Source organism: Populus alba, chromosome 3 (assembly GCF_005239225.2).
Source record: "Populus alba chromosome 3, ASM523922v2, whole genome shotgun sequence".
Taxonomy (NCBI): domain Eukaryota; kingdom Viridiplantae; phylum Streptophyta; class Magnoliopsida; order Malpighiales; family Salicaceae; genus Populus; species Populus alba.
Window position 1 is genome coordinate 9,538,860 of NC_133286.1, and position 72,089 is coordinate 9,610,948.

Consider the following 72,089-nt stretch of genomic DNA (forward strand, 5'->3'; position numbering starts at 1 on the left):
AATATTATCACAAAAGCTAAATGCTATGAGAAAATCGCTATAAATCTAGAGACATTTTACTATGAATTGTAATAATAATTTAATTTTTAATTTTTCATCTTTTCATGAAATGTTTTTTTGGCATTTTTTTTTTCCATTCATTGTTTATTCTCTACCACTTTAGTGCCTTGGATCTGGCTTGGTTGTCGTAACCAAGCCAGACACACAAGCATCATGAGTTCGACAATCATTCCAAGCCCAAACGCCTTAGATCTGACAAAAAAGCAAGGCTCAAGCGTCTTGAGTTTGCCAACCCCGCAAACTTGGGTCTAACAACCATGTTAGACTCAAATATTTAGGTGAAAATTTTTAAAATTTTTCAAAAGCATAATTGGATTGCAAAAACAAACATTACTTTATTCAAGTAGGATTTTTCATTCATATGTAGTAGAACTTAACTGCAAACTCTTTTTTGTTTATACAACTTATTTTATAAATCTTTCATATTCAAAGAGGAAAGAATAGAAAAAAAAATGCTGAGTTCTAAGTGATTTATTTTAAGTCTTCAAAAATAAACTTTCATTTTTAATGTGCATTTGGATGAAAATATATATAATGAAACTAAACACATATAGTCCAATATTGTTAAAAAAATATAAAATAATGTTGTTGTCGGTGAAAAATCACAAAGGACCACTAATTAAATAAATGTTTTTTTTTGCATTGAGTTTGATTAAAAATAAAATAAAATAAAGATTCATAAAAAAGTGAAAAAAGAGAGAAAAAAAAGAGAGAAGATAGAATTTCTATTAAAGGAATAACAAATTCATAAACATAAAAAATAAAATATTTCAATGGGAAGATATGCTTTGAATTTTTAGATTTAAAACGTTAAATTAGATTTTTATGATGATTTGTTCTTTATAAATAATTTCTAAAATTAATTTTCTGTTTATAATATTTCAAGGATAATTTAAATGTTTTTTTTTATATAAAAAATAAAAAAATTATAAGTCCTAATATTTTAATTATTATCCACTTAGAATTGGCTAAATCCAAGTCGCTTGGTTGTCAGACCCAAATTGCATGAGTCTAGGCAACTTAAATCGCTTGGTTTTGACATAGCTATCAAACTTAAAGTGTTTAAAATATTATCTATATTTTTAAAGTTGGTTTTGACATAGCTATCAAACTTAAAGTGTTTAAAATATTATCTATATTTTTAAAGTCCACCCGTTGCGGAATATAGAAAAATATACTAGTTTTAAACAATAAAACATCAATTCCGAAACAACAAAAGTGAAAAATCCCGAGTTATCCACCAAACTCATCCTATCCGCTTTTTATCACACATTGTTAAGTGAACACAGATTATTGGACCCGAGTTATAAAGCTTGCCCCGACTTGATGAGTTAATCTAATGAACTCTTAGTTTAGGGTTGGTTCTGGTCGAGTCAATAAAAACCTGGTTTTTCTAAGACAACATTATTTCAAGGTTTTTATGAAAACAATGCTTGGGTTAACATAGATTAACCACCGAACCTCCAACTAGAGCCTTGAGCGGGTTGTCCTAGACCGGTTGTCATAACTATGCATCGGACACCTCTCTTAAAATCCTCAACGTCCAAACTCAACATCATCACCATTAAAATCAAGGAAGCATCGTAACTTACACTACACAGCTCCATACTATAGCTGCCCCATGCAGTGGCGCTCTCGTAATTCTGTTCCTTAATTTACATACCGTCTCTCTCTCTCTCTCTCGCAGATCAACACACACAAGACTCGCTTATACAAAACCTCCCCCCACCCTCTCTCTCTTTCTGAATTTAGAACCCGTTCACCTGGATCTCTAGCTCTCGCGATCTGCAAAAATGGTCAGTTCGTGATCTATCGTTGTTTTTTCCATTCAATTTTTTTCTATTCTCGTCCAATTTGTATTGTCGTTTTGTAGCCTTCACTTTCGAGTTCGAGTACGTGTTAGATCTGGTTGAAATCTACTTTGATTTGTTACTCTTATCTAATTAAGCTTCTAATTGTATAAATTCATAGCGTCTAATCACACAATTGAATAATTTTCTCCGTTGATTTAATCAAACGTGGGACATTGGAATCAGTTCCGCTCTGTTTGGTAGCTCGGAATCGGAGGTTCTCGATGCACGCATTGATTTCTTAGTGACCAAATGGAGTGTTCAGGTCTTGAATTTTGCTGAGATCTGGTCTTAGTTACGGGTGGAATTTGAATTTTTGGATTTTTAGAGTAATGCAAGTTTTGGAGGTGTGTTTGGTTGCTCGGAAAGTGAAGGAATATCTGGAATGTAGAATTAGTTTTCGTTTTGACATGGTTGTTTTGAAATTCTGATTTTTTTCTTAGTTCATTGTTCACAAAATGGATTAACGTGGATTTGTTTTTTTCTGGGTTAATTTGAGATCTGGTATATAATTTTGGGACTGACGTGTTTGTTTTGTTCTGTAAACAGCCTCTCAGACTCGAAATCAAGGTATTCTTATATAATTGCAGTTTTAATTTCGCAAGTTTTTCTTTTTAAATGATTGTGTGAGTGATATTCTTGTTTTTGTATCTGGATCAGAGGAAACTTGCTCAAAGATCGGAGAGAGTAAAGTCAGTCGATCTACATCCAACAGAACCATGGTAAATTATATTCTTCTTTTTTGGCATTTTATTTACTTAATTTGTTAGTCATTTGATGCAAAGAGAAGTAATTTGTAGATATGTTAGTCTTAACTTGATGTATTTTTATATTTTTTATTTGGGTTTCTGCAGGATTCTAGTGAGTTTGTATTCAGGGACTGTGTGTATCTGGAACTACCAGTCACAGGTATGGAAATGTAATTGTACTAGCTTTGCTTCATGATTGTGGTTTATTCACATTTGCAATGACAAAAAAACTGTTCAAAGTAGGGTGATTCTTGTTGATGGTCATGATAGCTTTTTAAAAAATATGTTTATGTTTGAACAGTGAAGCATCATGATCAGTAACCTTAGTTAACTTTGAGTGGGTATGGGCTTCCAAAATCGATGTTTTTAAGGTGAATTCTGATAATTCTCAATCATCTTCCGTAATTATTTTAGAGGAAAAAATATAAAAATATTTTCCCATGTGAGTTGCTGGCTGTTATGAGTTGGGCCTTGAAAGGTGACCTGTTTATGAAAAACTGAACAAGTTACATGTAATTGGGATCAAAACTTGTCATACTTTCTGTCAACCTGTGAAGCTGGTTACCATTTGAATCTGTTTTTATCAGATGGGAGCAGTGATGAAGTAGTAGACTATTAGGGGTAGGAAAAGCTGCAATGTTATGAGTTGTTTGCCCCCTTAGCAAATTGGATTATGGACCATGAATGGAGGAAGCATAGAACACGTCACACCATATCAATAGGGAGTGTTACAATTTATTTTTCTATTTCTGTAGACAAAAGTATGTTCAAAAAATAAACTTTGCTGCTGGCTATCTTGTGAGATGCTTGTCATCAAATGTATATTTATTTTGCTACACACAAATCAGTGGCAAAGTTTCCTTTTGTTGTTTTTGATCAGTAAATTTTCTTAAAATTGATTATTTACTTGGAGGTTTTTATTTTTTCCCTTCTGACATAAATATCCTTGATCTCCTCCAGACCATGGCGAAGTCTTTTGAGGTCACTGAGTTGCCAGGTATATGATAATATTTGCTTCCGCTGTAAAAAGTTTCTTTTACAGCATGTTTTTCTTTGAAGAAAGTTATTTCTATTCTCTGAAGTATGTTTTTTTCCTTTTTATAACTATCAAGTCTTCTGAAGTTTACATTATGTGTCTGCAGTTAGGTCAGCCAAGTTCATAGCACGAAAGCAGTGGGTTGTTGCTGGAGCTGATGACATGCATATCCGTGTGTACAACTACAACACAATGGATAAGATTAAAGTTTTTGAGGCTCATACAGATTACATTAGATGTGTGGCCGTCCATCCTACCCTTCCCTATGTGTTGTCATCATCTGATGACATGCTTATAAAACTTTGGGACTGGGAGAAGGGATGGGCTTGTACTCAGATATTTGAGGGACATTCCCATTATGTGATGCAAGTTACTTTTAATCCTAAAGACACCAACACTTTTGCAAGTGCATCCCTTGATCGCACCATAAAGGTACAAGGGATGTTCCCTGCTGCTAATTTTTGTATATGCTTTACGTGCTTCACTTGCTCACTTTAATTGGGTATTTTTTGTTTTAGATTTGGAATCTTGGCTCTCCCGACCCAAATTTTACTCTGGATGCCCACCAGAAAGGAGTAAATTGTGTTGATTACTTTACAGGTGGAGATAAACCTTATCTAATCACTGGCTCTGATGATCACACTGCGAAGGTCTGTCCTTTATGTGTTCATTTAGCTGTTTGGTTAACACATTTATCTTGATTTAGAATCTTAATGGGTCATTTTTTCAAGCAGGTATGGGATTATCAAACGAAAAGCTGTGTCCAGACCTTAGAAGGCCACACACATAATGTCTCAGCTGTATGTTTTCATCCTGAACTTCCAATAATAATTACAGGTTCTGAAGACGGGACTGTTCGTATATGGCATTCAACAACTTACAGGTAATCCATTTTGCTGTATAAACTTAATGTTGGTATGTCTCTGGTAACTTTTATGTGCACTTGTATAACTGTTCTACATTGAAACTGGAATGCATACATTCTGATTCAAGTAGCAAACCTCAATGAGAAGGATTTTCAGCATTTTTGCATGAAAGATTTGGTGAAACAATTTTTATTTATTTATTATTATATCTCCAGTGAACCACTTGTATATTATTTTCCCTTTTAATTTTTATATATCTCCCAATCCGAGACTATGGGTTTGTTTATTCAGTCAATATGGGCTTCCTAGAATTTCATACACCTGAAAACTATGTTCCTTCTGCTTTTGTTTAGCCAAATAGCCTCAGGATTTTAATTTTATCAGTACTGGAAATTGTCATGAATACATGCATATTTGCAGCCATAATTTGATATTAAATGGAAAGATTTGTCTCTATCGGTGAATGCAGCCCAGTAGAGGCTGGAATAGGTTGATGTTATGAGGAGTTAAATTCATTAGGGTTAGAAGATGCAAAATCTTGAAAAGCTTGAGCTAAATAGTTGCTTTCTGTTTTTCTTTAGTGTTCTTTGGTGTAAACTTGTTGTTTGTATATACACAACACACACACACACACACATATTATATGATTTCTGTTTGCCTTTATGTTACAGACTTTAAGACATATTTCATTGCTTACAGGCTTGAGAACACCTTGAATTATGGCTTGGAACGAGTTTGGGCTGTTGGATACATGAAAGGTTCACGCCGGTATGTGTCACATCTTTAGAAAATGAGTTTTTGTTGATGATGAGTAAAAGCAGAATGGCTATCAATTTCCTTGTGCAGTGTTGTGATTGGGTATGATGAAGGAACCATTATGGTCAAGATTGGTCGAGAAGAACCTGTGGCTAGCATGGACAATAGTGGAAAGATTATATGGGCGAAGCACAATGAAATTCAAACTGTGAACATTAAGAGTGTGGGGGCAGATTTTGAGGTTTGGATTCAATTAGACCACCTCATAATTGCTACTTGAGATAAAATCTTGAACCAAAAGGTTCTTTTGCTTGGCATTACATCAGGCTTTGTCCTCAATGATTTAGGTGACTGATGGTGAAAGATTGCCTTTGGCTGTTAAGGAGTTGGGAACATGTGATCTTTACCCCCAAGTGAGTTGGCAACTCTTGTCACATTTCATGATTTCTTTTTCTTGTTTGAAACTGTATAAATTTCCTTGTGCATCCCAGTGAGGTTAACATAACTTATTTTAGACTGACATCTTTTTCTATGATTTACTATTACTTGTTGGTTAAGAAAATTCAACTGATGTAGGCCCAGAGCAGATTGCTGTTTTTTCCCTGTAGGAAGTAAAGTCTGTAAAATGTCTCTTAAACTTGATTTAGATGCATCAGAGACAAATTACTGTTCTGTATTTTTTCGTCCCTTGCATCCATTTCTCGTTTCCAATTTATTTGTGGGAGCAGTCCTTGTAACATGTATGTGCATAGTAGCATTATGGACTATTTATCAAGGTGGAAAAGCAGCTTGTAACATACACAGAGATATCATTAAATGTGTTGGGAGAAGGCCAAGGAAAACTTCTGCTGATTTGTTCTTGTAATCTATCTTGGAATGTCCATGTGTGGTGCATGGGTGACTTATTTTTTCTGCTGCACTTATTTTACAGAGCTTAAAACACAATCCCAATGGGAGGTTTGTTGTTGTTTGTGGAGATGGTGAGTACATCATATATACAGCTTTAGCATGGAGAAACAGATCATTTGGTTCTGCACTTGAATTTGTTTGGTCTTCGGATGGTGAATATGCTGTTAGAGAAAGTACATCAAAGATTAAGATTTTCAGTAAAAATTTCCAGGTCTGTACTCTTTCTTAGCTTATCTTATACTTGCTATTTGGTTATTGTATTGTTCTGGAGAAGTGGGCATTTTGTCAAGTTGGTTGGGGCAGAGAAAACAAATGTAACATGCCTTGCTAATTTTAGGAAAATTGTATAACATTTATCTCAGAGTCACTAGTAATGTGTATGCTTTCATCTTGTGACTTGTGTAATCATGCTTTGGCTTCTAATTCCTGGATGATAACAGAATTGTTTAGGTTTCTCAACATTCGTTGTTCTAGCTGTTGTTTTAACATCTGAACTGTTGTATGTGAAATATGGGGTTAAATGATGGTGATTTCTTTCAGGAAAAGAAGAGTGTCCGGCCAACCTTTTCAGCTGAGCGTATTTATGGAGGAACCCTGTTGGCCATGTGCTCAAATGATTTTATTTGTTTCTATGACTGGGCTGAATGCAGGCTGATTAGGAGAATTGATGTTACTGTGAAAGTAAGTATCATGGGTTTTGTTGCTGTCTTGACAATTTTTCCAGACAACACATTTCTATTCCAAGTTCCTTGTGTAGTAAATGTTAATACTGATCTTGAATATATCAGAATCTCTATTGGGCTGATAGTGGAGATTTAGTGGCCATTGCTAGTGATGCATCATTCTACATCCTCAAATACAATGTGAGTCTCCCTATTGATCTCTTGATTTGTTTATGTATTCACTTGCTGTCTTCATTATGCCTGCATTAATGAATTTTAAATGATGTTTGTTTAATTTTGCAGCGTGACATAGTTTCATCTTATTTAGATAGTGGAAAACCTGTGGATGAACAAGGTGTTGAGGATGCATTTGAGCTTCTCCATGAAACCAATGAACGTGTCAGAACTGGCTTATGGGTTGGGGATTGTTTCATATACAATAACTCCTCCTGGAGGCTCAATTACTGTGTTGGAGGCGAGGTACCTTGCATCCTTGTGCTTGCTGACTTGATACATTCAAATACGACTCCTTTCCTTGGAATTTAAGTTGCTGTATTTATAGCTAACAAAATTGTTTTAGGTGACCACCATGTATCATTTGGACCACCCCATGTACTTGCTTGGGTACCTTGCTAGTCAAAGTCGGGTGTATTTGATAGACAAAGAATTCAAGTAGGTAGTTTTTCTTTATCTATTTTTGGAATTTATATTATTTTGCTTTTAACCTCTCTTTCATGTTTTCTTCTTCTGTCCTTGAGCAGTGTCACGGGGTACACTTTACTTCTTAGCTTAATTGAGTACAAGACTCTGGTGATGCGGGGAGATCTGGAGAGGGCCAGTGAACTTTTACCTTCAATTCCTAAAGAACATCATAATAGGTACTCACATTTGCTAGTTCTTATATATGGGCAAATGGATATTTATATTTGTTCTCCAGAGAATGAGTGATTTGACAGTTGGCTACTTTGAAATATTGTTATTTTTGGGTGTTCAACATCATTATTGCCTCATGCTTGTCAAATTATAACAAAATAGAATTAGTTGCTTTGATATTGCCAGGAGATTCTTTTTAATTTCTTCATATTTATGATAATCTATGTTATATTTTGTTTTTATTGGCTATTTTGACTTCGAGACTCCCTACCTTTTGCTGTAGAAATATTAATTTTACGAGTGACAGATTTCTTGAAACTTTTGCTACATCAGCACTGTTTTTTTGTTTTTTATTTTTAATAAAACCATTTCTTTGTCATCATGATTTGTGGCCCTTTTTTATTCTTAGTATAAAGCATCCAGATGTTCTGTTTGTGTTTTGAATGTTCTTGCAATTTCAAATTTGAGAGATTGTTATGTGGTTACAGGGCTGGCTCTTCATTTTCGCCTTCCCTTTCCCTTTGTAAACGTTTCATAGAACTTCATAATTCTCACCATGTACTTTGCTTCTTGTTGGTTAAACTATGAAGTTTGGGTATTGAAGCTCTTTTTTTCTGATGGAATATCAACTTTGATTGCTAGTGTGGCACATTTCTTGGAATCACGAGGTATGATAGAGGATGCTCTGGAAGTAGCTACTGACCCTGATTATAGATTTGAGCTAGCTATACAGCTTGGTAGATTAGAGGTTGCAAAGGTGAGGCTAGTTGATGTTATTTTTGGTTAGTCTATACAAGCTGTCATGGAAGCTTTTTTCTTAAGTCGCCATCTCCTTTGGATAAAAGACAACCTTGTGTCTGCTCTGAATAGCATGCCTTTCTTTTACAGGAAATTGCCATTGAAGTGCAGAGTGAGTCAAAATGGAAACAGTTGGGAGAGTTAGCTATGTCCAATGGAAAGGTATAATTATGGTCTGATATACTTATGGCCTTCACTGCAGTAAACTAAAATTCTACGTGCTTATCCTATGTGTCCTGGACATCATATATGCTGAGGTGGAAAACAGAATGCAGAATTATTATCTCACTTAACTGAGAAATGTTCTGGGGTCTTGGAGATAGCTGCTTAAAATAATAATATTGTTCGTATACATGTTTTTTGCTTGAGGCTGGGGCATTTAGAAGAAATAGTTTGATTTAACAATCCTATAGACTAAATGAGCAAACTTCTGTTGGATTTTAGATCAAGTTCATACCTATATGAACTTTGAGTTTTCACATTGTTGCTTTTGGTTCCTGTCACATTTCAGGAAGCTTTTCTGGTTACTAGTCTACTTTTATATCTCTTATTTTGAGTTGCTACTGCAGTTGGAAATGGCTGAGGAATGCATGAAGCACGCAACAGACTTGAGTGGTTTGCTGCTGCTGTATTCTTCCTTAGGAGATGCTGAAGGGATATCAAAGCTTGGATCCCTGGCAATAGAACAGGGGAAGATTAATGTTGCATTCCTTTGTTTATTCATGTTGGGCAAAGTTGAAGACTGCCTCCAGCTGTTGGTGGAACGGTAATTTTCTCAACTATTTAAGATGAGAACAGTGGTTCTTTTGATTTTAGACATTGAAGCATTATTCTTGCAGCAATCGGATACCTGAGGCTGCTTTGATGGCACGATCTTATCTTCCCAGCAAGGTTTCAGAGATTGTGGCGCTTTGGAGGAAAGACCTGAACAAGGTATTCTGTCATTCTTGTGTTTTTGTTTCACTTAGAATCTCTTGGGTCTCAGGCCCTGCTATGATCCTCCTATTCTCTTTTTCTACATGTATCCAATTATTTGAATTCAATATCTTACATCCTGTTGAGGGGTGCTTTGATTGATTTACATCATCAATAAGCTTCAAGCAAATTAGATTCAGTTTAAAAGAAAGTAAACTGTTACTTCAAGTGACATTATGCTGTAGTTCTAGGGCTGGAATAAATTGTGATAAAGCTAAATTTATTTTATTTCTTTTCCCCGAGCAATGCTTTCTCCCCATCACTAGGCTCTGTAACACAAAGAACTCCAATTACCAGTTAAAAAACTAACATATATTAATCTATTATTATTGATATATATTCCTTGTTATCCTATTTAAAATTTCTAAAGGAATGATTTTTTTTCTTAAATCAAAGTAATAGGTCTGTAGATATTGTTTTGTCCACACATAGCATGAGTCTTATGGTCCTAGTTTGTGTTGTTTTATAGGTTAATCCAAAAGCTGCTGAATCTCTGGCTGATCCTGAAGAATATCCAAATATGTTTGATGATTGGCAAGTTGCTTTATCTGTTGAATCTAGAGCTGCAGAAACAAGGTACTTTTGAAGAGCACTTGTGTACACTCTCCACAAATTCACATATGGCTGGCACTGCCCTTGAATGGAATGTAATTTTACACTGGTTTCAATAGATAGCTGATAAGTTTAGAAGAACAAGAATATCTCTTTCAAAATTAATTTCTCTGGATCTAGCTTACAATATGGAGATTCAGTATGTCTATTTTTCAGTTAACCATTATCCCAAGGCTTACAGTGTAACACAGAATTTTAATGTGAATTTTTGAATTTTCTGATAAATAGCTTATTAATGGCTCTGATATTGCTTCTGTAGGGGTGTGTATCCTCCTGCAGAGGACTACCAAACACATGCTGATAAACCTCACATCACCCTTGTGGAGGCTTTCAGAAACATGCAAATAGAAGAGGAGGAACCTCTTGAAAATGGAGACTTTGATCATGAGGTATTTTGTCAATAGGGTTTTAAATCGCTTTTACATTTAAGCTGCCTTTCTTTGTTCCATTTATTTAAAGTTCATTTAGTATGGTGATGTGTGTTATGAGATCTGCATTTGCATTTCCTCTCTTGAGAAATCTTCCTCCTAAATGATTGATGGCATGCATGTAGCCTACTTTAATCTCACAAAAGATTGCTTGTGTTATGAGATTACTTGTTCAATGCTCAAGTAGTCTATAAATTTCCTGATTTTCCTTATTATTTGGAGAGCTGCACTAAATGAATGCATTGGTGGCTATTCTGCTTTTCAGTTTGTGACTTTTTGTTTTTACATGTATTTATTCTATTTCTCACAGGCCGAAGAAGAGAATGGAGATGAACAGAATGGCGAAGAAGGGAGCCAAGAGGAAGCAGTTGTGGTGGATGCAGAGTCCACGGATGGTGCTGTACTCGTTAATGGAAACGAGCCCGAGGAAGAGTGGGGTACGAATAATGAAGGAACCCCGTCAGCCTAAAAGCAAATTGGTTGGGGCAGTGTGAAAATCCAAATTTTGTCTCTGGTGATTAATTGATTCTGGAATGTCATCTCTAACTCCCAATTTCACATGTTATTTTTCTCTACCACTACCACAACTATGGGGAAAAAGTTCATTTTTCTTTAATGTGCTCTGCCAGCACAATGTTTTATCGGCTCATCAATTGCTGACTCAAAGTTTAGGTCTAGTCAGGATTAGGTTGTGCTAGTTGTCTAACTGATGGCATCATCTTAGTCTTACAAGGTCTGGCTGTTTATCTCCATATACATTTGTTTTCAATAACAAGCATGCATCTATCATATAGTTGAGGTTCAAACCAATTCTTCTGACTTCTTACATTGATTTACAACTTAATGGATCTCTAGCAGTGTTAGGCCACTTAATACCATTATTGTTAGAATTGAAGTGTTGGATTTATGCAGCTATCCACTTCTGGTTGTCTCCATGTGCTGTTATATTTATATGTTAAAAATACGTTCTTGCATTTTGGCATCTTTTCTTGTGGAAAATTTTGAATTGTTTTGTCTATGTTTTGAACAGGAGGTTTTTTATTTTCCCCTTAAAGTGGCGCCATTTGCAATTTGAGTGGGTGAGTGGTATATGACATCTTGGTTCTTACTCTATCCTTTTTGTTTGCAGTGCTTACACCACACCACTAGGTCCTGCTTTCAAGACAATCGATCCAGCTGTATTAGTCCCCGATAAGGTGAGAAAAGCATGCTTAGATATAATGGATAGGTTTTGAATATAGAGATGAACAAGTTTGAACAGAGTACTGGTGAACGCAACCACCGTGTGGTTTGGTGCAAGTGTTGAAGAAACTCCACTAGAAGTGGGATCTAGCAGAAAGTTCTCACCACAAATACATAAATGGAATTTTGTGTACCATTAGGTTGTGACCTTTAATGAATTATGTTTTGGATAGGGCACTTCAACATCATTCAAGTTGATTATTTTTTTTTGTATGATTTTCCATGTGCAAATAAATTTGGGATAATGCATGGCTAGGATTGATGATGATTTTTTTACAGAATTTCAAATATGGATGGTGTTTCTTTTTGGTTACCGTTGGTTACATAGTTAATTTACCAGCGGTAGACGGATAAATAGCGATTGCTCTCGGTTAAATGTAAAATGTCTGCTTTTCTCAATGATAGTAAATCTACTTCGAATGGTGTTTCCGCCCCGTTTATTGTTTATATTTCTTGGGTGAACTCAGGTTACCAGCGGGATTGCTAGAAAGAGGTTTTATTATAGGGACCGGTTCTCTTTCCAGAGGTGGTGTGGCTCTGTAGCGCGTTGAATATTTGTCATGGAGGATGTCGTTCAAAGGATCCTAGTTCCTATTACAGTTGATGTTTCAGCATATTCTGAGTCCATATTCCTAAAGTTTATTGCCTGTTTCGAAACTAGAAATTTGAATATAGAGAGTGGCCCATCTAACTCTCTTTTCATATGCGTTCACTTACATGTGTAATTCGTCATCAATAAATATGACTTATTTTCTTCTCCCGCAACTGGTCCCACGCACGCGCATTCGAGTGTCAGTGGCACCCTATTAGTGATGCGGGGAATATCTATATAATGATTCTGGGATACGGAAATGCGTCGACAAATCCTGCTTTTGATCAATGGCTGCGAGGTGGCGTCCCCAGAAATCTTAATTCCCATATGGAATGTGCTCCTACGCGTCCTCCCCATGCTTTGCCGAGAGAGAGAGAGAGAGAGAGAGGAGGAGACCTACTGTTGTCTGAAACTCTCGTATATGGCTAGCTGGTTATGGGAACGATGAGGTTGGAGACAAATGCTGTGTGCCTAATCGACCCTTGAAGCAATTAGCTATTTGGTAAATGTGTTTCTTGATCCGATGAAAGTTTAGTGTATTAAAAAAGAACGAAGATGAAAAAAATAATGCTATTTTAGGACTGTCAGTAGTTGCTTCGAGAGACAAATACAAGGCTGGAAAAAAAAGAAAAACCATCAAAAGTAATAAAATATATTCATATTTAGGTTTAAAAACATTTTTTTAAAAAAATTTCTCTCTTTCCTTATTTATATCTTCCTGATATAAAGTAATGACTACTATGTGAGTATTCTAGGATTTCTCTAAGATTCGAAAGAAATCTAACTACAATCAAATCCTAAGACATTATAACCAAGAATATAAATTTAAAATCAAATCTTTGTATGGACACATTCTTGATGATGATGAACATTACATATTTATATGTTATCTTATTAGTCTCATAAAAAATCATTTTGTCTTTTTTCTCAGAGAAGCATTTCTTTTATTTATAAATATAGTTTCATTTAGAAAGAAAAAGGGAGATATTTAGACTTGTTTATAGGATTTATCATAGTTATATATATATATTGACAAACAATTTAAAGTAAGAAACAAAATTGGGTGATGGGGCTGGTGACCCATCAATCACGTCAGTATGGGTATTAATTTTTTTTTTCAAATAACATAATTATTTGAATTAACTTGTATATATTTTAACTAATTTTATAAACTCAAAAATATAAATATCAATTTTAATCCAATATATTAGGTTTTTCCTGCTTCTAATTTGTTAGTCAACCTGGACCAACTATCATCTAGTAATATCATCTCTGTCATATGAAAAGCACCAAAGAGCAGTTACAATTTAATATGAGGAGAAATTTTTTGGTTTTTTAGAGATTTCAAAATATCAATGATGGATTTCGATCATCTCTCATGTTCTTTGAAACATAATCTATTTATCTTTGCTTTAATTAGATTTTTTATATAAAAAAAGCAAAAGAATATATTTTCCTTTAATTGGCTCCCACTATAAAGTCAAATTCACCTTCTATAGTAAAAAGGTATTCACCTTCTATAGTAAAAAGGTAGCTTTATAACTAATCTTTATTTATGATGAAAATTAAGGGCAAAATAGTAAGGTTCTAAGCCATGCATGATTACAAGATTATACATTTGTGTGGTTGAATTTAATGCTATAATAATGGTTGTACATAAATGATTTCTTGGATATTATAGATTTAATGCTTCATGTTTACCTTTATTTATTTAATTTAATATATATTCACTCTATTTTGTATGTAATAAAAACATACTTTTTATATGAAAAATACACTTTTTTTTAAAAAAAAAAGATACCAATCATTTAAAATTTATCAGATCTATATTCATAGAATTTATGAAAATTTAATTTAATTTTCTTTTATATACATGAATCATTTTATCTTTAGATTATGGAAAGCAATGAAAGGATTGCTTGGGTTTAAAATGGGAATTAATGTTGTTTAAATGTCAATAAAATCCATTTGTTTTTATGTTTTTAAATTTTTTTTAAAATAATTTTTATTTTATTTTTTGTTTGTTTCAAATTAATTTTTTTAGTATTTTCAAATTATTTTGATATGTTAATATAAAAAAAAATTAAAAAATAAAAAAAAATTCTATATATTTTCAAATAAAAAATATTTTTAAAAACAACTATTATAACAGTATCAATCAAGCTCCAAGTTATAATGTTTATATATGCATTGATGTGTGTGAGTATCTTATCTTATTTTTATTTATTTAAATACAAAAAAGTATTTTCTGTGATTAGTGAATCAAGACTTTAAGAGCTCCCGCCTCACATTTATTTTACTTGGTGAGTATCCTACTTTATTATTTGAAATTCATATAAAAACTTCATGATTGTTTCTCCATATTCTCTCTCTATAAATGCAACTTTGTCGGTTCGGTTATTATGTTTTAATCATATATTAGCCATTAGTTAAATCTCTTTTATTTTCTCAAATTTAAACCTTCATGAAAGAAAAAAAATATTTGGTACATTTGCATGTTCAAATTCTATATAAAAGTAGAGCAATAGGCATAATTGCCCTCTCACCTCTCCAATTTAATAGATGTTTTGATTAGGGGTGAGGAAAAAACCGATTAAACTGGAAAAAAAATAATTGAAAAAATAAATCGTGAAAAAAAAACCGATTAAAATTTTAAAAAAACTGACCGGTTCGGTTTCATTTTATAAGCCTGAAACAAAAAAAAAACGATTAAACTGGAAAAAAAAATAACCGAAAAAATAGAACCGTGAAAAAAAAAACCGATTAAACTGATTAAAATTTTAAAAAAACCGACCGGTTCGATTTTATTCTATAAACTTGAAACCGAAAAAACTAAACCGAACCAAAAAAACCAAGCCAAACCGGTTTGAAGCAGTTTTTGTCTTAAAAAACAGAACCGAAACCAGTCGGTGGTTTCAGTTTTTTTTTTTAAATTTTTATTTGGTGTTTTTTTTTGATAAAAATCAAACCGAATTAAAAATAATAACCTCTAGTTTTGATCAAGAAATTTCTTTTTCTTATGCTGAAGAAAGAATTTTAATTTGATAATTTTCATAAAACTCCACCATGTCTCTGTAGCCATCTAACAAACAATAGGCTGCCATTCACTTCAATAATCTTATGAAATTGTGAGTATTCTATTATATTTATGATGTTTTTAATTTTTTTAAAATATAAGTGTCTTAATATTTTACAACAAAGTTTATTTATTAAAAAATGACTATCATTATTATGATTATCATTAAGGTGAAATTTCTTTCAAATCCTTGAATCATGGGAGTTTCAATATCAATTTATATAATTGCATTGGTTAATAAAATTATTCTCATTTGTGGAATTTTTATTTTCTTGATTTTTAATTTGAGAAATAATACACATGTTGTTTTTTAAAAGAAAAAATATGTAAGTTAAAGCTATATATGATAACCAATGTGAATATTAATCATATCTTTAACTTTTCAAAAATTATTTTTACATTAGAAGTTGATTTCACAACAGATTTTATTTATGTATTCCTCTTTATTTTTTCATTTTATTTTATTTAAAAAATATTTTAAAAAGTAATCATAACTACATTTTCAAATAATTGTGACAAACACACTATAAGTTTGAAATCAATTTCAAATTACATGAAGAGGCATGTTGGGTTTTTGGTTAAGATATACTTTATAAGAAAATAGATAATTTTTAATTACTTGCTTTTATCTAAAATTGTTTGTTTGGTTAAGATATATATATATATATATATATTAAAGTTCTATTTTAAAAACATATCACGTCATCTCTTGTTAGTTTTTAACCAAAACCAAAACAATTTATTATGAGTTTCATTATTTTTTAAAATGAAAATATAATTTTTAAACCACAACAATTAATTACTTTTATTAATTTTGTTAATGTTAATTTCATCTTGTCATATTAACACAATACAATATCCAAAACACAATGTAGTATAGCAATATTAAACACACAAAAAACCAAATATGTTTTGATGTAGTTTAATATTTTAAACTAGAGAAAATGAGCATTACGCACCAAATCTTTGTTTCCATTTTAATCTAAGGTCCTGTTTGTTTACTGAAAAGTAATTTGTTTTTTGAAAAGTGAATTTTGAAGAAAGTGAATTCCGATAAAGTATTTTCTGATATTTGGTAGTGTAATGGAAAATAAGTTGGAAAACACTTTCCAATGGTTGGTTATGTCATGAAAAATGAGCTGGAAAATACCATATTAATATTTTATTTTTCTCAAATTTATTAAAATAACGAGGAACAAATCTTACAAATTAAAAAGTTGAATGAGAATAAAATTGAAAAAATATAATTTCACAAATTATCTCAAATAAAATAAATAATAATCAAAACAATAGAGATCATATCTAAAAATTAAAAAAATTGAAAGATGAAGAAATTAAAATAATAATAATAATAATTAACATTTCATAAATTATTTCAAATAAAATAAGTAACAATCAAAAGAATAAGGACTAAATTTGATAGATAAAAAACTTTAATTAAAAAATGATAAGGGAAAATCAAATAGCAATTATAAAAATAAGGACCAAAGTTAATATAAAAATTAAATTCTAAGGGATGAAATTGAAAAAAAAATATTCAAAACAAAATATATATAGCAATCAAAAGTTTAAGGACCAAATTTGATATAATCAGCAAATAATATGACATTTCTAAATTTTTCACAACTTCTAAAAAGTGTTTTCCGCCCAAAATAAAAAGAAAACACTTTTCTAGAAACCAAGTCAAATTTTCCTTTGACTGTAAAGTATTTTTCGTTGACCAGAAAGTGTTTTCCGTTGACCGACTTTTCTAATGACAAACAAACACAGAAAAGTTTGAAAAGTGATTTTTTAGAAATCACTTTTCAAAAAACAAACACAGCTTAAAAATGTTTTAGGTAGCCGTAAGATCATATACTAGCCCTTAATTTAAATTTTGAGATTAGAATTTAACAAGAGATATAAAATCTTAATCCATAGTATATATCCGAAAAAAGAAAGATTGGCCTCTCCATATACCATACCACAAGAAAACGAGACTATGCTATGTTATGGGTTAAAAGAGAAGAGACCTCGTTCATCCCATGATGCCAAATTTGATTAATTCAAGATGTTTTATATCATGTTTCAGGGTTATATTTTTTTAAAAATTAATTTTTTTAAAATAATTTTTTAGATCGTTTTAATATATTAATGTCAAGAATAAATTTTTAAAAATAAAAAATATTATTTTCATAAATTTTAAAATAAAAAATATTTTGAAAAGTAACCACTATATAATAATAAACAATAAATTTTTTATTTAGTATCATTATACAATATGTTTTTTTATTTGTTTTAAAAGAAACATTATCACATTAAAATTATATAAAAAAATTATTTTTAAAAAGCATAATTATATATTTTTTAAATAAAAATAATTTAAAAAATACTTGGCAATGGTCATAAGCTCATATTTTACATCAAATAAAAAAAATAATAACTCATGATTTTGGGAACATTCTGAAACGAAACTATAAATGCCCGATTATACACGTAAATCATTTAGCTCCACAATTCCATAAAAGCAACCATGAGAAGAGAAGTGTAGTGAGAAAAAGAAAATAATATATATATATAGGGCACTTGTAAGTTGTAATAAAGCCTTTCTTTTATTTTAATTAACTGAGAAGGGACCTCTCACACTCTTCTATAATCCATTCCATAGCATACAAATCCCCAAATAATATCAAAAACATCAGAAACCCTTTTCATCTTTGGATCTCCTCTGCTAGGGTTTTGCTCCTGCTCTCGTGAGTCTCATATTCCTCCTCTACCTTTGCTTTAACATACCGAATCTACTTGTTTTTTTACTTCCCTTTGTCTCTGTTTCCCAGTGCGAGTGTTTTGGTTTTTATTTTCAAAATTTCTTGTCTTACTAAGTTGTTGCATGTATCCTCTACTCTACTCTTGTTAGAATTCTAAAAGATTTGGTCTTTTATTGTTGATGACCCAGTTGACAAAACCGCCGATTCAGCTTGGATTGCTAGCTTTTATTAGCTATCACCTTTGGTTTCATTAGTGCGATTATTGAACCAACGTGAAGTGAATGGAGAAATTTTAGTTTAGGTTTTTTTTAACTCCAAATGGAATCCGATATTTTACTGGAAATGCTTTGTTTCAGCTCCTTTTATTTTATTTTTTGCAATTAACTAGTAGGGAGGAGAGTGTTTTTTAATCCCATGGCTTGTTTGTATTTCAAATTATTTCTCCTCTAGGCTTGTAAGCAGGACTCTTGCTTTTGCCCTCATTGGCTTGCTACCCACTTCTTTTTATCTGTTAATGCCATCTTTAACAAATTGATTCGAAGCTGATCATTTTGAATGGTTTAACCTCCCTTTCTTTTGTTGTTGAGACTGTCAGAGTTGAAATTCATTTTCCCTTTCTTTTTACTGCATATCCTCATATTTCTTTTGGTTCTCCATGTTTGCCTGTGATAATCATAATGAACTTGTCTAGAAATGTATGTTTGATATAAGCTTGAGATGGGATTGTTTTGGACACGAGGAACAATTTAACGACAATTCCATCCAGATAATTTTACTGCTGCTCTCAATTATGCATTTAGGTGGTTCCTGATTTCATTTTTCCCTTGCTGATCGTGGACATGTTAGTTGGATGTGAGATAGCTAGCTAGGCTTTGAGCCTTTTGCTGAATGTAACTTTGGTATAAGTGAACAATGTATTGAGAGCCTGACATTTTATGTACTTGGTTCTTTGTTGCCGGGATAAAAATATCATTGAGACTCTGTTAATGCATAAATCAGAGAAAAAGCAGTGTCCTGTTGTGTCATAGGTTGTTTCTGATGTGCATGATTTAAATTTTTAACCCTCGGTTACCTTCCTTTAAGGATACACTGTAGTGGTATCTACAATTGTTTTAATGGGTTGAAGTAATGAAGTCTTAGAAAAAAATGAGTGCATAAGAATTTGCAAGTTTATTGTTCAATTGTGTATTTTTTATTATTAGCCCTGCTCTGCAAGTTAGAAACTCTTTGTGCTCGTATGCTTTGGTATTTATTTGATAGTCCTATTATGAGAAAGATAAAATCAGTTGATATGCAGGTTTCATCTTTACTCTGTCTTGTGGGGACAACAGTTCATAAGGTTAAGGTTTTTGGCTTTGTTTAACAATGGGGGATGCAGAAAATGCTCTTCCTTCTTCTAAGAAGAGGGCTGCTAGCAGTGAGATCTCCAGAGACAACCCTGGTCTTGATGATGATGGCCCTGTCGAGCAAGAAACTGGAACTTTCAAGAAAGCCAGTGATGAGGTATTGGCAAGAAGAAAAATTGTAAAAGTTCGTCGCAGTCAAACCACTTCAACTCCGTCATCCAATCCATTTGCTGGCATTCGCCTGGTTCCTCCGACTGAGCCAATTGCAGCCCCTGCTGTAGCCACGATTGAAGTAGTTAGTGCTAGGCAGCAAGTGTCAGAAGAAGGCCAAAGTGATACTTGTGAGGAGGTTGAAAAGGGTAAAGGCGAGAAGAGTGAGCTGTCAGAGAGTGAGATTGATAAGCCTGTGGCTGAAGTTGCCACATGTAAGGAGATTGCTGAAGATAAGCAGAAGAGTAAGGTGTCAGAGGGCAAGACTGACGAGCCAGTGGCTGAGACTGCTGTGGACAAGGTGAGCGTGGAAGATAAGGGAAAAGCTGTAGATAAGCCAGTGACTGAAATTTCTGAAGATGAGGGGAAGAGTAAGGAGTCAGAGGGCAGGACTGATGAGCCAGTGGCTGAGACTGCTGTGGACAAGGTGAGCGTGGAAGATAAGGGAAAAGCCATAGATAAGCCAGTGACTGAAATTTCTAAGGATGAGGAGAAGAGTAAGGAGTCAGAGGGCAAGGCTGATGAGCCAGTGGCTGAGAATGCTATTGGAAAGGAGAGTTCAGAAGACAAGGGAATTAATAGTGCAGTCAATGAGGCAACTGAATTGAAGGTAGATAATGAGAAACCAGCTGAAGATGAGACCGAGAAAGAAAATGCAGGAGGTGATGACACAGAAAATCAAGATAAGAAGGATAATGGTAGTGAAATTGTTTATCCAAGCGCTGAAGCGGCCCCTCTGAACTCATTCCAACAGCTTTCAAGTAGCCAAAATGCTTTCACAGGGCTTGCTGGAACTGGGTTTTCCACCAGTACATTCACCTTTGGTTCAGTTCCTAAGGATGGTTCTGCACTGGGTAGTGGTTCTGGTTCTCTGTTTGGGCAGAAAAATGAACAACCTTCATTCGGATTTGGTCTCTCTAACAATGGAAGCTCTTCACTGTCTTCTATTGTCTCAAAGACCGAGGGGAGTGGTTTTCCATCCATGCAGGAGGTTCCAGTTGAGACAGGGGAAGAGAATGAAAGAGTGGTTTTCTCTGCTGATTCAGTGTTGTTTGAATTTCTCGATGGTGGCTGGAAGGAGCGTGGAAAGGGAGAACTCAAGGTCAATGTATCGGCTGCTGGGGCTGAAAGAGCCAGACTTCTAATGAGAGCTAGGGGTCATTTTAGGTTGATTTTGAATGCAAGTCTTTATCCTGACATGAAGCTTGCAAATATGGACAAGCGAGGTATCACTTTTGCATGCATGAATAGTATCGGTGAAGGTAAGGACAGCCTCTCCACTTTCGCACTGAAGTTCAAAGATGCTTCCATCGTGGAAGAGTTTTGTGCAGCTGTCACTGCACATAAAGATAAAGCACCTGCAGCTATGAAGACTCCAGAGAATTCACCGAAGGCTTCTTCTAACGAGTGAAAGGTGCCTCACATTACATAGAAACGTTGTACTGGGAAGCCATCAACTGCTCTTCATGGAAGAAAAAGTATTTCTTTCGGGTTATCCTGAAATCTTTTGTAGTAGTTTGAAAAGGCGCCTTCCCGTTTTTGTTGTTAAACTTCGGTCTAGTCTTCAGGAGAATGTTCTTTGTTTTCAGTTATTACCGGCGTCAACTGCATAAATTTACAGCAGAAAAGACATTGAATGTTCGACAATTTTACAGTTTCTCCCTTCTATCAGGGATACATATATCGTATTGCTCGGGTGCATGTTAAATATTTTCTGGAAATCCGGCATGCATTTACCCTCTAGATGATCTCAAAAGGCCATGTTGACTTTATCTCATCTTAGCTCGCCTTGATGTTGTTTCTGGTACTTGTGGAGTGGACGGTGGCACTTTACACGGCACAGTTCTTCATTTAAGTCTTAAGTGCTCGCTTTGCATTGATTGGTTTTTGGCAGGGCTGTATTCTGCGGCCATTAGTACAAGCCTGTGTCAACAATTCAATGTAGAATGCCAAGTAACATGTTGGTTTATTTTTAAAAGACATGGTTGGTGGGCTGACAATGTCAGAACACTGTTGATTTAAAAGATTCGACCTTGTGTTTTCTAGTGGCTTCGCGCTCAAATGATTGGAAGTTATGTGATCAAAGGAATCTTCGGTCCGCTCCTTTGCAATGAAAAAACAAAGAAACTAGAGGCAAAGAACAATCGCGTTAACTACCACTCTAAAACACTAGGGTTATTTACTATAGTTTACTTTACAGTGAAAATGTTTCTTGGGTTATAATAAAATAACCATTTTGCCTTTTCTCGGTTGATTTCTGAGGCGTAGTTCGAGTGTAAGATAATATTTTCACGTGTAAAAATACTTTTTTTATCTTAAAATCAACAACATTTAGAATAGTTAATCAAAGGGTTTCTTGATTTTTTCCAATCTTCTTAACAACAAAAATACCTTTTTGCCTCCTAAATAAAAAAATTTAGGCCTACTAGCCAAGAGCTTTTTCGGTTTTATGATTGTTATTGTACAGTATAAATATGAAATTAACCTTGGATTAGACAAAAAAAAAACTTTGTATGTTGGAGTATTTTTGTACTTTTACACAAGTATTTTTTGTAATTGCTAAAGTCATTGGGGGACATTTTAGTATTTTTTGTATGCTATTTGTTTTTTTTATTTAATTTTGGATGATTAGGAATTCTTCTTAGTAATGTTTTTGTATTTTTCTTCTATGGAGTGATTCTAGTTTCATGACTTGGGTTACTGGTTTTGAAGATTAACCTGATTTAACTTTGGTTTTTTTTATGCCCTATCCTTAAAATTGATTATTTTTTAATTTTATTATTCAATTTTAAGTTGTTGAGTCTTGAGCTTGAGTTAACTCTGATTGATTCGAGTTTTTTTTTTATGTTTTTTTAATTTGATTTTTTTCAGTTTTATCATTCAACATTAAGTTATTGTTCCTTGAATTTCGTGGTTTTTGTTTGCTTTCCTTTCGATATTATATTCCGGGTCATGAGTTAGTCGAGTTAATCCCAGTTGATTCAAGTTTTGTTTTGATATTTTTTTATGTTTTGTATCTTTTCTGCAACTTAGTTTTTTTTCTGGCAATTAATTTTTTTGATAAAATCACAAATTAATCCTTAAAAAACAGAACGTACTATATGCTACAGCTTAGAAATTCAGTCTTGCGCTAAGATTTTAACTACATTTAATTGTCAAGTTCAAAGGTCTTCGCGGTGAAAATATTGGGTTTAATTATCGGATTTCAGAGCATCTATTGACCAATCATCTTTCTCTATTTTATTTGTCAAAATTATTATGCACAAAACTACATATTGGTATAGATCCAAGACTTGCATGATCTTACGAAATATGAGGGGAAAAAAAAAAAACTTCAACAACATTTTTTTTTAATGACAGTAAGAACAATTCAAGTATGTACACACACACACACAAGCTATAATCTTAAAAACTGAATCTCTTATAATCATATAAGAAAAAGCTTGTATGCTAGCGGGCATGTTATGTAATATTGTTGAACAATTCAGAAAGTATGAGTAGACAATAGTTTATATCAGTAGAGGCAGTGTTTTCTAGATGAATACTACGAATGATTTTGAGGGGTGTAGCTCAATTAGTCAGATTTTAAATTTATTTTTTTAAAATTACTAGTTCGAGTTTCATAAATTTCAGGGCCACTGGAGACTTACATGGTCATTAACTTTAAAATTCATAAAATTAGTTAAAATATATATAAACTAGTCCAATACAAATATAAATATTGTTGGAGGGTTTTCTGGACGAATACATTTTGGTATGATTCTCTTATCATATATTGCCGTCTATACAATGAAGAATTATATTTTAAAGTCGGTTTTTTCATCTATTAGTGCGAAACTTACTTTCTCCCGGAATTTGGCATCTCTCTCGCCTCACCATAAGCAATGTAGTTAAGTTATCTCTTTGCACTTGAGGTCTTGGCCTAGCGGTTGAAAGGACTTGTTCCCTTCCTTTGCATCCTGGGTTCAAACCTCACCGTGCACGCCTGTCACCCCCGCGGTGCCTTACATGCTCACTGGGTTTGCAAGATGTTCAGTGAGTCGTAGGATTAGTCGTGGTGCGCACAAGCTGACCCGGACACCCACGTAAATCAAAAAAATAGTTATCTCTTTTATTATTGTTTTAGGATAAAAAAGAAAAAGGGATATTGCTAGAAAAGAAAAAATAAGAAGAAGCAAGGTTGTGTAATACATAGAAATTTATATAGTTTCTTTAAAATTGAGGAATTTTATGTTACTCCGATTTTACTGTAAAAACCATCCAGAAATTATTGATATTATTTGTCTGATGTATTTGTAAAAAAAAATATTTGCACTAAAAGAACATCATTTATATTATATATGTTTTATCGATGATCTAAATATCTTTATATTAAAACATTTAAAAAAGTTCTTAAAAAAGCAAGAATTTTAATTTGATATATTTTTAAAAACACTTTCAAATACAAAGCTAAACGTACAAAGACGTAATTCTAATCTTTACTGGTGTTTCAATGATAAATTAAGATAATATTATTACAGCATATATGTAGGCTAGGATTGTGAGGATTTATAGGAAAAATAATTGAAATTAAATTGGGTGGAAATTCAAATGCTTTCCAAGTTTTGCGACCCAAAATTCCCTTACAACTATAGTTCTAGATCTCGTTCTTTCGACCAACTTTAACGAATTAAACTTTAAATGTTTTTCTTATGACCTCCTGAAAAGGAACAACATTGATTTTTTTGTTCTACCTCCGTTCTCTTCTTCTTCCCTTTCCCACCGAAAGATTATATTGAAACAAAACGAGGTTGATTGGTGCAACACTTTTTATGCCTCCTTAGGGCTTTATATAGGACTACCTTGTCCAAGTAGTGGTCCTTTTGTACTCAATTAGTTACTCCAGCCATGGAAACTGAAATATGTAATGTACTGGGTCGTTGGTCCGATCAATTGTTTTTTAATATAAAAAAATATTTAAGTATTGTTAAAGTATTTTTCAGTATAATTTTTTTTTAAAAAAATCAAGTAGAGATTAATTTATTATAACCGGGTCAATTTGACAGGTTTAAAAATAACTTAGACGACCATTAAAAACATAGTTTGACTAAAAAAAATTTCAAGGTGATATCTTTTTTTAAAAATATTAAAACAAAAACATATTAGATTGATAGGGTGAACCCAAATTAATATGTTAAATCCTTGATCAGGTCATGAGACCATAATAACCCTATAAAAAATAAATCAAAACAAATTATAAAACTTAATTTCCAACAAATCTGATTTTGAATGGTGAAATTGAAAAACAAATTGAAAAAAAAAACAACAAATAAATGACTCGAGTCAACCTGAATTAATCCACTGTATTTGTGACCCCGGTCATGAAACCGTGATAACTCTATAAAAAGCAAATAGAAATAAATTATGAAGCTTAATTATCGATCAATCTAATATTAAAAGATGAAATTAAAAAACAAATCAATTAAAAAATGACCATAAAAGCTGAAGTCAACACATGATAACATGATAAACCTACAAACCAGGTAATGATACCGAGATAATTTCATAAAAAAAAAAAATCAAAATAAATTAAGAAGCTCTATTCAACCTCATATTAAAGAAAAAATTAAAAAAAAAATCCATTAAAAAAAGGATAAAAAAAAGTCTTAAATTAACCAACTAAACTCATAACTTATGTCATTAGACCGAGATAATTTCATCAAAAATAAATAAATAAAAATTATAAAATCAAATACTAGTAAACTCAACATGATGAAATTAAGAAAAAAATTAAAGTAGAAAAAAGAAAAACTCAAAGCATTGTTTTAATAAATAGTGCAATGTCAGTAATTGAACAATGAAATTATATTCTCTTTTGCTTTTTGTTAATATATATTTGGATGTAAAAAGTATGTGCATGTATAAATATCAAATTCTACATATACATGGATTTGAATTGAAAAAAATATATTTAACATTTTATAGTTTGGTCTAAGTACTCGTTTATAGTTTAAAAAATTATTATTTACATCCTGAATAAAAACAAATCTGAGAAAATAATTAAATTACCCTTCCATATATATTAAAATATAAAATGACAAAACATTACTCTGAAAAATTCCCCATTGTTTTTTTTTTAAAATTCCTTTTAAATTCTTGTTAAAGTTACGGATTCATGTGTGAAATCACAAAATTTTAACAACGAAAGTAAGTCAATCTTCGTAAGAAACTAACCACTTTCCTAAATCATATATATGCTAGCTAATTTATTTCTTCAACTACTTGATAATTTAATAATGTGAAGGATAGAGGATAAACATGTATCTAAAATTTTAATATAGATAAAATAAAATATCCTAATCATTAAGTAACTGATCGAAAATAAGATAAAAGTAAAATCTTGATGATTAGATTATATTTGATTTTATCTCATGTTTGATACTTTCAACAAGTAATCTTCAATGTAATATATATCTATAACAATTTTTTATTTACAAATTTTGACCCCAAAAATTCTTATTATCCTTGTTAAATAAATTAAAAATAAACATTTAACGACTACTTATCTGTCATTTTTCAGTAAATACTTTTGTCATCCATTAAAACAGTGATTCTGGTTCCCCCGGTGACTTCCACCTAATTTTGAAAAAGCTCTTGTATAGTCTTGGTCCTTCCATGGCATGTTTATGCTCTAAAATTGGGTATTACAAAATGACCTATCTGTCCCGACTCCCGAGAATTACTGAATTCCTACACTCAATCCCGTAACATGTTCTTGACATCCTATCTCAAACAATAATAATAATAATAATCGTAATAACATCCTATCTTTTTTCCTCTCGATGTTTTCTATTTTAGATGCTTATACATTCCTGATTGAAGTATGAAACCTCATTATATTTCTGATTACAAAGCAAATTTCCAAAACAAGTTAAAAGAATAACTAAACAGGAAAAAAAAAATTGGGTCGCAAAAAAAATTAAGAAAAAAAGGAAATCATAATTTTATTCTAAATTAATTAATATTCTAGGATAAAATTTAAAATTAATAATAATAAGTTTTTGGAAAGTGAAATTTAAAAACAAATATTTAATTAAAAAAATCCAAAACAAATAAATCGAATCAACCAGTCAAACTCGTAACTCGAGCCACCTAAATCAAGATAACTTTATAAAAAAAATAAAAAAAATTATAAAACTCATTTTAAAAAGTACTCAATTAAAAAGAAACCTAAAAAAAATAACTTAACTTGTCAAAACTACAGCTCGGATCATGAGATTGAAATAACTTTAAAGAAAGCAAATCGAAAAAAATTACGATAATTAATTTCCAACAAACTCAATATTAAAAAATAAAAATAAAATTAATTAGAAAAAGCTAATAAAATAACTTAAATCAAACCTATTAAACTCGTTATTTGAATAATGAAATATAGATAAATTCAGAGAGTAAATAAAAAAATATCATAAAACCTCAAGTCCAACAAATCTAATGTTAAATATTGAAATTGAGAGAGTAAAATATAAATCCTTAAGACTGGTATATAACATTGCAGGAAAAAAAAATATAAAATATTAAAATGTATAATTTTCAGAACAACCTAATATTGAAATATGAAATTAAAAAAAAAAAAAAACTAAACAGAAAAACAAAGATTGAATTGGTAAATGATAAAATTTAAAATTAAGGAGAAAAAACCAAAGAAAAAAAAACACAAAAAACACTATTCTAAACAACATAATACTAATATTGAAGAATAGAAAAAAAATTAAATTGTTGAAATGTGAAATTAAATAAAATATTCAATTAAAAAATAACTCATGATATATAAATCAAGTAAATCCTAACAAGTTTGTAAAATTCATTATCTATATCATAAAATTAGATTAAAAAAAACTCAATAAATAAATAAAATCTATGAAATCAACTTTTGCAATCTGAATTATAAAATTAATATAATTCTATAAAAAAAAACAAATTATAAAACTTAATTTTTAACCAACTTAGCATCTAAAGATAAAATAAAAAATATATATATAAAACAACCAAAATAATAATTTGAATCAACACAAGTTTAATGTTAAACTTTGCGAGAGATCTAGATAAATTCATAGAAAATTAAAAAAATTTTACTAAGCCTCATTTTTCACATATATAATGTTGAATATTAAAATTAAAATAAAATTACATAACATAAAATAAAATCACGCAACAATTCTCAAAACAACTTATAAAGTATGAAATTAAAAAAAGACATCAAAAATTGGATTGAAATTGAAAAATAAATTATAACTTATCCACACATTAATTATTAATAAAGTTAAGAACTTATAAAGCAACATGATTAAATAGATAGAAAATATAGCACATAAATCTCATTATTGCTATTTGTCATAATAAAAAAGACGGAATATTTTAAATCATAACCTCATTCCACTGCTTAGAAGAGTTCTTGTCCCCACAAAGGCGAGTCCACTAAACAAATAATCTCTTCCCGCATGATTTCAGCAGGAAGGCAGTCCTGAACCAAACAAAAAATCCAGCATAGAGAAAAGGAACCCTCAAAACCAGACTCTACTGATCAACCAGCCACATGCATGAAAGACGGATAGAAATACTCAAATACCAGCTGCTTTGTAAAAGCAAAAGTCAAAGTCACCGACCAAACACCTTCTGCACAATAATTCTTGTTTTTTTTTTTTTACCAATTTTTTCGTATATAGTTTTTGGAGAAGCCCGCATACATTTCTCACAAGCTTCACTAATAAACCAAGCCACAAGAAAACCTGAAAACATCATATTACATAATAAATATACGTTTGTCCAACAAAACATAAGAATCCAAATCTTTCTGATGCATTCATACCACAAGTTTAAACAACAAAATGCCACCTGCCAAGCCACAGTTATGTTCTCCAATTGACTGCAGCAAGAACAGGTTTTTTGTTACATACCTGCACGATTCACAAACCAGAGGGTAGAGATGAGAATAAACAGTAAATAAAAGGGCACCTTAGGTGGAGATTAATAATTTAACTTGCAAAATTGTAAGGTACTTGTGTTTTTTTGTTCAGAAGATGAAAGGAGGAAATAATCTGACTTTTGTCTTATTTTAAATAAATTACAATTTAAAAAATACCGAGACACAACCACAACCACACGTGAAAAGGATAATCAGAGGTTAAAATAGTGGGTTACCTAGAACATACTGGTACATACTGTGGCCCAAAGCCCTCCAGAATAAAAGCTATAGATCACAAAGGGCCTCATAAAGGCCTGCATCAACATATATAATCACATCTAAGAATCTCACAACACAAACAAATAAATTTGACTCGGCAGAATTTAACCTTTATCTGCTTATTCAAACACACTCCATTTCATCTAAGTGCTTGTACTTGGCTGCTTAAAATCCATCTCTGAGTATCTGCAACACAAAATGAAATCATCAAAGAACCAAGGAGAGAAGCAAGGGGGCAACAGAAGGCAAAAGAGCTCAGCAAATTCAACTTGCCTGCGAGGTTTTTGTCGCTGTCCAAATTCATCACTTGCAAATTCTGCACAGAAGACAATGTTTTCATATCAACAGTAACAATCAATGACAAGGCATGTTAAAAATAAAGTCAAACAGAATCAAAGTCATAGCAACAGAAACATTAAAATTGTTCCTTACCAGGTTTCTCTGTATTCTTCCATTCATTATTGGGTATATTAGTACTACTTTCTTTGCTGCAAAGGAAAACAGCCATTAGAATTGGTCTGGCTACGTGTACAACAAAATAATCCCTTTTCAGTCATGAAGATGAAGCACCTTAGCACAAGCAAAATGGAAAGCAAAAACATGCTAAGAGAAGAACATCAACACAGAAATGAAAGTAAGACTGAGAGAAATTGATATCATGTAACATTAATTTCAGTAAGTGTCCCATAAACAGTTTAAATGGTAAAAATAATGAATCAACCAGCAAAATACCAATTTCCAATTAAATTTCAAAATCTTGAAAGTAAATGATCTAATAGAAAAGAGTTGCAAATAAATTGACACAACAAAACACAAATTGAACTCTAGCATTCTTGAGTCACCCTTTAGACAAATAGAAGCAATGAATCATGTAGGAATGACTAAAGTGCTCACAGCATTAAGCATTCTACCGCTACAAAATTCTCTTTAAAGGTAACAAGGTGTTCTAAATGGGAAAAACAACACAGGCAGATCACACTGCCAAACTTAGAAAAGGTTAGCATCCATCATGTATTTTCCAGATAGAATACAGAGGAATCCTCAATTTAGTCCATAACCTTTATAGTCCTTCTCAATTAAGTCCCAAAATAAAAGAATTTATCATTTAGGTCCCCAATGTTTCACCCACTGCCCCATTGGGTCCTTCTGTTAACATCTGTTTTTTTCTTTTTGTCGTTATGTGTAGCTCCTGCAATAATGGTATTGTTTTGCAGAATTTTTTATGGAAAAATTACAAACATGGATTAAAGGACTCGATGAAGAATTCAACTAAACATTTAGAAATATAGCACAATGACAATTTGCTACCAACCTTGAAGAACCCAAGGAAGATGTTTTCCCAGATGGGCGAGCATGATAAGCACCATCAACCGAAATATAAGGTGAACAATATGTAGCCCCTAAAGCTCCAGCAGCACCAGCCAGAACTGGTAACCTGAACATCATTAAAACAATTTATTATTTGCGTGTTATGATATAAAAGAAAAGAAATCCCAAAGAGAAAGTACACATAATGGATTTAGCACAGAAGTAGCCCCTACAATAAATGTCATCAGGCACCAATTTGCTTCAAAATATATAAAAAACTATTACATGACAATTCAAAACACCATTGTGTTTATAAAAGCGGAAAATAAGCAATCAGTTTCTTTTCTGTATTTTTATTTTTTGGAATAGCTGAATCACAATAATCTCATTGCACCAATGACAATCATCCACTTCATCAGAGGCATCAATTTGCCACTTAATGGGACATTGACAGTACATCCCTGGACCATGCAAGATCCAAGGTAAAACCAAAAATCTGTCAGCCATAATGCAGTTATGTAATGAAGATTCAGCATACCATGTCATTTCAGAATTCCCTAAGCCAAGTTGAGGCTGAGCAACATATCCAGGAAATGCCATGCCAACCGCAGGAACTCCAAGACCACCAGGATGCTGACCACCAAATTGCATAACTGCATGCCAATCAACCACCGTAACAAAATGAGTTATTTAGACACCAATATACAGAATGAAGTTCTTAGCTTCCTTGAAAATATAAAGCATGGTCCGGACACACTAAAATAGCTGATAATAAGAAAGCTATAGCTACAAGGGATACCTTAAGATACCAAACACATGGAAAAAAAGAAAAAACAATACAAAAACCATATATATGATTTAAGAAAAAGTGCACGGCTTAAAGCATTGACATTGGTGTCTCTCTCACTAGCATGATGAAAGCTCCTGGCATTGAAATTGCTTTTTCTTCTTTGTTACCTTTTAGAGGAAAAAAAGGTGAACCAAAAAAAAAAAAATTGTACCTGGCAAAAAGGTTGGTCTTCCAGAGAAGTTCTGATCACCATGCCCAACACCAATATTCCCTGTGGCTCCCACAACCTGTGTCCCACCATAATGAAAAGATCCTCTTCCATTTCCTTGAATTATGCCTTTTCCCTTTCCAACCAATGCATTTCTGGATTTACTTGATTCCACAGCAGCCTCTGCTTCAACAGCTTCATAAGAATTTTGTGACAAAGCAGTTTTTGGTGGAGAAGAGGCTGGAGAATCGCTACTAGGATGTTGGACTAACTGCTGGGCAGAAGGTTGAATACGGTTTTGAGCAGGAATTCGCTGAAGAGAGTGGATCGGCACAGTGGGAGAAGTTTTGTTGATTTGGTTCTGCTGCGGAGCTCCCTGGTAAGTCATCTGGCTTGACATAGCTGCACTCCTTCCTTGAGCCCTGGATTGTGAAGTTGTAATAGAATTGACAACAGAAGATCCAGAAGGTGGCATTTGCATATTGCTCAAAGGCTTTCCTGCAGCCGGAGTGATGGAATCATCAATATAAAGCTTGTCAATTGAAACAGAGTCAGCTATATTCTTCCCCCGCACCAATGCACTGTGTTGTTGCATAGGAAAATTCTCATCTATAACAGGAGTGCGAAGATTCTTGCTTGTGCTTGCACCATGTATATCCCTTTTTTGACTTGAAGTGATGTCTTTATTTGAAGATCCGGAAGGATAAAAGGGAGGAGAAGCAGAGCTCAAGCTTGAATGTTTTCTAGCAGGCAATTCATCAGATTCTGCATTTGACAATGTCAAAATTCTCCCTGAACTATCATGTGAACGTTTCTCAAGGGGTTTCCCAGGCTGTTTGTTTTGCACTGGAGGCGTCTCTCTGCGACTCTTGAAAGTAGATTCAAACTTTCTGGGTCCTCTCCCTCTCACAACTTTTGGTGCCTGGGTCTGATTGTTACCATCGCTGAATGATTTAGACCTGTTCCGCCTGGCATGTCCCCATTCTGGACCTCGACTTTTACCACCACGGGCCCGAAAATTACCTTTAGCAGTCCTCCTTCCCTGAATTATTATGAGTATGGTTTCAGTAAGAAACAACATAGAATAAAGAAGAAAACAAACACTCTCATAAAATATTTTTTTGTATAAAATGATCACCTGTTCATAATGCCTTTCCTGCAATGTCATCTCCTCAAACTTGTCATGCCCCCATTTCTTATCATCTTTGGACTCCCACAAATTCCTTCCACCAAAGGTTCGCCTAAACCAAGTACAGGTTAATCTTAGAATTACTTATTTTAACAAGTGAGAGGAGGTGGCCCACTTTCATTCAGAAATGCACAGTAACATGACGTATTGGAAATGCTTCCATATGAACATAAAAGACAAAAGAAAAGGTACAGAAAGCTAGATGTGAAAAACAACTCCTTATCCAACATTTGTCCTGGTTTTTCTGTATAAACCAGGTAAGACTCATCTACCTGAACAATGGTCTAGAATTATAAAGCAAAGGGAATTGCACACCAGGATATCAGAACAATGGATCCTTAGTTAAAGGAAACATAGATACGTGTTTAAGCATACAATACAAAACCACAAAGAAGAAAAGAAACTGACTATTAAAGTTTAGAGGTTCTTGCATGTCAGCATATAATACTACTCTGAACAAGCTCTACACGAGAAATTGAGCAAAGCTACCATTAATCAACTACAGCTGAATAAAAGAAGAAAAAAAAGGTGTTTAAACAAAACAAATATCTTGTGCCGTAAAACTACACCAATGTCAGTCATACCTGTGCCGACCACCAGCACTGTCCCTAAACCTGTCATCGTGCATGTAAAAAGCCCCAGCAGTAGGCACCGCAAAAGGCTGGTTCCCCTTCTTCCCCTCTTCCCCTTCCTCCCCCTCCACTTTCTCCTCTCCTCCCACCTGCTCCTTCCTCCCCTCGATTTCCTTCTCCCTAACCTCAACCCCAGCATTGCCGCTGCCTCCTACTCCCTCCTTATTCCCTTCTTTCCCTTCCTCTTCTTCATAAACCTCTTCTTCCTCTTCATCTTCAAAAACACCTTCTTCATCTTCCTCTTCATTTAATGCCTCTTCTTCGTCGTCGTCATAGTCTGCAGCGCCACCCTGACCGTCAGATTCATCAGAGTGAATTGGAGCCCTCCGATTATTTCTAGGTTTCTCTTCTCCTTCACCTTCCTCGTCGTCGCTCGCAGCTTCTCTTCTTCTCCTTACAAGCAATCGCTTCTCTTCCTCGGGATCACTCTCATATACAATTTCCTCCTCGCCAACCTTAGTCATTATTAAAAAAAACTAAAATTTCAAATCGCGATGTAGTCCGTCAATCAAAACCACGGCAACAAAAAGATACTCTCAGTCGAATCAAATCCCTAAACGCCGCAAGGAAAACAGAAAATCTTTCCAGAGAATATAAAAACTTCCGAATTAAGAAATTGAGAGTCAAACAGAACTAGCGAAAGCCCTAATCTGCGAACCAAAAGCAAATTCGTGGAATATCAAAGGAAACCGCAACTCTTAGAACCCTAAATTTTGTATGGGGGACTAGAGTTTTACTGGATTTGGATCCAGGTGCTCTGAATTTGAAAACCCTAGATTCTGAGAAAAGAGAGATTTGGGGGATTCATTAGTGTAATTTGGGTAATAAATAAATATAGATTCAATAAACAGAGGGAGAGGAGGGACTATCACACCGGTTATGGCCCAGCCTAGCGCCTTTAGGCCCTTTTGCAGCAGATCAAGTAGTTTTTCTTTAAATTAAATTATTTTTAATTTTTTTTTTTTTTGTATTATTTTGATGGACTAATATATATATATATATATATATATATATGAATATTTTAAAAAATAATATCAACCTCACTCTTAAATATGTTTTAAAATTGCAGTTTGTTAAAGAATTAATTTATAATCTCAAACTTTTTATACTTCCATTCAACTACTCAAGTAATAGAACTTTTCAAGAATTATAATAGATTTCATTGCTTTAGAAGGATAACTATTAGCCCTTTCAAATATTCAAATTACATGATGATGATAAGATATATGCAACTAGTCAATATTTTTTTATTTAACAAAAACTCTAAAATAAATAATAATATATTGTACTAAACCATTATTTCTAGTAAAGACTTCAAAACATAAAATATAAGAAAATTTTACATGGTATTAGAGCCACTCATAAGACCAACATCCTTTTTTTATTATTATTCACAATAACCTCTCCATCCTCTTCTACTTCTAGTGTCACCTTCAACACTCCTACTACTCTAAAATTTTCTAATCTTCTCATGACCATCAATATCAAATGTAATTCTTCAAATTATCTTGTATGGAAATCACAGTTCTATTATATTTCAAAGGCCAAGATGTTTTTGGCTATCTTGATAGTATTATATCACCATTGCCTTCTAAACCTATTATCTCTTCTCTCACTAACAATATTATCACTACCACTCATAACCTTTTTTATGATCAATGGTTGCGCCAAGATTCTTTGATTCTAGCTATCGTTAACTTTTCTCTCACTAAAGATGTTCTCACCAAAGTCTTATCCTACACAACTTCTCGTGAGGTATGGCTTGCCCTTAAATGTAGTTTCTCTTCTTTTTCTCCCGCAAAAAACCATTCAAGTTCATATACAACTTGCCAATACAAAGAAAGGTGTAATGTCTGCTTACTTTTATTTCCTTCATATCAAACATTTGTTGGATGAACTTGCTCTCGTCAGATAACTCTTAACCTGTGATGATAACTTCACTTATTTCCTTGCTAGCCTTAGTTAGGAATATGATTTCTTAGCTTCAACGGTCTCCTATTGTCTTGATCCCATTACATTGGAGGAATTTTATTCCTTACTTCTTGTTTGCGAGTCCCAAGTCACTCACAACAATCAACTTGCAACACTTGTTGCCTCAGTCCATCTTGTTTCTAGACAACCTCTGTTGCATTCTCCATCTCAATTTTGATAATCTCTTGCTATGCACACTCATGGTTGAGGATGAGGTGCTTGACTTTCCTATAAAGATACCTCTTAATTCATTTTTGTTATATATTAGGTATGTTTTAAACAATGCCATATTGCCAGTAAATGTTATCATCATTTTAATGTCTTTTATCAAGATCAGTAACCTCACCAGCCTCAACTTGAAGCCATGATTACTGCTCAATTTCCATCTAATGAGAATGATAGGAATTCCGACACAGGAGCCACCCGTCACCTTACCAATGATGGTAACAATCTTTATATTTCCATGAACAACTATGAAGGCCAGGGTTATATTCAGGTGTCCAATAGTGTAGATCTAAAAATAGCAAGGAGTGGCACTTCCATTCTTTCTTATCTTTTCAAATCTTTTGTTTTTAACCTATTACTTCTTGTGCTAGAAATTCATAAAAATATTCTTCTTGTTCATCATTTTTTATATTGAAAATAATGTTTTTTTTTTAATTTCATGTTTCTTTCTTCCTTGTGAAGGATTACTTAAGTAACATCCGACATCGTGAACCACTCGGTAATGGTCTTTATAGCTTTTCTACTTTCATTGCATATCTTCAGCCACAATATTTCTCTGGTGTTTGCGTTTCTACTTCTCTTTAGCTTCGTCATATTGGTTATGCCTCTCTTTCTATCATTAATAAAGCTATTTATTTATTTATAAAAACTAACAGTTCTTCCATTTGTTCTTATTGTCAATCGGTTAAGAGGCATACATTTCCTTTTAAACTTATACATGTATCTATTTCAAAACCCTTGAAGTTAATTTATTCTGATGTTTAGGGATTAACCCCTCTCTTGTTTACTTCTGGTGCAAGTTATTACATTAGCTTTTTAAATGTTGCTACTAAGTTTATATGGTTGTTTCATTTAAAACTTAAGTCTAATGCCTATTATATATTTATTCTTTTTCAAGCAACTATGGAACATCAATTTAATAGCAAAATTAAAGCACTTTAATTTTTGGGGTGATGAGTTTCGCAACCTTAATATATACTTACACCATCAAGGCATTCAAAATAGAATCACTTATCCTTATACGCACCAACATGCTGATGTCATTGAAAGACGTCACAAGCAAATTGTTGAGATAGATCTAGCATTACTTGCTCATTCTCATCTACCCTAATTTTTTTGAGAAGATGTATTTCACTCTGCTATTTTTATCATTAACAAACTACCAACCCCAATGCTTTATAATAAATCCCTTTTTGAAATGGTCCATCATCGAAAACTATATTATAATTTTTTAAGAGCTTCTAAATGTTCCTGCTGGCTTTATTTGCATCCTTATAATCAACATAAAATGAATTTTTGTTTTAAAAGTTGCATATGTATTGATTATAGCATTACCCATTGTTGTTACAAATGTTTTAATGTTTTTATTGGCAAAATGTATGTCTCTTGTCATGTTATTTTTTATGAATATGTTTTTCCTTACCAAATTCCTACATTAGTTCAGTATCCTTCTCATGCTCCTTCTATTAATCTCCCTCATTAGTTAAATATGTCTTGGTTTGGTGTTGCACCTTCTACAAGTACTACACCTTCCTCGATATCTATATGCCCTCTCTCTATGAATTCATCGTCATGTATGAACAATTCTATTCATGTTACTATGTTTTCCCTTATCAGAGATTTTATTGTTGTTACACAATCCGAAGACCAACATTCATTTTCATTATCCATCTCCCTACTTTAAATGACTTATAATGTTCATCTTATGATCTCTCACAGCAAAAACAAAATTCACAAACCTAAATTGATTTCTAACTCCCACGTTCGCTATCTTATTCTCAAAGTTCTCATGTTTACATTTCAGTCTAATGACTTAGAACCTTCCTGCCACTCTAAAGCTGTCAAACATCCATATTGACTAGAGGCTATGAACAAGGATTTTGATGTCTTATTATCTAATGGCACTTGGATTTTAGTTCTTGAACCATATACTGCCAATATTATTGGATGTAAGTGAGTATACAAAATTAAAAACAAAATTGATGGAAAGATTGACATGTACAAGACAAGGTTGGTTGCTAAAAAGTTTCATCAATAAGAGGGCATTGATTTTGGGGAGAATATCAGCCTTGTTGTCAAACCAACAACAACCTAATTAATTCTTTCCTTGGTAGCCTCACATGGTTGGCATATAATACAAATTGATGTGCAAAATGCCTCTCACATGGTATTCTCAATAAACTTGTTTACATGGCTCGGCCTCTAGGTTTCATTCATCATTAGCTACATAATAATGTTTGCAAATTAAATAAGTCACTATATGGACTTTGCCAGACCCCAAGAGGTTGGTTCTCTAAGTTGACTAACAAACTACAAGCCATTGGTTTTATCGGTAGCAAGACTGATCATTCACTTTATGTTTATCATTATGGATCTATCACCATCTATTTATTAATTTATGTTGATGGCATAATCTTAACTAACTCTAGTGTTCATTCTATTAGCAGTGTTATTCTTTTATTATAGAAAAATGTTGTTGTCAAAGATATAGGTGTACTAGGTTTCTTCCTAGGCATTGAAGCCATACAAGAGGATCATAACATGTTTTTATCTCAATAATATTATATATTGGATCTTTTTGTCTGCAACAAAATAGACAAGGCAAAGCCATGCATTACCCCAATAACCCCATCACAGTCTGACATCAATTCTACTCGCAGTTCATTTTCATGACCTATAGTTATATCGCAGTGTTGTTCATAGCCTACAATATTTGTCACTTACCTGACTTGATCTTACATTTGCTATCCATAAAGTGAGCAAATATATGCACCATCCTATAAAGGCACATTGGGCCACGTTCAAATGAATCATGCATTATTTAAAGCACATTATATACATCATACTTTGTTGATCTAACCATCATTTACTCTTCAAGTTCAGACTTTTAGTGATGCCGATTCAATAGAAAATCGTGACAACAAATGATCCATTGGAGCTTATTATGTCCATTTAGGCTCTAACTTGATTTCTTGAAGTTGAAAACAGCAACACATAATTGCTTGATATAGCACAGAGACAAAATACAAAGCTCTCGCTAACACTATTGTAAAAATTCAATGGCTAAAGTCTGTGTTGATTGATCTTCATGTTTCAATTCCTCCCTCTTTGATTCTATGATGTGAAAATTATTCGATGGCTAAAGTCTTTGATTTTATGATCTTTAGGGAATGGAGAGAGTCATTGAAAAAATTATTCAGAGAGAAAGCTTTGAGTGGTCGGATTTTATAAACTAATGACTTTGATCTTGATATCTATAAATTTGTATTTGAGAGAAGAACTTAATGGAGGAGGTTTGCACCTTGAATGATGTCAAAAAGTAAACGAGAACTCAATAATTTTTTAAAAAACAAAATAGTTGGATTTTGAGTTTTTTTTTGGTGATTAACATGTGTTTTATAGTTGAAAAGGGGTTATATAGGTTCATGGGATGTTTTCTTTTTCATTTCTTAGATGAAAAAATAGTTGAAATCTAAGTTATTATGGTCTGAAAATGTAGACCTTGATTTTCTGGTCACCAAAATTGTCTATAGTAACTAAAAAAAGATAGCAGATGAATGTTATATCATCTTTATTGGTTAGCAATGTGTTGTTCATAATTTTTTTAAAAAAATAAAAACAAGGTAGATAACATGTCATCCATCTTTTAATTTTTTTTAAAAAAAAAATAGGTGCCCAAGTCTCGAGATGGGTTAAGCGCGCATGTCCAGCCCATGTGTGCCTGACCCATCAATGTTTTTAATCATATTTTTCTTACTTTTCATTTTTCACATTTTATATTTGAATAAGTGTTAAATAAATTTATTTAAATGATTTTTAAATAATTATTTAAATATTTCATTATTTTTAAATAATATTAGTGTCTTCCGTGGTGATATTAGAGATTTATTTTTTTTAATAATTATATATAAATTCAATATGCATAGTTTTATAAAAGCAAATGAGATATCTTTTTTTTAAAAAGTTTTATTGTAATTTTTTTATATGATTCTTATCAACATTATTTTTTTTTTAATATATTCATGTCAAATTATGAATTACTTATTTTGTAGTTTTGTCTAATTAAAACTTGCTTCAAAGATTATTATATGTTTTTTTTTTTTAAAAATTCCAATAAGAAATATTTTTGTTAAAAAACATAAACATATTAATAAGATAAGAGAAAGAGGCATTGATTAAAGAATACGTGTCTTTATCCTAATTTTAAATTGCTAGAGTTTTTTTGGATATATGTAATAAACAACATAGCTAATGGGAATTATATATTTTTCTAAAAAAATATATTAACAAGAAAAATTATATTAACAATTATATTTTTTCAACAACATTTAAATTATTACATATGTTTTGAAACTCCATTCTTTCAATCATATAATTAAATAAAAGAAAATTTTAAAGAACATCTTGCATAATTAGAATCTCACCCGTTACAGAGTCTTATTATTTCAAATACATCAAAACTAGAAATTGATTTGCAAAAAGAAGGCCAACTTCGATATGTTAAAGATATTGTTATTCTGCAGTCTGCATTCATCAAAGAAATGATAGTCTCTATAATGCTATTTATGGTATGGCATTATATTTAGCTCCTGTTTGATATTGCATTTTAAATGGGAGTTAGATAATTTTTTTTAAATTAATTTTTTATTTTTAAATTATTTTAATATATTGATATTAAAAATAATTTTTTAAAAATAAAAAAAAAATAAAATACAATCTATATTGTACTTCTAAAAATAGAGAGATAAAGAATATCTTCCTTCCAGGTTTCAGCAAAGCATATGAAGCCCAACTAGACAAAACAAGAAGCTCACGCGCCAGGTAGGGGTCGAACCTACGACTTTCTGCTTAGGAAACAGACGCTCTATCCACTGAGCTACAGGCGCTTGATGCTGCAACTCTGCTTACTTAATTTATTTATTTAATAACACTGATGATATCTTAAATATCGCCGGATTACCTTCCTCGGAGATGAAAGAGAAACTGATTGCGATTGCAAATCACAAGGGTAAAAGTTCATCAGAGCATTGGGAAAAGGCAAATTGGCAGATTGTTAAACAATGTGCCATATTGTTTTTATTATTATTATTCTTGTTGCTTGGTGGTTGTTTAGTGCATAGAAACTGTAGGAAATTAAAATCAATGTTGAAAAAAAGAATAATGATTTGAAATAATTCTTAAAAAAACAATATCTCTTTTATCAAAACGTATTTCTCTTATTAATGCAGTTTTTTTTTAAGATAATTTTTTTTTTTTATCAAAACTTCCATTTTCTTAAATAAAAACTTATCATAATTATAAAATAAAATTTTAATAAAACAAAATAATAAATAATTAACTGATAATTTGATGTGAATGTATTTAAAAGATATAACAAAACTAATATTGAAAACAATTATATAAAAAATTCACAATAAAAATTTCAAAAATATATATTTTATATGTATTTATAAAATTATGCATATTAAATTCATATATACCTATTTTAAACTCAATTGCTAATATTATCATGAAAGACGATAATGTTATTTAAAAATAATGACATGATTGAATAATTATTCAGAAATTATTTAAAAAATTATATTTTAAAAAATTTAAACTAAAATGTTAAAAGAGAAAAAAAAATAAGATAAAAATTAAAGGCTAAGTGCATATAGGCTGGCATGCACTTGACCCAACATGAAAACCCATGTCCATGCAATTGTGTTTTATCTTTTGTTTCTTAAAGGCTAGGTGCATAGAATAATTTTTGTTTCTAACAAAAAAAAAAAAAAACATTTTGATTGACCTGATAAGGCAAAATAAAACCAAATAAAAAAATATTCTCGTACTCTAATATATTTTTTTTATGATATCATTGAATGTGGAAACAACCTCTATTAAGTTCTAATCTCGAATGCGAATTCATATACATTAAAATTGAAGTTATTGGTGGCTGAAATCTAGTAACTCAAAAGCTTTCTCTCCTTCTAAAATTTTTAATGACTTTCTCTCTATTCTCTAAAGTTTTAGGATCTAAAATGTAAATCACATGAATTTTAGAACCTAAACAAACATTCCAAAACCATAAGGGACAAAACGTTAAAAAATAAAAATTAAGGGATTGAACTACAGATTTATGCATCTTTTAATACTAAACATGGAAAGAAGTTTTCATTTTTTCCAAATATCAATTTTGAAAGAAACTAAAGTTGAATGACCAAATTGAATAAAAACAATCAAGGGATTGAGCTTAAAAATTTGCATAATAAACAATGTTATATAATAAGGTTTTACATCTTTTAGTTGCTTTTAATAAACCAAAACATAATGATATTTAACTATTTATAAAGTACTTTTTATATACTCCATTTTTCATAGTCATGTCACTATTCATTTTAGAGTGAATACACTATTTTTTTTTTTTCATTTCAATCCTTGTATTTCCTTACATTTATCATTTGGTCATAAAAAATTAATTGTTTTTACATTTCAATACTTGATTGTTGGGATAGAAGAGAGAGTTGTTGAAAAAGAAGAGAGAGAAAAATATTCGACTAGCCACAATTCAACGAGAAAAATACTAATATTGGTATCAATTGGTTCATCTTGTTGTAGGGAGCTCATTAGAGGTTGCTTGAAGCTCTAATTATATCGAAAAAATATAAATCAAAATTAAAAAAGTTTGATTTGACTTGATTTTAGTTTTTACATAAATTAAAGTATGTTTTGGACCTAGCAATAGAGTTATTGAGGTTCTAATAGAAATGACAATGGATATTCGTAAGTTGAGTTTTACAATATCCATACCCCAACCTAGATGTTTTACCAAAACCTAATCAGGTAACAACTAAACCTGACTTTATTGGGTTTCGAGAATCTATAGTTATATATGGGGTATTCAATATCTTGAATCTCCAATTAGTTACTCGAACATAAACAACTATGCCAATGATAAAGGTTGTTAAGATCGTGAGTTAACTCGTAAAATTTTATGATTTTATAAGTCAACATGTATCTAATGTGTTAAATCGGACTAAAAACTTGAACCGGTAAAATTAGACTTAACTCGTGCAAAATCGGTAAACTCTGTCTGATTTTACGAGTTTAATAAATTTATAATATGAACCAAGTCAGGTCTAAATTTGGCCTTAAAATGTTTACTGACTTGTTTTGTGAGATTGAACATATCTTTCAAACTGTGTATTGGATAAAATTGAAATTTTACAGGGAAATATTAGATACATGAAAATATATTGTGGTAAATTTTAAGGTAAAAAAGAGTTAGGGAAATAATATTTTAGAGGGTCAAAGTTAGTAAACTAATATTGTCAAATATGTTAAACAAAACCTTCGTGTACTGTTTGAGACATATCTAGAGTTATACCGGTGGAATTTTGCTTCGATTAAACTTGGGATATAAACTAGACATCTGAAACTTTTCAACTATATATTGGCAGCCCAATAATTCATCCAAACGAGAATGAAACTTTTCAACTATACGTTTGTAATTAAAAGAGAACGACATGTTTGAAATTAAATATTCAGGCTATATGGAGAAATTTAATATAAAGACTTTTTTATTATTTTATTTTATTTATTTATTTAATTTTAAATAATTATTTTTAATTTAAATTTTTTTCTAGCACATTAGATATTTTTTTGGGGTTTATTTCATTATTGAATTTATATTAGATAATCACTAATTTAAACGCATTAGCTTGCAACATAAAAGGGGTTTATCAAAACTTATTGTGATGAGAACAATCAAGTTATCACTAGGTTTATGTGTACTTCCTACCTTTCAGTGATTCTCATGTATTGAGAAATTTTATCTAAGACTTTTTATTTCTCCATGTCATTAATTTATTGATTCATAATATCTATCTCTCTCATTTTATTTAGATAACTCATTGATTATGATATTGTTGACTCATTTTATCAGATTTTAATATAATTTAATTTCTTGACTAGAATTATCAATATATAATTAGTTAAAAAAATTACTTATGATTTTATGATCCAAGTTTATATTATATTTTCATGTCATGTTAAAAAAATAATTTTAACAACCTTGCTCATGATCAACCATATTGAAACAAAGGTTGGAACTAAAACGATTAGCAACTTCTGTCCAAGAGAACCATTTGATTTCCTTAAAGTTTATGTGTGGATGGCAACTTAATTGAAGCAAAACAATGACAATTATTTTAGGAAAAAAGAGACCCTCCCTTCACTAACTAACTTTTTTTAATGGAAAGTTAGGGTATCTTAAATCTAAACAATGGTGTACTACTTATTGCAAAATTTAGAGTCAAGCAAAAAGATAATGTACTATGATTTGTCATTCCTATCACAGCTTTTCTCTATAAATGACTTCTTCCTCCTCCAACAAAGCCAATCTCCCTCTCCAACAATCATAGACTATCACAAAAAACAAAAAAACAAAAATCAACATTTTCCTTCTTCTCTAACAAACCTAATATCCTTTTCTAACAATCATAAACCGCAACAAAAAACTCAACAAAAATCAACCTTTTCCTTCTCCTCTAACAAACATAATATCCTTTTCTAACAATCATTAACCACCACAAAAAAAACTCAACAGAAATCAGCCTCTTCTTCCATCTCTTCCTAACTAACATAACCCTTCTCGACCATAGCTTCACCATAAAACAAAATCCAAAAGCCCTAATTCACAACCATCACATATCAAAATCCTAGTAACCTAAAATAACCACAAATCGATCCAATAGCCTCTTTATCGAAATCACAAATCAAAATCCTTCCAAATATAAATGAAAACCCATCCAAAACCAGCATGAAAATTAACTAAATATAACCCAAACTCATTCCAACCTCTACCCTTCATGAGAAACATAAGATCCTAGAAAAAAAAAAAAAAAAAGAGATTGGAGAACAAAAAACCCAATATCCAACCTTTATTTAATGGTTTGATTTATGAAAAAAATAGGAAAAAAAAAGCTAAAAGAAAATAACAAGAAGTGGCTAGAAAAACTATGGCACTAATGTGTGAAAAATCTAACTTCTATTTATTTATGCTTCGTAAAAATGTAAAATTCTCAAACGTTAAAGCCTTTTATGTAATTTGGATTTGGTTAGGTTTCAAGTCGATCAAGGCAATATTCATACCCTATCTGAACCTGACTTTTTAACTTCGAGTATTACCAACATGTGAACAAGAAAAAAAATTCCTACCTATTTAGATTATTTCTGGTCTATTCAGGTGAAATTGTCATCTCTAGGTTTTAATAAAATTTTCTAGGTGTGTTTTAGAAAAAAATAAAAAGGATAAAAAATTGTTTTAGAGATTCATAAACTTATGCCTGATTTTATGGTAACTAGAGGTGACTAAAAATCATTGTTGTAGATGATGTGTCACTTACTCCTTAAAAAAAAAAAACTAAGTGCACAAACATGACACAAACTTCTTTCTATAATGCAAGTGCGTCCAACCATTTTTTTGAAAAAAATCCAAGTGCACGAGCTTGGTCTTTTCTTATAACATCTCCTCCCAAGCATACTTTTCTTTTTATTAATTATTGGTCTACAAGGTTCAAAGGATTTTTTACTATATAACATAAATGTTTGTACTCTACTAATTCCTCCAATCGTAATATTTTCAAATTAAGATCCCAAGTAATCGATTATCTTTTAGAGCTTTTCCTAGATAGTTAATCAATATATGGTAATTGCATCCCAGGTATCTTTTACTTGAAAAATACTTATGACTAAAAAATCATTTCCCTTGCTCATCGATTATGATATGAAAAGATTAGAATGTTAACGAGATTACTGCCTCAATTTTGTTTATTCATAAGTACAATTATTGGTAGTGTATATGCTCTGTAGCCAATCAGTTGGTTAATGTGACGTTGACTTTGTTCATGTAAATAAATTTAATTTATTAATAAGGCTTATTTATCTTTAATATTTATCAAATATCTTATTAATAAATTAAATATTTGATTAATGAATCTAGAGTAAAGATAAAATACTAGAGACAAAAATGTTTTACAAAGAAAATTATAAAGTTGTTATAATTATGAGATTCATATTGCATTAAAGTATTATTGATAAAATATTTCTAATCAATGCTCTATTAAGACTGAATATTAATTAAAACTGTTGAGACTGATATTGTAACACCTTGAAATTTCTATAAACTTTTGATCTTTGAAACTTGGGAAAAACAAAGTAATTTTTTTTACACATTCTGAAATATTCATATAGGCACTAGCAAAATTTTTATTAAAATTTTGGCGATGTTTCTTCTATTTCCAGGACATCCCAAGTTATCGATACACATCCATACATTTCCATAACAACTTTAAAACTCTTTAATCTAATCATCTCAGATCATATCTCATCATTATTTTGACAACATATTCACATTTTCTTTCAAATATCACATCTTCTTTTAGCATTAAAGACAATTGTTAATAGAATAAATAAAACAACATTTGAACCATAATAAAATCATAAACAATAACAGCTTGAATAACTTGAGTTAGCTTTACAAGAGCAAAAAGATAAAAGCTTTTAGATCACATGTTACAAATTCATAATTTATTTATTTATAGACCCAAAAGATATAAGATGCGTTAATGTTTATAACCACTACATATAGTTAAAAAGAAAATTTATAGTATCGAGCTACTACTTCTGGCATATTGGAGTTGAACCTGAACAAACAATTAACATTATAATACAACTAATTATCATTACAGTCATTAAAAGATTTTTAGCACAAAAATCAATAATTTCTTTGATTTCCTATCTTTTTAACCAATCATTTCCATACTTAAACTTATTGAATAATCAATTCAATCCTTATTCTTACAATCAAACTGATTATAGCCTTATAAGTGTCTATACTCCAATTATTCCACTTAGACGTGAACTCATCTTTCCATTCCATTACTTACCTTACCTTTATCAATACAATTCCACACCATGATTTTCATTAGTCATATCAATCTAAGTGTCTAATCCTATAATTTTTAGATAACTTAAATCAGTATTTGGTACAATTCCAATAGATTCTTAATTTACTATAAAAACCCCAAAATATAAATCAGATACAAATCATATAAACTTTTGTTTTATTCTCTACTATTGGTTTAAAACAATAATTAACTTTATATCTTGTGACACATTTATTGTTTATTATACAAAATAAAAGTGGGTCCCTCCATGGAGCCCCCACTTCTTAATTCTTAATGAGGCAAGTGCCCTAACGTATGTTCTCATGCAATCTTTCAACAATTTTGGTCCATACTTCTAGTCTCCAATTGTATGACCTAACCTCCTTACAACTATAAACTCAATTAATCTTCACTTGTGCACCCTATGCTATCATTAGGGCCTAAAAATCCTCCCATGTGAACTTTCATAAAACCTATTTTTTTTTCAATTCTTACACCATGATTTGGCTCTCTTAATAGCCTAGAAACAAGACATAATTAGTTCATCTCGATAATTCAACTTGACATCACACACACACAGATATACTTTTTATCATCCCACTTTTAATCCACTTTACTTCCGTTATTGCCATCACCTGTAGTACATCTAAACATCGCCATTATTTCATTAATAAATCTTAAGAACAATGGTCATTCACTCATCATATGAATTGGTCTACACTAATTCATCATCTTTTAATTTGACTACTAACACCATTATTCAATACTTTTCATGGGATGCATTTGTTGTCTTAGCCATCCTATCTTTCATTTACGCCTCATCTTAATCTCTTTCTATAAGTTTTCTAAACAAACCAACCTTCTCCCTTAAATACATGATTAGTACTTAAAAGTGTATTTTTATCAAGGTTTTATATCATCATTATACACTTGAAGTATCAATAACTACTTAATGAAAACATGTTTTATAATAACAAGTCTGATACTATAAGATACCTTTAATTTATGGTAAATGTTCATCTTAAATACAGGTCTATCATGTAAATCAAAAGATTGATTGATAAGTTTAACTATTGAAATTTAAATGACAAAGAAAGGGTCAAACTTAAAAAAGAGATGTTGATTCAATTTAAACTGGAACATTGTTCAGTCATTGAGTCATACCTAGAGCTATAGATCTTGGATTTAGGTCTGCTCTATATGGATGGAAATTTGAGACATATGCCTAAAACTTTCATGCGAAGTCCAATATTTAAAAATGTCGTTTTCAAGTCCAAATTGTAACAACAACGGAGAAGTCCGAATCTATCCTGTGGCCAAGACATTGTTTAGTGTTCAACCCATATCTCTAGTTCTAAAAGTCCAAATGACCTCAATTTGTTTTACTGGAAAGCTGGGACAATTTTCTAGAGCTTTCATGAGTTAAGTCTGTTCAAATTTTGACGTTATCAATAATGTTTTGTTCAGACAAGAAGATAAGGATTCTCACCAAGTCAAGATGTGGCTACCCACTCAACAATTAGTCATCAAATCAATAGTTTCAAATTTCGGCCTATAAAATGAGGCATTTGTCATGCATTTAGGCATCTTGGCTGTTCAAATTTAGATCATGCTTTTTATTTTTTTCTTTATATTTTTGTAATGTTTAAGTTTTATTTCATGTTATATTTTCCTTAATCACTTGTTTATACTTTTCATTTTCTTTACTATTCATATGTTCTTATGTTGTTTATTCATGTTTCTCTTCTTCATTATGTTTAGCTAAGTTTATTATGTCAAGGTGAAAAGGTTTCACTAATGGTATTAGAATATGTATAATATAAACTCAACATGGACTTCAATGTTTATATCCAAGAAAGTTTGTTATTAACATGTCCTATCTTTTTATCTTATTAATTTTTAATACCTTGCTTGTTAAATGATTCATCTAGATTTGTGCTATATAACACTTGGTACAACAAATGCTTGACACTTTCATAGCCAACCGTATGGTATATAACCTACACATGTGCTATGAAAGGAACTTGATTTGTTGTTAACATCATGAATTCCTAACAATATTTAAAAGTTTGGTGTTACTTAAATAAGATAATTAATATGATCATGTTAAAAATTTATAATGAACTATTAAGGATAAATCATTTGATTGAAACCTCTTTTGTGTGTGTTTTCCAGTTAATTAATAAAAAGAGTTTATACTATATTTATTTCTAATAGTATTAATGGATCCTCTAACCTTGATATTTTTTTTTATCATTGTTGAATTCTCAAATTAATCTTACATCTCAAAGTCCTCTTTAACTTATTATTATTATTATTAGTAACCTCCTTGTGGTTCGACAATGGTCTTACCGAGTTATTTATTACTTCGACACTCCTGCACTTGGAAGAAGACATCAATTTTTTGATCGTGTCAATACACACAATATCCATTTGAATTTATTTCTTTATCACCAGCACTTACTCCACCATCCTTATGACCTCTCATGATTTTTTCTTCGTTAATGACTTTTCCATACTTGTTTGGCTATTAAACAATCTCATTCTTAATCTCAACTAATACCATTAGTCCCATCTCATGGCATATTCATTAAACTGTGTCGATCACCTTTAAACCTTTTACTATATTTTAATGTCTTGTTTAAAGCTTGTTATCCATATAGTTGTCACATTATTCTAGCCATCCTCATAATGATACCAATCAAATACGATCATCAACTCAAGGATGCCAACAAATCTAGTCATCCACACAATGATGCCAATCAAATCTGTTCATCTTTCCATCCATATAAAGATGTCAAGCCAATCAAATTCGGCCATCCACATAAGGACACCAATCAAATCATATTTGGCCATACATATAAGGATGCCAATAAAATTTATCCATCCATACAAGGATGCCAATTTGATCATTTACACAAGGATGCCAATCAAATTTAGCCACCTACACAAGCATGCCAATTCGATCATCCACACAAAGATGTCAATCAAATTCGACCATTCATGCAAGGATGTCAATCAAATTTGGTCATCCATACAAGATGTCAATCAAATCTGCTCATCCACACAAGGATAACGATCCGGTCATCCACACAAGGAAGCTAATCAAATCCGATCATCCACATAAGATGCCAATCAAATGTGGTCATCCAAACAAAGATGCCAATCAATTTCTCTCAGTTCTTTCACTTTACTCATTCTTTATATGTGTGTGTACACACTTTCAACATAAAAAGTTCGAATATACATTTAAAGGATTCACTATTATAGAATTAATAAAACTTTAAAAGTAATTGTGAGGTGTCAAACACCTACCCGATGCCTTTGTAGGGATATGTTCCTCCTACTCCAAGTTTCTACTTTGAAAGTCCGTTATGAATTTTAATAAGTATCTCATATCAATATTAAAATTCACAGTCACTCACATCATCATCTATTATTGAAATAAACTTTCAAACACATGATAAATATTAGTTTAATGTTTATATTTTGAGATGTTCCATATATCTATCCTCCTTAATCACACTAACAAACATGTTTATATATAATTTAATCTCATCATGTTTTGAGAATTGATTTGACATCTATAACGTATATTTTTTTTCTTTCGATCATAACAGTCATACATAATCACAATTTTTATTATGACTCACACATACACGCATTTTTCATGTTCATACTTATTCTTGTCAATTTAAATATTAGTCTTGGTTGGTTTAGTCCACCCAACCCTGTATAATTTTTATTTTTTTATTCATAAATAAAGTTTTAGAACTAGGTTTTAAGTGTGGTTTATCTCTATGAAAAGCTAAGATAGAAATATACAACTTTGATGAATAAAAGAAAACCTCATTCTTCCATCAACACACCCAAAACTACCTATTACATTAGAATATGCAATCTGTCCATAAAAATTCAATTTGACCTTTTTTTTTTGTTTTCTATCTATATCTGGAGTTTTACAACTCCAAATTAAGCAAATTCAGTTCCATTTAAAAGTTAACATCCCTAAATACAACTTTCATAAAGAAATATGTTTCAAATTACTTAATTTACTAGTTCTAATTCCAACTAAAATGTATGTAATAAAACTACTAGATTTTCAACTTGCATGTTTGATTCATAAACAAGTATTTTCATGCATTTCTTCACCATTCAATACATCTTTTAGCATCATTTACACAAGTCTCTCAATAAACAACTTAATCAGACAGCACAAATCATTCATACATAACTAGACAATTTTACTTAAACCTTTCTAAACATATTATCAATGCATCATTACACGTTAAACACACACAATTACACAACACAATCATTCCTCCAATTATTGTATCTTGGCTTGGCTGAAATCTTCCCAGTGAAAAAGGGTATATTTTTCTTGCAACTTCTCAATTCACACTAGATTTGCTTGTCATTTATGTCCAAGAACATGCTTTTAAACCAAAATTATCATTACAACAACTCAATCCCATAAAATTCAACATTCTATAATAATTTATTCAACACTTTTAGATTCAATTCATGCCAAAACAAAAATCAAACATAATAAAGATGGTTCTTACCTTCTAATCATAGGGTATTAAAAGAAATTTGCAAAGGAAAACAAGGTTTCTTTCACCCTCTCTTCCTTATCTTTCTAACTTTATAGTTTATACTTTTCTTCTTTCTCCCAAGCTTAAATAAACCTTATTCTATCTCTATTTCCTCTACTCTCTTTTAAGGCATTTATTATCTTAATTTCACAATTTTCTCTCATGAATTTAATTAAAAAAGAATAAAAACCCTAACCTACAATTTCTTCTCTCTTTTTTATTTTCCAACAGCTCACGCCAACTTTAAAGAGAAGAAGAAGCTGGATTTTATTGCTAAATGATTGTTTTACCCCTCGCTTACCTTTATTTTTTTTCACCCAACTGTCCATATTTTTTCAAGGCCTCCTTGAACTTTGATTTCTTAAAATTTTTAACCCAAGGTAAAACAATATGTCAAGTGACTCCACATAAAAGTTCAACCCGATCTGACTGTTAGTTTAAAAGTTATGCTTGACAGTGTAAAATTAGTTAGTACGTGATTTTACATAAGAAATCTGAATTTTCTTGTTCAATCCATGTTGGAATCATATCGTTTATTTTACTAAGTTCTTAGGACCATCTCATTACTTCAAAATATATTTATTTTGTCTTTCCTATTTTACAGACTTACCATTGTTTCACAATAATATTACTCATTCTTAATCAGGGTTTACACCAACATCTTTTTTTTCATATAGTTCTTTCTTAATTTTTATCCTTCATTTCCATTATAATTCTTTGGAATTATCCTCATTCTTAAAACATATTTATTTTTATCATAAGTAATCAAGAGATGATTCATCACCCTTGATAAATTAAAAAAAATATATTTCATTTATTATTAAATAGTATTGATTGTAAATCCTAATATAATGTAAAATGAGATTTGTAAAAAATTTCAAATCTTATTTAAAAAATCAATGACTATATGCTAAAAACAAACATGATTTTACATAATAGATATACTTCATATTATAATATCTAAATCAAAACATTGTTGATGAAAAAATAATAATTATATTGAAAAATTAGTCAATTAAAGGTTAAATTAAATTATTTATGATTTTTTTAATATTTAAAACATCATGATAGATTGTTTGACATTATCCTTGATTTATAGACACACACATATATGCACAATCTAGGAAAAAATCAAGATACCAAGTGCTCATGATCCTATTTTACAAACTAAAGCATCATCCTGTTTCTACTCTTCCGTATGATTTTCTTCGAATTTGCCGGAAAGCTTTTATTGTTAGAGAAAGATCGCAAGGGTAACGGCTGTAAGAGTTTTTGGCACATCAATTGAATAGCATCATGGTGATTTTACCGGCTCTAACTAGCACCTAAACACGCATATAATTAAAGAAATGTAAAAAATGATTGCAAAAATAGTGCCAGACGCATCATATGTTGACTCCAAGACAGTTTATCGCCAGTGTCTCGGATTGTGCGAAGACGACAGTCAGGCCCCAGAGAGGATACGAGTACTGGAGAGTCGGAGACTATAACATCTACTAGCGGGTGAAATGGGCTCTGAATAACACGAATAAAACTCAGTTTTTGTCACCCACAAGTGTAAAACATTCTGCTACGCAAATTAACTGGTGTCGCTTGTTCTTACAAAAACATGCCTTGCCTACCAGATTGTTCACGCGAAACATCGGCAGGTTACACAAGAAATCTCATTTTGGTCTAGAATCATTGCAGTATAGGCCACAAGCGTTGTGGCAGTTGAGTTCGATCAGATTGCAGCTTGCTCTGAATCCAAGAAATCTCATTTTGGTCTAGAATCATTGCAGTATAGGCCACAAGCAACGATTTAATACAAATGGTATGGATTCTTAGGCACCGTTTGTCTCTGCGTTGCAACGTTTTGGCAAATTTCAAATTTTTTTTTTTTTGCTAAAATTGAGTGTGTTTTGTACTTTTTGGATCGTTTTGATGTGTTGATGTCAAAAATAATTTTAAAAAAATAAAAAAACATCATTGGCATGTATTTCGGCACGAAAAGCTATTTGAAAAGCAACCGTTACCACACTGTCAAACATGTTGTTAGTGTGCACAAGCAAATGGTATGGACTCTTGGTATGCACAGGCCACTCTTAGTATGCACAGGCCACTCTTAGTATGCACATAATCCATATTGCAGAATTGCAATAGTATGCATGCTGCTTAGTCACACCATTCAAATATTGTGACAGTAGATGCCTCTCGCACGCAAAACTGAAAGCACGTCTAAATAGAAGGGAGACTTCAAAATTGAACATGATATAATCCTGTGGACTACATATCATCAAAGTTAATGCCTAGTACTACATTGTGCAGCTTTATATAGAAAATGCTATTCACTAACAAAAACAAAAATTACACAAGATGTGTACGATATCCTTCAACATCCACATCATGAAAATCCATGCTAGCCATGTAATTGGGAAGTATATTAGCAGAGTAATTAGGAAGTGATGAAACAGAATCAATAACTGCGCAGACAAATTTCATAGAAGCATGGCCTTGCCTATGATTTTTCCTATAAAAGTTATCCTTACAGGCCATAATACCTGATCAAACTATCTCAATGCAGAGCTGCTAGTTCAACCAAATCCTTGTATTCATCAGAGACATAAGACTTCACCTTCAGAGCACGTTTTCCTTTATCATTTCCTGGAGACTCGTACTTTATCCCTATTACAGTAGCCAAGCCTGCAATATATATTGATCAAAAAATTATGAGAGACGCTATGGTGGTATTCTGAAGAAATCAAACAAAGTTTCGCTGTCCATTTCTTATTTAACAGCTCATGCAGCTGTAACTTTCTATTAAAGAAGCAAAAAGTCTTCAAAAATAATTACGAGTCTATAAATCAGTTATCATGTCATGCTAAAAGAAATTGCATCATCGTAACCAATATGTTTATTATCCCTTGAAAAAATGTCACTCTCCCAGCAGACCACGATTTATAATGATGACCTACAAAATTAATGAATTATTAGTTTATTTTTGGATAGTGAGCTTGGCTGAAATGCTTCCATTGAAATTCTTTATCAAAGACAGGTGATGTTTCTTCATACATTAGAAAGTCATCAAAACACAAAACGCAATCCATCAAAGAACCAATTTGTTAAACAAATTAGCACTAAATAGCTTTCAACACAGTCCATCTAGAGAAACAATTTGTTAAACAGATTACCACTAAAAGTTTTCACCACAGCCCAACTAAATGTGACACACTATCATGGCAAAACAAATTCCTTACAAGTCCAAATGCACATAAGAAGGTATGATACTCACTCCCATGAATGCGGCCATATAAAAACCTTTCCCCTTTCCAATACTCCAAAGGTCTTGATCTAATCCTGGTGCTTCGCCTCAGTCCTGTTTCCCATGATGTACCAGAAGCTATGCAAACAACATATATCAAGTTATCAACACAACAACTTTGAGATTTAAAAGAAAAAAAAAACAGCGAGCCCAATGATGGAAAGTTTGACACAATAGTGAGCACCTGCAAGGCTATGCCTCTTAGAGAGCAATCCATTCTTGCGTCCTTTGGATTTTGCTTTGGCTTGTTTATTTAGTGATACCACAGGAGGTTCCTCAACTGTCTGCTCCACAAGATATAATAACAAATTTCAAGAGAAACTTCCAGCAGAAGAACATAAGCCCTTGCCTAATCATTAAAATACCACCAGGGCCTATATAATGATTATATATAGTTGCTTAAACATTAATGAACATAACTGTACAGTTTAAGCTAAGGCAGATCTTCCACACAAGTGATATGATAGTATGACATCAATAAGTACAGTATTTTAGTCGCATGCAACAAAATGTCAGACAGCTCGTCATATGGACATTTAACAATATCTCAATTGTTAGAATTTCATTCTTCTAGAACATACAGGACTATATTGAGTAGCACATGCAAATGTTGCTCATCAGTTTCGACCACTTCTGCTAATAGACCAGATGCTGATGAACTTCAACCTTAAACCATCAATGCATGCCAATTATCAACCCACTCTGAGCCAATGATTGACCATCAGTGCCAAACATGTTTTAAATAATTGCCACAGCGGACTAGAGATTGAGAAGCATGCTTTACCTATGTAAATCCAACCCTGCATTTCCTTTTATTACACATCAATAACATTACCTAATTGCAGAATTAAACCTGGAATTTGGAACATTAGTTCACATTATTTGAAACTTTTCATTTCAAAGACGCGTCTTTAGGACACCATAAAGAGTTCTTTCATAAAATTAGATGGTACAAATAATTAACCACAAAGAATAAAGGAAGAGAATAAAACACTACAGAAGGCAAAATAAGAAATAAAAAGAACAAGTGCTCTTCCTGCCATGTTAAACCATAATCTCTAGATCAATTAATGTCGTGGATGCATGACATAACCAAAATCTTAAACAAGCAAGAGCAGCAAATTAAATAAAATGATGAACAAGAAGAAATATAAACCTCATCCTGATGCTCTGGACAATTGTCTTTGGTTTGTTCTAGGCCACTGTCTGGGGTTTCAGGGCAATCATCCATTGCATGGTCTTCAACAACTGCAGGACTTAATTGTTCTGCCATAAAAATAGAAAAAATAAAAAAAAGAATGGACACGATAAGTTACAGTAATCGATCATGTAAATGACAAGGAGAAAGAAATCAGCCTCCTAAGAGTTTTTTGGTTTGGTGCTAACACATCTCAAACTAGGGTTTCCTAGTAGCATTGAAACTTGTGAAATCTTAGTAAATATCTAATCAATTGACAACTCAAGTCAACAGGGATTCATTTGGCAAACATTTTCATTTTTCTTCACAAGTGAAAAATATATTTATCATTTTAAATCTTCCTTCTGTTCCAGGTAATCAGACATGCAAATCATTTGCCTTGAACTAACTGAAATGGTGTTATATATAACTGGTTTGCACCTCCATAGTTTAGAACATAATGCAGTTGTTTGATTGTTCAAAGATATGGTGAATTTAATCTTCACTCACTTCAAGTATATTACACACACATACGCACGCACGCACACAAAAAGAAAAAAAGCATTGGTGTAGGATTCTAGGGTAGGGTAAAACAATCACGCATGATTGTCATTGAATAAACCAGCAATTGAAAATATGATCTGGATAGGCTTAAAGGAGTCATTTGGGGGCCTTGTGGAAGAATGCAATTGTGAAATATGTGCTCAGATTGTATGATTGTGCCTTTTTATAGGATAGACAAAGGATGAAGTTATAAAAGACTAATTTAAGTGGTGCATATTTCAAAACACGTTTAAATGTTTTTGCTTTCTTCTAACCACTAAGGAGCATGTCTACTTTTCAGAACAGGCGCTCCATGCAAAATCATAAGGAAAGGCTATATCCAAATTCCTCTAGAAGCCCACTTCAAATGTGCCATAAACATATAACCTGATGGCCTCAGACATAAACTAACACCAACCTACACTTTAGGCAATTATTATTTAGCCAGTTGCATCTGACCAGTAAATTTCACGTAGAAAACAGAGAGAAATTGCCATACCAAACTGATCCTGTGCGTTGTTCAAAAACTCCATGGGTGTGTCATCAGGCTGGGTAGAATCCACAGCTTTCTGCTGAATATCTTCCACCTAAATTGCAGAACCTCAGAAGGTGAGATCCTGATCAAGAGTTTCACAAAAAAGAAAATGGCAAAACATAAGCTAGAAAAGAGGAAACTCACCATGTCCTCCAGTTCATTTGGCCTGTTTGTTTGAATATCCGCATCACCACCAAGCTGACTTAAATTATCATCTATTACCCCGTTATCCACACCAGGGTTGCCAATCTCCACCTCAGCACTAGATTTGCGACAACAAACATCACTACTAGGACCAAGACTAATCAAATTGTCATTCAGAGATTTATCTACTGTTTTATGCTGCATATCCTCCACCTACATTGCAGATCCTCACAAGGTAAGATCCTGATCAAGAGTATTAAGACAATGCAAATGCTATTGACGAGGAAACTCACCATGTCCTCCACTGCATTTGGCCCTTTTGTTTGAATATCCATATCACCACCAAGCTGACTTGAATTCTCATCTATGATGACATTATCAGCACCAACATCTCTATTCTTAACCTCAGTACTAGACCTGCTAGGACAACCATCACTAACAGAACCAGCACTAGTCAAGTTGTCATTTAGAGATTTATCTGTTTGAGTTCCAGAATCTCCAATAGCCACGTGAGCTGGACTAGTATTACTAGCTGTAGTGTCATCTTCTTCAATTATTAGAGACTTCAGCAGGCTCAAGTCATTTTCAATGTCAACTGGATCAGAGGAATTGTTGATGTTTTTAAGTGAAGAAGCATTTGTTTCTGGTGACTGATCAACATCAAAAACTGAAAATGGATCAGTTGGTGGATTTGACTGCAGTATGCGTTTCCTCAATAATGCTAGTGAAGCCAATGGACTTTTTGGTGGAGTGGGCGAACCAAAACTACAGGAAGAATTTCCTGCAATTTGCTGCCTCATAGGAGTTATAGTCCTTCTCGGTAAATTATGTATGTCTGATAATACATTCCTAGTCTTTGGCAAATTCCCCCCCAAAGCATTCAAACTGGTCTTTTGCACATTCAGCAATTCAGGGAGGCTCAACTTCTCTAGGTCAAGTGCCTTGACCTGCAAGCAGTCCCGTAACAAAGTGACTGCTCCATCCCCATCAAGCTCTTCATAATCACGAGAAAGCAACTCATCTAGAAGTTTATCAACCCTTTTCTCAGCCTTGGCCATTGAACCTACATGGGAATAAAGAATGCAGGATTTTGTATTGTAGATCATAACTTCAAAGACAAGATAGAATCAATCTAGAGTTGACCAACCTTGTTCCTCGACAAGAAGCCACTCACCAGCTACTTCTAGTCCTGATTCCTCTGGGGCAAGATTTGTTGATTCCCTTAGTTGTGATGCAACATCTGGACTGAATGTTTCTTGTTGTGATCCAGGATTAGCTGGACTGAGAATATTCTCCATAAAGGTTTCCTGGGAGGACATGGTTGGATAAAGGTGTTGATATTTAGCTGTCCTCGATCTCCTGAAATATAGAAAAAAATTGTGTGTTATGGCCAAGCTAAAAATAAAAATGGAATACACACAGAAATGGTGAGGCAATAGAATGCTGCTTATATAACCAAGAAATAAAAATTAATCTTACCCAGGCATTCCAGGTCGACGATGGCGTGGAGCCATTGATGCTCTGGATTGATTCGAACCAATTGAAACACGGCCTGTCTGCTTTGCCATTTCTTTTTTAGCATCTGAACAACAATCATCATGTCATGAGCTATTCTTCCAATACAACAACAACTACAACAACAACAACAAAAAATGCACAGGTGACCTTCAAGCCTTTCAAAAGCCAAGAAAAATTGCTCTGGGTCTTTCAGGCTATCAATATCCAAAGTTGGTTCCAAATTCACAGTAGGTTGACTGTCAAATCAGGACAGAATAATTATATATAGTACTGAGTAAAACCACCTCTAATGTAAATTAAACACCAACAATAAGCTCCTTCTACTTTTCACTCTATATTCTTAGAGATGTAAACAGGCTTTACCTTGCATTGGGAAACAAGGAAAACCGGGCACGCTTGCGCCCTAAACCTGGCCTTCGTGCCCGGGGACTTTCTGCATCCTTCTGAGCAACAACTTCACTTTTATCTTCAGGCATTACCCCATTTGGCAAGTCGGCATTGGTAGGTTCTGGAGTAGCATCTAAAATACTTCTCGCCTGCTCTATAAGTTTATCCGGATTTTTGACCGGCTGTAAATCAATCATGTCATCATTAAGTTAGTGAATCTTCAAGCTTATAAAATAAAAATTAAAAAAATAAAAATGGAGGAGATAATGAAAATCAAACTTCAAATTCATAAAACCCTAGAACCTGAGGCTAGAAATCTTTTTTTTTTTTAGTGAAAAGTAAAAAGGAAGATAGCATGAAGAAAAATAATCAATTAAATAAAGAAGCCACGTCTCTTTGGGCTAAAAATGAAGAAAACCTTTTACCCAGGCGCGTTCACTTGAAACTCAAACGAGTAGTACAAGAAGAACAATTTGTAAAAATAGAGGACAAATTGTTTAAAAAATAAACTTGAAACAGCGAAAAATGAGCTAAATATTCAGAGGAAAGTGAAGAACAATCCCTTGAAAAAAGGGGAAAGAGGGGGATACCAGGGATTTGAGGAGATTGTGGGCGGAGAGAAGATCATCGAGATCATGAGGAGGCTTAAGAAGAGAGCCTAATGTTCTTCGGAAGAGAGACAATCCGCTGTATCCCTGCAGCGGATCCTCCAGTTCCGTCATTTGAGAAAGAAAAAATGAAATAGCAGAGGGTAGAGGAAGAGATGGGGAAAACACTGGCTGTTGTTTGGGGGATTCGAAAAATCACAGCGAGCGGGATGGATTGGGCGTTTTATACCACGGTACTGTAGCATTTTCGTTTTAGGCAAAATTAAATTATCTTAAAAAGACACGTGTCTCAAGAGTTTTGGTTACAGCAAAAGAGAAATTCGAAATCCGTGAACGGCAGGATTCGAACCTGCGCGGGCAGAGCCCACATGATTTCTAGTCATGCCCGATAACCACTCCGGCACGTCCACTGAAGTGTTATATTAGATCTAAATTAAAAATTAATAGTGTACTGGAGAACGAGCTGGACCGCAGATCGCCATTTGCCCGCATGTACCTGGGTTTGTTTATAGTTTTCTTTAGGCACTTTTAAGAATTCTGTTAAGAACTGCACGAATCATCTTAAGAATACTAGTTACTCCTACTGTCTTTACTGGATTAGAAATATCAGTACTTGATTTGATTCCTTATCAGTTCCTTAGGGTTATACGACTTGCTTCTGTTAAAGAGTGTTTGGAAATCACTGGCAACCTGTATTTTTAAAAAAATATTTACTAAAAATTAATATTTTTATATGTTTTGAATTGTTTTAATGTGTTAATTTTAAAAATAATTTTTAAAGATTAAAAAAAATTATTTTAATACATTTTAAAATAAAAAATAATCTAAATTGACTTTCAACCAATCTTGTAAAACTACAGGGTGTTCTTGAGTAGGGAAAGTGAAAAGGAGCCTAAGACGATGAAAAGAGGCCAATATACAGTGCATTTATTCAAGAAAATTACTAATCCGAAAGGTTGCTTTTAATGGGTCATCTAGATTGATTTTCAGGTTAAACTATTTACCCAGTCAAAATCAGTCAACTCGACGAGCCTAGTTAAAAGACTTTTCTTGATTTTTAAAATAAAATAAGTCTGTTTTAAGTATTATTTTTTAAGAGAAAATATTGAAATAAAGTCTTTTGAAATGACCAATTTACACTCCTTCATATAAGAGGCACGTAAAAAGCATATTCCAGGAACATAAATAATAGTTTTTTAAAAATAATAATAATAATACTTTTTTAAAGCGTTCCTTAAAATATTTTAAGATTCTCATCTCTATCTCCATCTTTTAATTACTTTGATAACTTCACAGCAATTAATTTCAACCACTGGATTTGAAAAAAAATAAAAAATATCATAAAAATAAGAGAAACATAGAGAAATAGAATATAAAGGATTTTAATCAAATGGAATCCGTTCACAAAATCAACCAAGATTGCCATCAAATGTAAGCCCTTGTGGGGAATTAATAGATATAAAGATTACACAACTTTCATCGAAGAGCTTGCGAGATATATGAATTTGAAATTTTAGATCTTAAAACTTGAAAGTTGATTTTTTATTTTGTTTTGTTGGTTAAAAATAATTTTAAGGTGTTATTTGTGTTCGGAATTTTGAAGGGAGTGTTTTCCATGTATTTTTGCATCTAAAACTAGACTAAAAATGATTTGACATGGTGGCTAATATATAAAATCAAATTTTATATTGATAAGATCCTTCGAGGAAAATAAAGACAAACAATATATTATTTATGTAAATGGTGTGGCATTTACCTTCTTTGGATCTATGTATCTAGATTGTATTAGAGTCTATTCAAGAGTATAGTTATAATTATTTTTTAAAATGTTTTTTACTCGAAAATATATTAAAGTAATATTTTTTATTTTGAAAAAATTATTTTTTATATCAACGCATTAAAATGATTTAAAACTATCAAAATATATTAATTTGAAGTAAAATATAAATTTTAATTTTTTTAAAAGTGCTTTTAAAATGCATTACTACTACTACTATTTTTTTTTAATAGGACATTATTTATCACTCCATCAAATATAAATTTAATGAAATTATTGATCAATACTTAAAAAAAAGGGGGTTTCACTATTCATTTAAATGGTTTTTTGTTTGACTTTCAAAATGACGTTGTAAATTTATTTATTTTGGCATGTCCACAGAATAATGTTGTTTTTCTTATTTTTCTTATCAATTATTAGTGTTATTTTTTTTAGAAAGGTGCCATTTCGAAAATATATATATAGTTATTTTTTGGCACATTTTTTAAACAACGCCTTTTTGCCCATTTTTCCATCAATTATTAGTGTTCCTTTTTTTTTAGAAAACGATGTTGATTTTCTTTCTTATATATGCATTTTGCTTCTATCTTGTGAAACGATGTAGCTTTGTGGGGTTTATTTTGGCGTCACTGCTATAAGGTAAATAACAAAGTGAGTAATTATTGGTTTTGTGATGATTTATTTTTGTTTTTTTTTTGTTTTAGTTTTATTATGACATGTGCAATTACTAATGAAAATAAATCACTCGTGTTTTGTTGGGTTTTTTTTTTTTTTTTTTTCAAGAATAGATGATGAAGCTTTATTAATAAAAAATCAAGTCCAATAACACACCTTAATAGAGCGAATATAGATTTGAACTTATAAGGTGGGCAAAAAGAAGGCAGATTAAATATTACAATACATTGGGGTGAAAATTAAGCATGACTAACATGTTTTGGATCGTTTTGATGTGTTAATATTAATAAATAATTTTTAAAAAAATAAAAAAATATTATTGACATGCTTTTTAATATAAAAAGTTATTTGAAAAGCAATCACTACTACACCACCAAATATACTCTAAGTGCAATAATAAACAACAATAATGGCAGTGGTTACATTGCAACAATGGTAGCAAGTAACAAGTATGTTTGGGAATTGTAATAACAGTTGTGGTTTAAAATGTTTTTTATTTAGAAATATATTAAAATAATTTTTTAAAATTTTTTAAAAAATTACTTTTAATATCATCTTATAAATTTAAAATTATAAAAAAAATTATTTTAAAAAAAATTAAAATTTAGATCAACTTGGTGCAAACCGTGTTCGAACGGACTTGAACAAAATACAAAGCTAATGAAAGGACAAAATTGTGTGTTAAGGACTAAAGAGGGAGAGCGTTGGATGTGGCTGCCTGACAATTCCATCGTAAAAGTGCATGTATTTAACGTGAAAATCTGCTCCCAAACTTTTTAGATACTGTTTTGAGATGCTGTTAAAACTATGTTTTTAAAAAATTTAAAAGTTTTTTTTTGACTAAAATTTAATGTGATTTGTACTTTTTGAATCGTTTTGATGTATGATATCAAAAATGAATTTTAAAAAATAAAAAAACATCATTAGCATGTACATTTCGCACGAAAAGTTATTAGAAAAAAACAACTATTACCACACTGTCAAACACGTAATTAAACAAACAGAGTGGGAGGTCGAGAGCTAGTCATCATGCAATGAGGTCATGCTGTGAGTGAAATGTACAGAATCCGAGAGCGGGCATAATAAGACTATAAGGGTGGTGTGGTGTGCAGCCATACGATGGAAAAGTAACTGTAAAAAGGAAGTAAGTTGTGACTAATTTTAATCAGGAAATGCTAAAAGCATTGTGAAACCAAAGCATGGAATAGATTGGGATAGACTATGTGGTATGGAGAGGAAACCATAATCATCAGGCGTGCAGTGCGCATGAGTTGGAACTTTCCAAGATGCAATATCTGACAGGCTTTGAAAAAACACGGCATCTTGAATTAAGTAAGTGGTGCCCGAGAAATTAAAGATAGAAGATTTAAAGTTGAGAAAAGTCACCCCATAGTGGAATTCATGAGCTTTTGAAGCGTGAACTTGATATTTATAAGTGAGCATATATGTGAGCAGAACAAGTCAGCAAACATGGAAGAGAAACACTTGTTCCAGTAAAAAGAAGAAGAGAAACTGGCCTATGGTGTGCTGGTTCAGTATTAAACATCAGTTTCCCTTCTTGCTTTGGTTGGTACGATATGTTGGTGAATTGGTTAGATCTCTGATGAAGGCGTAGCAATTGAACCAGGGCTTGTTGCATGTTGTGGGACAACGTCCATTGGAGTGAAAGGGCGAGTTGCAGAGCTTGATGAGGCAGCAATCATGTCTTCTAATGTGACATGTGTTTCAGATGGTTTTTGCTGTCGGGGAAGCTCGTTGATGTCATCTTCGAAGACATCATTGAATATGTTTGAGATGACTATTTCGTGTTAATTATTGCATGCTCTGAATGAACCAAATCTCAGCTGAAAAATCCAGGTTTTGTTGAGCTTGGTTGCCATCGAAGGGGTAATGGTAGAAGGATCTTTGAATCCTCTGTCGTCCACATAATGATGCGTCATTGAACCAAAGAAATTTTCAGCAGCTTTACCAACCAGAAGAAAGTTAGCCACGCCCTCCCTATTTGTAACAGCACATTCCCCATACGAAACCTATATGAATGTATAGATAATTAGTGAGGAAGAAAAGGCTGGTCGACATGAAATATAATCAAATGAATCAAGCAATATGTAATGCAAGAGGTTGCTCACCATAGGACTGGACTGACAAAGAAGTTATAGCATTGTGCTCAATGCACATATGTAATTGTTGACTCGACCACTCAGTTTTTAATTGCAGGTTTGACAACTTGGATAGCATCATCCCTTGAATATATCAAAATCAACAATGGTTGTTCCTCTACAGGTGAACCTCTCATTCTACGTGATGCAAGTAGATGTTAATTCCTTGTCTGATAAAATCAATAAGTAAATTGGCAAAGCGTAAACAACTAGACCTAAGAAGTAAAAAAAAAACATTATGTTCGTAGGGATTAATGCAGAGGATATCCCTGATTGTTCTCCAATTCTCATTAATCTGCCCTTCAAGCGGTAGGACAGCATTTGAAGATTAAGGGAGCTGATGTATTTCAATAGGGATTTCAACACGAAACAAATAGAAGAACAGTCAAACAAAAGCAACAACATGAATGCAGAAGCCAATCACCAGAACAATTGCCTAGAGGAAGCCAAAAACACAGTAAAAAACACCAGTGGCAAAAAGGAAAGGCTACAAATGACAAATAAGAGGAAATCCGAGGGGAAAAAAGGCTATATACTATCTCACCAAAACACACCCATTGTTTCCCAGTGTAGCATAAAAAATAATTTGGAGAAGACACCAACCCAATAACCCAGACCACAAATGTCCCCATCACTGGAGGCCAGTAAGTGATGGGAAAAGCCAACCAAACCATAAATGAAAAGAACACTCAACGACTGGTAATATCCAAACGAAACCAGAATTTGGGCAAGAGAGAAAAGGAAACAAAAAGCCAAGCCAACTCATCCAGAACAACCACATGTCTAATCCCAGGAAACCAAAGCATGATCGCCTAGCAAATACAACAAAGCATCACCACACCACAAGTGGGGTGGCCATTAAATGTACAATGATGGCATACACACTAACCAAACAAGGATGAGGCCCACCAGATCCTCATAATTTACAGACACATGCCTTGGACACCCAGAAACAGGCGCGCGCCCTAGAGACTGCAACAGACAGAACCGATCGAAGACCTTGGCCAAGCAACAATGCCGAGAAGCAAGCCGCAGTAGCACCAATTAACGCGAGATAAATGGTGATAATGAAGGAAGAACAACGAAAAGCACTGCTTGAATCCACAGTGGATTCACTCACATGCCACTTAGTTTTTTTGTTTTTTTTAATGCATAAAGTCATTTATAAGAGAAAATATGATAAAAGAGATGAAGTAGACTTATCAAACATTTTGAGAATTTTACACCCATAACAAACTAATAAAGGGCTCTTCATCCAAATGATTAATAATTCAAGGGATGTTTAAAAGGATTCGCCTTTATTTATTTTAGTTATATATATATAGTCATAAAATCTTGTTTAATCTCTTAAGAAATTAAACATTATAAAAAAAGAAAAAAAAAACTTATTTGTGGTTAAAAAATTCTAGATAACTATTTACTTTTCATTTATTAGAATACAACAATAATTCACTCACCATAGAAAAAATTCAAATAAAAATATAATTAAGAATTGATTATTAAAAAAATAATTCTTCTATCAAGACAACAATAATAAAGCATCCAATTATACGAAACCTTGATAATTTTAAAAGAAGATTCAATTGAAAGTTGTAAGATAAAATATACACCTTAGACACTATAATAAAATTAAACTTAAAATGAAACTTGAGGTGAATTAACCTACTATTGAAATATATTTTTTCAAAAATCTCAATAAAAATACACCATATCATCTCCCCGTTTATTTGCTGGAAAGTAGTTTTTTTTTTAAATGAATTCCAGAAAAGTAAATTATTTTCTGATATTTGGTAGTGGAAAATAACTTATTAATGTTTTATTTTTTTTCAAGTTTATTAAAATAATGATGAACAAATCTTACAAATTAAAAAGTTGAATGAGAGAAAAAAATATAATTTCATAAATTATCTCAAATAAAATAAATAATAATCAAAATAATAGAGATCAAATCTAACAAATAAAAAAAATTGAAAGATGAAGAAATTAAAATAATAATAATTACTATTTCATAAATTATTTCAAATAAAATAAGTAACAATCCAAATAATAAGGATTAAATTTGATAGATAAAAGATTTCAATTAAAAAATGATAAGGAAAAAAGCAAATAACAATTATAAAAATAAGAACCAAAGTTAATATAAAAATTAAATTTTAAGGGATGAAATTGAAAAAAATATTTTAAAAATATATATATAGCAATCAAAAGTTTGAGGATCAAATTTGATATAATCAGCAAATAATATGACATTTCTAAATTTTTCACAACTTTCAGAAAGTCTTTTCCGCCCAAAATAAAAGAAAAACACTTTTCCTGAAAATCAAGTCAAATTTTTCTTTTATTGGAAAGTGTTTTTCGTTGACCAATTTTTCTAATGACAAACAAACATATAAAAATTTGGAAAATAGTTTATAGAAAACCATTTTCCATCAAATAAACACCCCCTTAACTAAAACTTAAAGAATAAGATTTGTATTGATTTAATTAAAAACATATAACTTACATTAATTACCAGGTAATAATTTGCATCCTAATTTTTTATACACCACAACACAATATTTATAGTTTGCTACTAGTTTTTGACTTGCTACATGTCAAATCATTTTTTTTCCAACCTTAAATAAAATATAATATGTTAATTTTTTTTTTAAAAAAAAAGATAAATATTGACCAAAAAACTTCTAAAATACTCAAATTGTGACATATTGGACATCATATTCAAAAAAAAAAATTAAAAAGGCAGCATTTTAAATCAATTGAGATCAATCATGATTAACTTGCAAAATCTGTAATATAGGATGTAAGAATATAATAAAACTATGAAAACCATATCAAAACAAATTAAAAAACCCAATTATCAATACTAAAAAAAGGGTTTATTAGCGACTACCTTATTCGTTGCAGGTAGAACTAAAATATGTTACTAATAAAAATCAGTAATAGAATTAGCAACTGATAATATCAAATGCAAATTATAGATGCTAATTTCTCAACAATGGATTATTAATTGTTGATTTTTTAGCAGCAACTTATTTGTTCCTGAAATTTCGTTGTTAATTAGATAAATCAACAATAGATATTCCATTACTAATCATCAATTGCAATTTTATTGATGATTCGTTGTTAATTAACAATGAAAAATTTGTTGTTAATTTGTTGCTAATTCGTTGATTTGTTCAATAAATAATTTTTTAAAACATGAATTTTTTTTAAAATTCTCATTTATTGAATTTCTTATAATTATTTGTAGATATTTCAAAAATAGTAGAAAATATATAAAGAACATAAATTAATACTAGAAATTATTTTATTAATAATAATAAGTCAAATAAAAATAAATTTCATATTAAATTCCAAAATCCTGTTAAACTTACATCAATATAGATAAAGTCACAATTAAATAAATATGCTCTATCATGGAGGTGGTGGTGGTGGAAACAAACCAAGACAATGTTGACCATCATAAGATAGGACTGGTAAATGGTGGTTGAGGCTTAGGTCGATATACTAGTACAAACAAGGGATACATAAGTATTGTCATTTGTGGAACCACATGTGATGGCATAGATGAAATCATAGGTGTCGACATACCTTGATCCATATTTGATGCTCAAGCTTGGTATCCCATGTTACTAAAAATGTTTTTGACAGAAGTCATCTCATATTGTAGTGATAAAATATGACCATCTATTTTCTTTATTTTCTCTTTCAATGCTTGAATTGATGAACTAGGAGGTGTTGGCTTTATTATGCAGGATTGTGATGAAGCACTCATACTAACTATGGATTTCGATATACCAGATGCATCATATATTCTACCCTTTGTAAATCCTTCTATAGCTACACACCAAGCTGCTATATCTAATAAAGGATGATTTTCTCGATTAGTTTCATATCTTGAAATCATCTTATTTTTATAATTCTTTTACAATAAAATTAAATGTAATAATAAATTCATTTTAACTTTGAATAATAATTAAATTATGTAAAAAAAATTACTTGTAATAATTTTTTTTTAGACTTGTTATTTATAAAGGTTCTGATACAACATTGAAAACACATCATCCCATAAAGGTTCTTTCCCACCTGTTTTTTCTTGCTATTAACTAAAAAATATATATTAAAAAAATATAAATATAAAAATTTCAAGTCCATTATAACAAATCAAAAAAATCTATACCATGTTAGCTCGATATGATATAAATAACATTATACCTTAAGAATGAGTACTTAATATGCCATATGTTTCAGTTAGTTGATCATTCCTTATAGATTTGATCTCCTTTGAAATTCAAGGGTGGATCAAATATCTTTAATCATTTGATTGCAATTGTCATTATTTATCCAAATTAAACCTTTATTAATGCAATCCATAATATTTATGGTATTTTTATCCTACATAGCTATCTTACGAGCTCGTGTAAACTGTTGGTTCAAAGCAATTCTAGTTTTATCTTCCCAAATCTTACGAACAATTGGTTCATCATCCTTAAAAAATATATATTTTTATACCAAAGAAACAAAGACAAAGCTCAACATAGTTGTTAATTAGCCTCTACAATTACAATGTATAGACAAATAGTAGCCAAAAAGATGAAACAAAAAATATTTTTAAAATAATAACTTATTAACCACATCATAAAGAATTAATTAAAGATGGTTATAATAGCAAAAAGGTAAGCTACATTGACAAATCTGTAGGACCCAATATGCACAACCCAAAAACTTCGCAACCCCAAAATGCATATAAGTAATGTGATGTGAAGGGTTCAACAACCTGAAATTGAAAAAAAAAAAAAAAAGATGAGTGAGAGTATTAGTATTAAGAAATTAAAAAAGTAAATTAATAGCATTACTTTAACTAGAAGGAAGATATATAGTAATAAATAAATAAATAATAGAAGTAAATATAAGATTGCAATCTTAAATAAAAGATTTTTCTTGATATGCTCTAAAAGGTATAAACTGTAAATCATAAATTAAGTACTATCATATTGTTCTGGGGAATTTCAAAATCCATTAAGTAATATATTAATATTTAATACCAATTAGAATTAGTAATGAGTAAAATGATTCAACAAATACATATCCTTCATTCCTTCTTTCCTATGCTATTATATACAGTTATCTCTACCAAGACAATAACTGAGCATATATTTATATGTAAACAATGTTCCTTCCATAAGCCTATAAATTGTCTTCAAATTTGAGGTTTTGGCACCATAAACACAAACTCAAGACATTCTAGGGTGGACATTTCTAAAATTTAGGAAGGTTATAAATGCATGTTGAAGTTTCATCACATACAACTTCAAATCACCAAATAGAGTATATACTTATATCTCAATATATAATAAGTTGAGAAGAGTAATAAATGAGTTTTTATTATAAAATTCATACGAACTACAAATAATTCTTCATGGTTTTATATATAAGATTGATAATATTAGTTTCTACATCAAAAACTTTGAAAAACATTATAGATGCAAATGTATTTTCTTGGTAAACACATTCATTAGTTATCTGATTTGTTGATGTAATAATCATTGCATACAACTATAATAAGAAATTTGAATTCACGGTTTTCTTTATTTATTGGAGCATGTAAATCACACAAGTCAAATCATAACCATGAAATTAATCATTGTAAACATTAATAAACTAAGTTACACTCTCTCTATGTTGTCTATAGTATCATTAAGTACTGACCATCCAACTTTTATTTTCCCATTCAACACAAAGCCCACCCCCCTCTCTTTATATATTTGTTTCCTATCACACCGACCTCACCCCCCTTAACTCTAGCCAGTTAATGAAATTACTATGAAATACATCATTTATCTGCCATGTTTTAGACTTTTGTTAGCCGATAGAAATTATAAAGATAAAGAACATTACATTGAGAATTAGAAACATTAGCATGTGACGACAACCATATTTAACAAATAATTTGCAATATATCAACAAAATTATTCTTGTCATCGATAAAATTAGTTAAAAAAACAATATATATATTCTCTCTAAATTACGAGCACAACCTCTCAAACACAGGTTTATAATTATACATGCTATCTTTAGTGAACCAAATTTGTTCTTTACAAGATGAAATCTTTGGGAGCACATATTCACTGGAGAAGAAATTAAAAAAGTGACAGATGGTGTTTTTAGAGAAGGACGCCTTGGGAGTATATATTCATGAGGAAGAAATTAAGAAAGTGACAAAGATAGGGTTTTTGGAGAAAGAAGAAAGGGACATATGTGTGGGTTATGGTTTTTTTGGGGAATGAAAGGTTTTTCTCATGAGATTGGTATGTGCCTGTGTGAGTTTTTTTTTTTCCCAAGGTATACATGCACCAATTAATTATCAACACGTAATTATTTATTGGCAATAATTTGATCGTAACACAAAAGTTCCAAAAAAAAAAAAATGATTCTGGCTTTTGATAATTTTGTTCAATCAACCATTCCACTATTTGCTGGTTATTATGATCATTTGAGCATATTAATGGAGAATTTTTAATATCAAAGAAGTATTGATAAATTATTTCTCAAGGAATAATTGAACTACTATTAGTATCAACAATAACAAATGTGCAAATAATAGAAATAAAAACACAACAATTGAAAGGTTTCAAGGCAGATAATATCTTTTTCAATCAATTAACCAATCAATCTTGGAAATCATTATTTGTAAGGAAACCTCCAAGGATATTTGGTGTTCAATGAGAAAGAAGTATCAATGAACAACTAAAGTAAAGAGATAGCAACTTTAAACACTTCGAACAAAATCTGAATTGTTTAGAATGAATATGAGAGAGTTAGTCACATACTATTTTCAAGAATGATGACAATCGTTAACAAGATACAAATTCATGACAAAAAAATTGATGATATTACCATTGCTAACAAGATTCATATATCCTTGACACTAAAATGCCATTTTATTATTGATGAGCATGAGAGAAATACATCAAAATTTGTAGCCACATATCATCTTAATGAAAAATTATCTTTAAAAATTAATGTGTTTTTTTAATGATCATGTTTACAGCACATATAATGCTTATACACTGAAAAAATTATTTTATAGTGATGACAGACCAAAAAAATTACAATAAATATGGCAATATGCCTTGTCAATAATTTGTTTGTGTGAAGGATATTCTAAAGGTGTTGCTTCTAGTGAGGAAAGAAAATGATAGAGATTAGAATATAGATGTGAGTATAAGACATGTATTGCTTTTAAGGTTACCAAAAAAGTATATAAAGTGATTTTATGTTGAACATAGTCACCCATTGATTGAGCCTAATTAGAGATACTTCATAACCTTAAGAAGAAAGATACCATAAACTAATAAAAATGTTATTGGTTTTATGGTATATGCCTATATAAAAGCAAAGAAAGCTTATCATTCTGATATAAAATAAAAGTGGAGGTGCATATAGTGTAGATTTCACGTATTAAGATTGTCATAATTTATTACAAGAACATAAAAGAAGTTTGAGTGGAAAAGACGCTTAAGGTGTTTTGAATTACATTAAAAGTATGCAAGCATAAGATTCATATTTTTTTTATGCCATCCAAATAGATAAAGATGATTTTTTAATGAATTTGTTTTAAAAGGACATGATATCGAGATTATATTATGAAGTTTTGATGATATGCTACTATTTGATACAACATGTTGCACAAATAAATATAACATGATTTGTGCATCATGTAAAGGTAACATATATTTTATTTGTAATACCTTAAAATAAAAGGTAGTTCTAAAAATATTATTCTATTGGTTTTGATTATAGAATATCATATGGTTTTAACATTTTGTTTTTTAAAAAATAGAAGGTAGATTTTTTTAGAACTTAGAAGTTGTCTTACGATGATGTTAAACTCTAGTCCTTTTTTGCTTAATAACAAAAAAAAGTGAAAACTAGTGTTAGATTTTCGGTCATCTAAGACTTTAGAGAGTCAAGTCATGCCCACTTCTTTTTCTAAAGAAAAAAGCTATATTTGCAAAAGATTTTTAGCCAAGAGCAACATTAAAGACATGTCATATCTTATTATCTAGTTTAGAAAAGCCCCAAACTATACATAATAAACTTAATAGTGTATGTGTAGGGATGATAATGATTATCCATGGATCGAGTTTTGTACTAACCATATCTAAATTAAAACTCAAAATTATTATCCATACCAACTTCAAAACTTAACGAGTATGTATTTTGAAAATCCAAACTCAACCCAATCAGGTTTTTATTATCCATCGTGTATTTATAACCCGAATGTAACTAAACAACATACCATAAAATTAGTGATCCTTAACAATAAAAATATAGAATCAAGCTACCACTATTTCCCTTTTTATGAAATAACTCATTCTAATGTAAAGGTTGAAATCTTCATTATACAAC

General features: G+C 31.5%; 4 protein-coding genes and 2 non-coding genes across 18 annotated transcripts; 2 read left to right on the plus strand and 4 right to left on the minus strand.

Moving 5' to 3' along the window:
- The first annotated feature begins 1,719 nt into the window (after positions 1–1,719).
- LOC118037928 (coatomer subunit beta'-2) lies at positions 1,720–12,581 on the plus strand. 4 transcript variants are annotated; one of them, XR_004685686.2, is made up of 26 exons: positions 1,720–1,856; positions 2,460–2,480; positions 2,571–2,632; positions 2,765–2,819; positions 3,620–3,656; positions 3,802–4,127; positions 4,214–4,345; positions 4,430–4,578; positions 5,261–5,329; positions 5,408–5,558; positions 5,665–5,730; positions 6,249–6,437; positions 6,767–6,907; positions 7,015–7,089; positions 7,192–7,368; positions 7,469–7,560; positions 7,650–7,766; positions 8,404–8,518; positions 8,650–8,721; positions 9,129–9,325; positions 9,399–9,492; positions 10,004–10,110; positions 10,406–10,535; positions 10,885–11,088; positions 11,704–11,770; positions 12,284–12,581. XR_004685686.2 is itself a non-coding variant. In XM_035044095.2 (26 exons), the coding sequence occupies exons 1-25, from the start codon at positions 1,854–1,856 to the stop codon at positions 11,721–11,723; spliced, it is 2,724 nt and encodes a 907-aa protein (XP_034899986.1). In that variant the 5' UTR covers positions 1,720–1,853; the 3' UTR covers positions 11,724–11,770; positions 12,284–12,581. The 4 variants fall into 4 exon arrangements, 3 of the variants coding, with proteins under 3 accessions (XP_034899986.1, XP_034899984.1, XP_034899985.1); XM_035044095.2 differs by having other exon boundaries at positions 10,885–11,011; XM_035044093.2 differs by lacking the exon at positions 12,284–12,581 and having other exon boundaries at positions 11,704–12,106.
- A 5,477-nt stretch (positions 12,582–18,058) lies between these two features.
- Positions 18,059–21,508, plus strand: LOC118037931 (nuclear pore complex protein NUP50A). 2 transcript variants are annotated; one of them, XM_035044098.2, is made up of 2 exons: positions 18,059–18,216; positions 19,529–21,508. In XM_035044098.2, the coding sequence occupies exon 2, from the start codon at positions 19,597–19,599 to the stop codon at positions 21,196–21,198; it is 1,602 nt and encodes a 533-aa protein (XP_034899989.1). In that variant the 5' UTR covers positions 18,059–18,216; positions 19,529–19,596; the 3' UTR covers positions 21,199–21,508. The 2 variants fall into 2 exon arrangements, with proteins under 2 accessions (XP_034899989.1, XP_034899990.1); XM_035044099.2 differs by having other exon boundaries at positions 18,069–18,216; positions 19,518–21,508.
- A 6,586-nt stretch (positions 21,509–28,094) lies between these two features.
- On the minus strand, positions 28,095–33,997 carry LOC118037933 (protein MLN51 homolog). 8 transcript variants are annotated; one of them, XM_035044110.2, is made up of 11 exons: positions 33,087–33,994; positions 32,452–32,554; positions 31,317–32,355; positions 30,854–30,968; positions 30,320–30,442; positions 29,440–29,495; positions 29,281–29,323; positions 29,117–29,193; positions 28,965–29,042; positions 28,633–28,720; positions 28,095–28,552 (listed from the first exon to the last, which is right to left on the minus strand). In XM_035044110.2, exons 1-8 carry the CDS (start codon positions 33,596–33,598, stop codon positions 29,151–29,153), a joined length of 2,034 nt encoding a protein of 677 aa, XP_034900001.1. In that variant the 5' UTR covers positions 33,599–33,994; the 3' UTR covers positions 28,095–28,552; positions 28,633–28,720; positions 28,965–29,042; positions 29,117–29,150. The 8 variants fall into 8 exon arrangements, with proteins under 8 accessions (XP_034900001.1, XP_034899994.1, XP_034899995.1 ...); XM_035044103.2 differs by having other exon boundaries at positions 28,633–28,689; positions 29,117–29,323; positions 33,087–33,997; XM_035044104.2 differs by having other exon boundaries at positions 28,659–28,720; positions 29,117–29,323; positions 33,087–33,997.
- Positions 33,998–40,143: 6,146 nt separating this feature from the next.
- TRNAR-CCU (transfer RNA arginine (anticodon CCU)) lies at positions 40,144–40,216 on the minus strand. The gene has a single exon. It is a non-coding gene; the product is annotated as a tRNA-Arg (tRNA).
- A 12,855-nt stretch (positions 40,217–53,071) lies between these two features.
- On the minus strand, positions 53,072–59,280 carry LOC118037934 (centromere protein C). 2 transcript variants are annotated; one of them, XM_035044117.2, is made up of 12 exons: positions 59,049–59,280; positions 58,435–58,640; positions 58,219–58,307; positions 58,033–58,135; positions 57,728–57,912; positions 56,847–57,616; positions 56,554–56,766; positions 56,374–56,461; positions 55,311–55,420; positions 54,339–54,438; positions 54,125–54,232; positions 53,072–53,535 (listed from the first exon to the last, which is right to left on the minus strand). In XM_035044117.2, exons 1-12 carry the CDS (start codon positions 59,178–59,180, stop codon positions 53,408–53,410), a joined length of 2,232 nt encoding a protein of 743 aa, XP_034900008.1. In that variant the 5' UTR covers positions 59,181–59,280; the 3' UTR covers positions 53,072–53,407. The 2 variants fall into 2 exon arrangements, with proteins under 2 accessions (XP_034900008.1, XP_034900007.1); XM_035044116.2 differs by having other exon boundaries at positions 57,701–57,912.
- A 114-nt stretch (positions 59,281–59,394) lies between these two features.
- On the minus strand, positions 59,395–59,476 carry TRNAS-AGA (transfer RNA serine (anticodon AGA)). The gene has a single exon. It is a non-coding gene; the product is annotated as a tRNA-Ser (tRNA).
- Between the last annotated feature and the right edge of the window lie 12,613 nt (positions 59,477–72,089).

What these genes read in the sequence shown, in the direction of transcription:
- LOC118037934 (XM_035044116.2), bottom strand. Translation starts at nt 59,180, where the DNA reads ATGACGGAACTGGAGGATCCGCTGCAGGGATACAGCGGATTGTCTCTC. An exon ending in ACAATCTCCTCAAATCCCTG is followed by an intron (nt 58,641 to 59,048) that starts GTATCCCCCTCT and finishes ATTGATTTACAG; the next exon opens with CCGGTCAAAAATCCGGATAA. An exon ending in ATATGGCCGCATTCATGGGA is followed by an intron (nt 53,536 to 54,124) that starts GTGAGTATCATA and finishes TATATATTGCAG; the next exon opens with GCTTGGCTACTGTAATAGGG.
- LOC118037931 (XM_035044098.2), top strand. Translation starts at nt 19,597, where the DNA reads ATGGGGGATGCAGAAAATGCTCTTCCTTCTTCTAAGAAGAGGGCTGCT.
- LOC118037928 (XM_035044093.2), top strand. An exon ending in CATGTGATCTTTACCCCCAA is followed by an intron (nt 5,731 to 6,248) that starts GTGAGTTGGCAA and finishes CTTATTTTACAG; the next exon opens with AGCTTAAAACACAATCCCAA. An exon ending in TTTTCAGTAAAAATTTCCAG is followed by an intron (nt 6,438 to 6,766) that starts GTCTGTACTCTT and finishes GATTTCTTTCAG; the next exon opens with GAAAAGAAGAGTGTCCGGCC.
- LOC118037933 (XM_035044108.2), bottom strand. Translation starts at nt 33,598, where the DNA reads ATGACTAAGGTTGGCGAGGAGGAAATTGTATATGAGAGTGATCCCGAG. An exon ending in AAGACCAACCTTTTTGCCAG is followed by an intron (nt 30,969 to 31,316) that starts GTACAATTTTTT and finishes ATTGGCATGCAG; the next exon opens with TTATGCAATTTGGTGGTCAG. An exon ending in TCTTCCTTGGGTTCTTCAAG is followed by an intron (nt 29,496 to 30,319) that starts GTTGGTAGCAAA and finishes TTTCCTTTGCAG; the next exon opens with CAAAGAAAGTAGTACTAATA.